The sequence below is a fragment of the Bubalus bubalis genome, chromosome 1, assembly GCF_019923935.1.
Source record: "Bubalus bubalis isolate 160015118507 breed Murrah chromosome 1, NDDB_SH_1, whole genome shotgun sequence".
Classification (NCBI taxonomy): domain Eukaryota; kingdom Metazoa; phylum Chordata; class Mammalia; order Artiodactyla; family Bovidae; genus Bubalus; species Bubalus bubalis.
In genome coordinates, this window is record NC_059157.1 from 115,864,091 (window position 1) to 115,934,948 (window position 70,858).

The 70,858-nt window shown below is 46.9% G+C and overlaps 2 protein-coding genes across 3 annotated transcripts; both read right to left on the reverse strand.

Annotated features, from left to right (window-relative positions):
• Positions 1–3,856: 3,856 nt before the first annotated feature.
• MUC4 (mucin 4, cell surface associated) lies at positions 3,857–31,413 on the reverse strand. 2 transcript variants are annotated; one of them, XM_045165716.1, is made up of 25 exons: positions 31,360–31,413; positions 29,800–29,919; positions 29,366–29,470; positions 28,153–28,286; positions 27,106–27,270; positions 26,225–26,380; positions 24,774–24,904; positions 22,709–22,797; positions 20,329–20,508; positions 20,033–20,143; positions 19,149–19,268; positions 18,385–18,593; positions 17,403–17,493; positions 16,817–16,984; positions 16,201–16,302; positions 15,347–15,580; positions 14,105–14,242; positions 12,226–12,407; positions 10,543–10,702; positions 9,429–9,608; positions 8,967–9,040; positions 7,433–7,497; positions 7,109–7,347; positions 5,156–5,318; positions 3,857–4,467 (listed from the first exon to the last, which is right to left on the reverse strand). In XM_045165716.1, exons 2-25 carry the CDS (start codon positions 29,816–29,818, stop codon positions 4,281–4,283), a joined length of 3,402 nt encoding a protein of 1,133 aa, XP_045021651.1. In that variant the 5' UTR covers positions 29,819–29,919; positions 31,360–31,413; the 3' UTR covers positions 3,857–4,280. The 2 variants fall into 2 exon arrangements, with proteins under 2 accessions (XP_045021651.1, XP_045021650.1); XM_045165715.1 differs by lacking the exon at positions 31,360–31,413 and adding an exon at positions 30,994–31,109.
• On the reverse strand, positions 30,490–54,190 carry LOC123333673. The gene is made up of 2 exons (XM_044942846.2): positions 53,962–54,190; positions 30,490–35,031 (listed from the first exon to the last, which is right to left on the reverse strand). The coding sequence occupies exon 2, from the start codon at positions 34,251–34,253 to the stop codon at positions 30,711–30,713; it is 3,543 nt and encodes a 1,180-aa protein (XP_044798781.2). The 5' UTR covers positions 34,254–35,031; positions 53,962–54,190; the 3' UTR covers positions 30,490–30,710.
• Positions 54,191–70,858: the final 16,668 nt, after the last annotated feature.

A 70,858-nucleotide genomic window follows, 5' to 3' on the forward strand; every position in this document is an offset into this window, starting at 1 on the left:
AGTCTATTTGTAAGGTTCTTTATTCTGTTCCATTGACTTGTTTGTCTGTTCCTTAATAATAGCACACTGTCTTGATTACTGTAGTTTATAAAGTACTTAGCTTAAAAGTCTCAAAGTTGAGTAATATAGGTCCTCTGTTCTTGTCCTTCAGTATTGAATGGGCTATTCTAGGTCTTTTGCCTCTCCACAGAAACTTTAGAATCAGCTTGTCATTATCTACAGAAAATCTTGCTGGGGTTTTGATTGGAATTGCATTGAATCTATAGATTGAGCTGGGAAGAGCTATTAAGAACTTCTTGACAATATTGAGTCTTCCAATCCATGGACATGGAATATCTCTCCATTTATTTAGTTCTATGATATCTTTCATCAGTTTTTATAGTTTTCCATATATAGATGTTGTACTTATTTTATTGGGCTTCCCTAGTGGCTCAGGGATAAAGAATCTGCCTGTCAATGCAGGAGATGCTGGTTCCATCCCTGGGTTGGGAGGATTCACTGGAGAAGGAAATGACAACCCACTCCAGTATTCTCGCCTGGGACATCCCATGGACAGAGGAGCCTGGTGAGCTACAGACTATGGGGTCACAAAAGAGTCAGACACGACTCAATGACTAAAACAACAACAGCAACATATTTAGTTAGATTTATACCTAAGTATTTAATTCTATTGGTTGCTAATGTACATAGTAATGTGCTTTTAATTTCAAATTTTGTTTGTTCATTGTTGTTATATAGGAAAATAATTGACTTTTGTGCATCTTGTATCCTACAATCTTGTTATAGTTAATAGTTTTAGAAGATTAAAAAAAATTCTTTCAAATTTTCTACATAAACAATCATGTCATTTATGAACAACGATAGTTTCATTTCTTCCTTTCCAATCTGTATACCTTAAAATTTTTTTGTGTGTGTCTTACTGAATTAGGACTTCCAGTACAATGTTGAAAAGTAATGGTAAGAGGGGGACAGTTCAGTTCAGTCACTCAGTCATGTCCGACTCTTTGCGACCCCACGGACAGCAGCACACCAGGCTTCCCTGTCCATCACCAACTCCGGGGGCTTGCTCAAACTCATGTTTGGTGATGCCATCCAACCATCTCATCCTCTATTGTCCCCTTTACCTCCTGCCCTCAATCTTTCCCAGCATCAGGGTCTTTTCAAATGAGTCAGTTCTTCTCATTAGGTGACCAAAGTATTGGAGTTTCAGCTTCATCATCAGTCCTTCCAATGAATATTCAGGACTGATTTCTTTTAGGATGGACAGGCTGGATCTCCTTGGAATCTAGGGGACTCTCAAGAGTCTTCTCCAACACCACAGTTCAAACACATCAGTTCTTCGGCACTCAGCTTTCTTTATAGTCCAACTCTCACATCCACACATGACTAATGGAAAAATTATGGCTTTGACTAGATGGACCTTTGTTGGCAAAGTAATGTCTCTGCTTTTTAATATGCTGTCTAGGTTGGTCATAGCTTTTCTTCCAAGGAGCAAGCATCTTTTAATTTCATGGCCGCAGTCACCATCTGCAGTGATTTTGGACATTCTTGCCTTAGAGGCAAGAGAAGCTAGAGGGGGACATCTTTGTCTTATTTCAGATCTTAGCTGAAAAGTTTTGAGTTTCTCAGCATTAAGCTTGACGTTAGCTATAGGGTTTTTTGGAGAGAAAGAGAAAGAAGGTTTTATCAAGCTAAGGAAGTTCCCCTCTATTCCTAGTCTGCTGAGAGTTTTGGTCATAAAATGGTGTTATGCTGTGTGCTGCGCTGTGCTAAGTCACTTCAGTTGTGTCCGACTCTGTGAGACCCCATGGACTGTAGCCCTCTAGGTTCCTCTGTCCATGGGATTCTCCAGGCAAGAATACTGGAGTGGGTTGCCCTGCCCTTCTCCAGGTGATCTTCCCGACCCAGGGATGGATCCCACACCTCTTATGCCTGCCATGTTGGCAGGCAGGTTCTTTACCTCTTGAGCCACCTGGGAAGTCCATAAAAAGGTGATGAATTTTGTTGAATGCTTTTTATGCATCTATGGATATGATCAGAGAAGGCAATGGCAACCCACTCCAGTACTCTTGCCTGGAAAATCCCATGGACGGAGGAGCCTGGAAGGCTGCAGTCCATGGGGTCACTAGGAGTCGAACACGACTGAGCGACTTCACTTTCACTCTTCACTTTCATGCATTGGAGAAGGAAATGGCAACCCACTCCAGTATGCTGGAGAATCCCAGGGATGGGGGAGCCTGGTGGGCTGCCATCTATGGGGTCGCACAGACTCAGACACGACTGAAGCGACTTAGCAGCAGCAGCAGCATGGATATGATCATATGATTTCTTTCTCAGTCTTTTGACATGATAAATTACATTAATTTATTTAAAAATGTTGAACCAACCTTGCAGATCTGGGATAAATGCCACTCAGTTGTGGTGTATAATACTTTTATTCATAGTTGGATTTGATTTGCTACTATTTTGTTGAAAATTTTACATCTATGTTTATGAGAGATTGATGTATAGCTTTATTTTCTTCTGATGTGTTTTTCTGGTTTTATTGTTAAGAAAATGCTGATCTTACAGAATGAGTTAGGAAAACTTCCTCTGGTTCAATCTTCCTGAAAGAGATTTTAGAGTTGGTAGAATTTCTTCCTGAAAAGTTAAATAGATTTCACCAGTGAACCCATTTGAGCTATGTGCTTAATTCTTTTTTTCTTTTGTTGACTGCACCATGCAACATAAAGGATCTTAGTTCCCCAATCAAGGATTGAATCCATGCCCCTTCTAGTGGAGGTAGCAGAAGTGCAGAGTCCTAACCACTGGACTACTAGGAAATTCCAGTGTGCTTAATTCTTGACACATGAATGCTGTGATTAAATGAATGTGATTCTATATGGAAATTTGATTACACTATGGGGCATTTGAAGGTAAAACAACAGCCTTGTACATATTGGCAGGAGCTTCATTTGCTGGCAGAAGTCATTCTCTAATGAAAAGCAGTTTGGAGGCTCTGCTTAGGTCAGAGATCTAGCTTCTCTGGGAACTTCCTTCAACATCACTCACACACATCTACAAGTCTGAGCTTGAACATCAAGTTTGTATCATGTGATCACCTTTTATACCCTATGGCTACACTTGCTTGGATCAGGGATGGACAATTGACATAAGCTGGACCAATCAGATTCTCTCTCTCTTTATGGGTTTGGGATAAGACCAAAAGGCAACTATCTAGTTTCTTCATAGAGTTGGAACTGAGGTGCTCTAGACACAGGAGGTGTGGACCAGTTGTTGCTGGAGTTGTTCTATCAGATATGGATAAAATTTTGCCTGCTAAGAGAGAAGGATGGGGTGGAAATTGATCAGGTTCCTGGGAACAAGCAGAATGAAGCTAAGGAACTATGGGATGGAGCAGCTCAAAAGCTCTGACTGGGGCCCAGGAAAGGAAAGAGAAATGGGTATCATGGGTTGGGGACCCTAGATCTAAGGATGGAGTGGCTTCTGGAAAGGGAGCTGTCATGATTCAATCCTTCCTCCAGGGAACACAGTCAGCAGCAGACCAGAAAGGCAGGGAGGGGTCCTTGGAGAGAGTTGGGGATACTCCTTGTTGGGGTATCTTCACCATCCTCCTCAGAGGGCCAGGCCTTGGCTTGTGTTGTGGGGAGGGGAAGAAAGTGATGTGGAAGCTGAAGAAAATATCCAAGTCTGGACTGGAGCAACCCAACTTCCCAACATGGAGTAACTGAGGGCTGAAGCAGGACTGAGTCCAGTTGACCTCTGCTCCCTCCACCGTCTGTGCCAAGGCCTTCAGCCATCAGAGGAAAATCATGAATGAAATCCATGACTTTGGAAACACAAAAAGCCAGAGGGATTTTATTTAAATAGACTTTAATTAGAAGTGAACTGGAGAGTTTTGTATGCAAATGTATTTTGGTTTTAAATTTCGAGCCATCACCTCATCAACTCTGATATGTGACTGCTGTGTTTCTGTAGGTCGGTGTCCTCTCTGTGGATAGGTCTGCGTGAGAACCCATCTATTTTTATAATAGATCTTTATGACCTCTTCCTGTCAGCCTCTGTGTCTTCTGTACTGACAAGGTGTGCTCTTGACTTTATTATTCATTCCCATTAATCATTCTTGAAGAATAATGAATCGTCATCAGTCATCATCCTTTTTCCAGTATCCCAAAAGCACGATGCCTGAAAGTGTGTGCAGGTGAAGCTGGGGTGGGTCCGGAGGTATCCTAGGCCACAGCTGCCTAGGCTGTGTTCGTGTTCGGAGCGAGGCCTCAGCTCTAGGAGTCCAGCCGGTAGGAAAAACGGGCCCAGGAGCACCAGAAACGCAGGATCACAAACACCGCGACCCCCAGCAGCAAGATGGCGCCCAGGGTCCCGAAGAGGATCCCAAAGAAGGCTCCGAGTTTCAAGCTCAGTTGCTCACAGCGCTTGCCCCAGGGTGTGTAGATGGAGGAGTGCACACAGCTGGGGATAGAGGAGGGGACGCGGTCAGCAGGGGAGGAGGCTAGCGCTGATACTCCCCATCCCTCCTCTCCTGCAAAGGTTGGCCGCAGGTGAGCATGCGCAGACACAAACCCAGCCCTGCCCCTAGCCCTCCATGGACCAGATGCGGAGCGGGCTGGGTGTATCTGCAAGTGGGGACAAGCGAAGAGGGAGGGCACTCTTGTGATAAGAGGGCCCGGGTGGCGCTGCCCTTCTCCTTAGTAGGCCTTTGGCTCAGTGTGCTCCCCTCACTACTGGTGATGAAGTAACGGGGCAAAGGGCGCCAGTTTGAGAGGACCACCCTTGAGTGGTAATCTTAAGGAGGGCCGGGTCTAGACCCAAGACAGAGGGTTCCATTTCTACCAGGAGATAGCAGGCTGTCCACCCAAGAAGTAAAATCATGTGTAAGGGTTTGGCTTTGGAGCCCAGATCCTGCTACTTAACTTACTGGGTTTCTTATCCTCCCTAAGCTGCAGTTTTCTCATCTTTAAAATGGGCATAATACCCCCCTGCCCCCAAGTAGCTGGTCTGAATTGCGGAGGTAATATACTATCTTTATTCTCAACCCAGCATGGGCACTCACACATTATTTTCCATCTCCCCTTTTCTCTGATCCCCGTTCTCTCAGTGGCAAAGGGAATCATCCTAATTTTCAGACACCATGAGGTACCTGCAGCGGGGCCCATCCGGCAGGTGCTGGCACTGGCCTCCGTGCTTACAGTAGCCCTGACTGCAGGGGGACACGCAGGTGAAGCCACCCTGGGGGCTGTAGACCAGGTGGTAGTCCTTGTAGCCATTGCATTGCAAGTAAGTTGCCAGCATGCTCACATTCACTGTCGGGTAGGACACAAGTGAACATGGAAAACAACCGATTAACAGCAAGCCCATACCTTTTCGATGAAAATTGCATGTTCAGGCCCTTATCCTGAGACATGATTAGAAACCACAGGAAAACTACATATGTTCATGAAGGTTCAGAGCAGCAAGGTTTATAAGAGCAGCAATGTTTCATGAGAGTGGTTTTGTTAAACAAAGCATATTGTGCAACGGATAAGCTCCAGATATGCATCGGTTAAGAGTGTATGCTTTGAAGTCAGCCAGACTGAACTGAAACTCTACTGCTAACTAGTTGTGTGATTTAGGAGAAATTTCTTAACTCTTTCAACCTCAGTTTCCTTATTTTTAAAAGGAAACTACCTTGCTTAGATGTTTAAATGAGATAATATATGCAGAGTACTCAGTAGGTGCCTGACACAGTAACCCTCAATAAATGGTCACTATTAGTATAACATTCTGTTTAAAATATAGCACGTATGTTATAAAATATCAAATGGAATGTGTATACAATAGACAAGGCATTCAGTTCAGTTCAGTCACTCAGTCGTGTCCAACTCTTTGCGACCCCACGAACCGCAGCACGCCAGGCCTCCCTGTCCATCACCAACTCCTGGAGTCTACCCAAACCCATGTCCATACAGTCAGTGAAGTCATCCAACCATTATGTTCACAATTATTTGAGTAACGAGGAGGTTATCAAACATTAGGCATGACTTGATCCTTTTATCGTAAAAAAAAAAATAAATTGATATGTGTGAAGGTTCCTATGCATATAAGAAAGTTCAAAAGAATATGCACAAAATGGGTTTGTCTCTGGGGTTTGGGATTATAGGTGAGTTTTTTTTCTTTTTGTTAATCTGTGTTTCCTGAAGTTTCTATAATAAACATATTGTACTTGTATCGTAAAAATTGTGGGGGTTTTGTTTTTGCTACTAAAAGTCAATCAGGTCTGGAGTAGTTATTGCCTTATCCCCAACCCTACTTCTCCCTATCCCCAAACACACACACACACACACAGTAGTTTGGAGGATTTCAAATTTTTGCTGCTGGGAGGGAAGAGGCTTAGCCTGGATTTTAAAAGAAGCTCTTGTTTGATCCAAGTAACAGCAGCTTCTGTTGGGTTTGGCATAGTCCCTGCCAGTTCTCTGCCTGACTTCAAAAAATAGGGTGAGCTATTTCTTTCCTTCTCTGGCAAGTTTGCCAACCTATCTTATTCCTGTTCCAGCATAATTAGGGGCTGTCAGAGTTGAAAGGGACCTCGGAAATCCCATCTCATTTTCCAGGTGGGGGTACTGAGACCTGGATTGGGGATGGCTTTTGCAGAGGGTCACACTTTTTCAGAAAGGGAGTCTCTGCCCATGGGCCAGGTCTCCAGCTTTCAACTTACTATCTCCAGTTGGGGGGCAAAGGCAGAAGGAATGTCTTTGTTTATGTGTATGAAGTGCAATGGCCTTTTAACCAAATCATTAACAGTTTTAGAGAGAGAAAAACCTGGGCAGCGATGGAAAGCAGCAGCTGGGGATTATACACATGGGGACTCACCAAGTAGTACTTTGTGCTCCTGTTCTTGAATCTAGAAGGCTAGTGGGTAAAATGTTCACAATTTCTCTCAAAAATTACAAACAACAACAAAAAAAACTAAATTGACTTGCTTCTTATCTGTGGCCCACTGTAGAATACATTTCAGCTATGGGTTTGTGTGGGCTGCAGACCTGTGACAGGCTCTCACTGCCTATCTCCCCCCTCACGTATCCCAGGAGTCCCTATCCCCCAGATAGTGACTCACGAGCCATCAAACTGTTCACGTCCTTCCTGGAGATGGAATGGAAGGCCACATTGTTCCTGGGCCCCCCACTTCTCTTCGCCCTCATCTGGGGAGCCGGGGGTAAGAACGCCTTCACCACTGCGTCCAGCAGCCGGTTGTTCAGGAAGTCAATGACAGGGCCCTCAGGGCGGTACTGGAACTCAGAGATGATGTTCCAGTGGTGAAGGGAGCTTCCTGAGGCTGGTGCTGTTGAGGGTTTACTGTATGGGAGGGGCACAGTGAGGGGCCAAGGGGAGAGGAGTTTGGGGGAGGACCCGGGGACCAGGCAGGGACAGTCCCGCTTACGTTTGATCCACTTGTCTGTTCCAGAGAAAGGCCCACAATTCCAGGTTCTTCAGTCTATAGGCCACCTAGAGCAGAGATGGGGGTTGGGTGGGGAGTGGAAGCAAGGGTGAGGCCCGGTCCACAGAGGAGACCCTTCCCACTTCAATGAACTTATTCATCCCTGTCTCTCTCTCTCTATCTCTTTTTTTTTTTGCAGAGCCCCTCGGCTTGCAGGAACTCAGTTCCCTGACCAGGGATTGAACCCAGGTCACAGGTGTGAAAACTCGGAATCCTAACCACTAGGCCACCAGGGAACTCCCTATTTCCTTCTTTGGATATGAGGACACTGGACCGCCAGAATGTTTCTTATCATTTCTTCATCCCCACACCCCAGCTTAGTCGGTGACTGGCACACAATCCCTGCTTAATAGAAGTTTGTTGGTGAGTGACGGACTTTCAGTGAATAGCTCCTAACTTGCCTCTAATTCCTGACTTACCCATTCATTCTCTCCCCACGTGTATAATGAACATCAATTATATTTAGCCAGACCTAGGGGACAGTCAGGTGCAGGGGATATCAGTATGACTTAGGAACAGTCCATTCTCAAAGGCCATAGTGTGGCTCAGTATACAAATGTCAACAGATTTTACCAACAGAGTGTAGAGAGCTGTAGTACTAATAGCAGCAGTAATAATTATTTGGACAATCTTTTTTAACACATTGTGTTCTAGGCACTGAACCGAGCACTTTACATAATCATTTAAACCTTCATACAAACCATTGACCTAAGTACTATCATCATTTCTATTTTTACAGATGGAAGATCAAATAATTTGTCTAATCATTATACCTGCTCTAGTGAGTCGTAGTACCAGGATTTGAGCCCAGCTAGGATTCTATGTGGGCTTCCCTGGTGGCTTAGTGGTAAAGAATCCATCTGCCAATGCAGGAGACCCAGATTCGATCTCTGGGTTGGGAAGATCCTCTGGAGAAGGGAATGGCAACCCATTCCAGCATTCTTGCCTGGAGAATCCCATGGACAGAGGAGCCTGGCGGGCTGCAGTCCACGGGGTCGCACAGAGTCGGACACGACAGAAGTGACTGAGCAGCAGTAGCAGCAGGACTCGAGAGCCTCAGTAACAACTACTGTGCTACTGTGCCTGCGAGGCAATGGACTAGGGCATGGGAGCCAGGAAGAGGACGTCCCTCGGGGAAGTCAAGGAAGGTTTCCTGGATGTGAAATACCCTCTCTGTTTCTTCCATATAATATCCAAGTGCAGGTCCCAAGGGATGCTCAGGAGGAGAGGCTGTGTTGACCCAGTCACCCTGGACTCTATTTGTTGAGAGTTGGCCATTCCACCCCACTTGGAAATCTTCATCCTGGGCCTTCCTTCCTTCCTCATCCTCAGCCTTCCCTGGAGCAAGAGGCTCCTGCCTCCTCTGGCAGTAGAATCCAGATGGATGTTGAAACTCAGAAGGCAGAAGCCAGGGCTAAAACCTTGCCTAAACCTGCCAAGGCCCGCCCCCCACCCAGAGCTGGCCTGCAGCACTGACCGAGGCATTGACATCTGCTTGGGAGGCATTTTCGTCTTCGGTGAGCGAGAGCTGGATGATCCTTAAAGGAAGCTCTGGAGATGGGAAAAGCAGATTCATAATCACCTCACAGGTTTACCCAGCTCAGAGACACCACACTATCCTACGCTGACATAAGGTCACAGAAGAAGTGGCCAAGTCTGCTGACCCTCACCCTAGTGCACGCTGGACTATGGTCAAGATTCCCCTGACTTGTGCTGAGCTGTGAGGTCACCTTCAATCTTTTCTCAGCAGACGGCTCAGGCCAGCGATTCCCTCTGTGACAGTTGCCGCCCACTCGCTCCCATAGCCTACAATCTATGACCACCTGATGGAAATCTGGAGCTCTGTCCTGTGGGTTTGAGGGATTTAGCCTGGCCCCTGGAGTCCCCCAACTTCACCCAAGACGAGAGAAGTGGGGATGGCAGAGGATCTGGTCTTAACCTTGATGGACAGTTGGAGTGAAATTGTTCCCAGCCAGGAAGCAGCGGGCGTCGGTGAAGGCGGAGGGGCAGGTGCAGACGGGCTGGCAGCCCAGAGTGTGGGAGACGGAGCAGAAGCCGTTGTTGTAGCAGTAGTCCTCAGGGCAGGCCTTATTCTGACAGAGGAAGGGTTTCTCCAGAGCTGCAGGGGGAGCCAAGAGGTCAGCAGCACCACACTAGGCACCAGCGGGCATGCCCCAGCCCAGGGAAAGCTGCTCCCAGGACAGGCTAGGTTTCTTTCTCACAAAGCCCGCTTAAACCATGTACCGTTTGTGGGCCACTCTGAACCCCAAACTATCCTTCTTCTTTTTCCAGACATTTCTTTGCCAGGCGACCCTTTTTTTCTCTGCTAGGTAAGGGTTCTCTCACTTCCGCTGAGGGAATGGAGTGTTTATCAGACCCTCCCCATCAGGAAAGGACCCTCTTCCAGGAAAGCCCACCAGCCCATTTTCTTCACTTCCGTCCCCTTTTCTGCATTTATGAGGCTGTGGTTTTACCCTCTCTGGTCTCTGCTCTGAAGATGTGGTGGTCTCTAGATTTCACTGGGGCACTTCAGGGGCTTAGTGGACGCCTCACCGTGATGTCCCCAGTGACTCTGGTGGCTCAGAGGTCAAGGAACAGATGGTGGGAGGAGGACTCAAAGGGAAGATGAGGCACCCATGCTGCCAGATGCCCACAGCAGCCCCTGACCCCAAATGTCCTGACTGGGGAAATGCAGAGACCCTGGGCCCGGCATATCTGAAAATCCCCAGGAGCCTGAGGGCCCACCGCCACTGGCTTATGGTTCCCCGGATGCTGCTGGAAGTCTCCTCCCCTCTCCAGGCCCTCTTCAGTCTCTTGCCCTGGGTTTCTCCCAACAGTGCCTCAGGGCTGCTCTGCTCTGACCCCTCCCCCAGGCTTGTACAACCTCTCCTTCAGCTTCACACCTAGGATACCCACCTCACCTCCTTATCATACCTACCTGCACTGAACATTCTAAAGACTCACTGGAAAGTGGGGAGAAATGGTTAAGCCCTCCCTGGAGACGTCACCTGTCCCCAGAACCTCCTCCTGCCAAGGCCTTGTTCCCAGCTCACATGCACAGTGACGTCCATCCCCAGTAAGGTGTGGGGGGCAGGCTTCGCAGCCCTTTCCGGAAATGCACTTCACATTCGGGAAGCACTGCTCGTCACAGGGGTCCTTGGAGTAGTTGCAGTAGCGGCCGAAGGTATTCCCATCGCACTTGCAGTCCGCTGCCTAGAATGGGTTGCTCATCACCGGGCGGCCAAGGAGCTGGACCATTAAGGGTTTCTGGGGTGTTGCTGTAACCCACCCTGTTGGTCTTAAAACCCATGGATCCCAAGTCCTTGTCTTAATTATGTTGGTATCCACTGACCACCTTCTCCAACAGGCCCTGGGCCCACCCGACCCTGTCAAGGGCAGGCTGTCCTCCAGGCCATGTGGCCTCCCTGGGCCATCCTGAGCTCTGTGCCCAGCCCCTGCCCCGGGGTCCCAGCCTCTTCCCTCTCACAGCAAATCCCCTTGCCTGAAATCCTTTCTAGGGTAAGATGGTGGCTAAAAAGATATTCTCCCATCTCTGGAATACTGGATCCCACATAAGCCCCAGTTTGCTGCTCTCCCTTCCCTTGCTGACTCCCACCCAAGAAGGAGACTTGCTGCTGAGCACGGTGAGAGCAAGCGGTAACTAGAACAAGGGCACAGGGAGGGGAACCAACCAGATTCTCAGCAAGTTCACGTCTCTCTTTCTATCTCCCCTACTAGATGATGCTCGAAAGCTCCCTGAAATGGAACTTTTCAATACTTTCTACTGTCAAGACTAGGTATCTTGGAATATCTAAAATACTGTATGGATTTCAATCTCTCCCCCTTCCCACCCCCCCTCCCCCAATCTGTATTTTCTTCATTTTCTGCCTTCTGGACTCCTCTACCTCCATCCCTTCAAGTGGGGATTCTCTGCTCATGCCTCTGGAGGAGGGTGTGTATGTGTAAGACGTGAAAGAGGTGGTGGGTGGTGGAGTATTGCCAGCCAAACACTTTCCTTTCTGGCTCCCCTCAAAAGTGACAAGAAAAAACAAAAGAGATGGGGCCAAATTCGTGACTTAGGCCAGGTATCTTGGCTAGAAACTTGAATGGAGAAGGATTTTCTCCAAACTGCTAAAGAGATGCTTCTTTCAGTTGGAGGAAGAGGGGGAAAAAAAGGGTTTGGAGGGGGATTAAGATCAGAGGGGATCTGTACTTCTCCTCCCAATACCGTGAAAATGACCCACCCCCCAAAAAACAGTGGCTATGCAGTGTTTCTATGCAGATGGGACCCTAAGCCAACTTACAGGAGATTTCTTTTGTCTGAACAAAGCACAGAAGCCACGGAGCCTGAGGGGAGGGCCCTTGGAGCTGGGACCTGTGTAGACTCAGGCCCAGGGACTGCATAGGCACCTTCCTACCCCACGCTTCTCTGTCTTATTCCAGAACCATGGAGCTGGAAACAACTGGGAAACTCCAAGAAAGCCTGAGGTGGAAGTTTCCTACCAACCTGGCTGAATGGGAGCTGGGAGATAAAAATTCAGTTGAGCTACAAGCATTAAAGAAAGTTCTTTCGTATACTTCCGTACGTTTGTGACCCGAGATTGGTATCTGCTCCGCTCACTACCCCGCTCCCAACACACACCTGATGCAAAGGGGCTGAAGGACAACATCCTTTCAATTCCTACTTCCTTCCCCTCCACAGGGAAACCGCCCCTACTCCGTTGTCTAACACTCACCTCCAGGGAGGAGTTGCTCACCCAGCTGGTCTGGTTGTACAAACACTGGCTCTCTGCCTTGCACTCACAGACCACTGTCCTTGGCTTGAGTACAGATGACAGGCTTCCCTGGTCACTGCTTGCTAGAATCTCCAGAGTAAATGGTTCCAGCAGCTTCGGTGTCCATAGCAATGTCCCATTCTCTGTCCCGAGGAAGACGAGATTGTTGAGAGTTGGGAGCCCCATCTGCTCTGCTGTCTGATACCTCAGGTGTGGATGCTGAGGTATCACCCCTCTCAAACCACCCTTCTGATCTTCTCTGGCGTTTCCTTGAGCAAGGTCAGTTTCCTGGGGTGGTCCTGATTACACTCCAAACTGGAGGTGGCACCAGCCCAACTCAGTGGTTGTGGGGCAGCACGCCACAAGCAGAAGGCAATCGCCCTGCCCCTTGAAGAGACCTCTGGGCTTGCGCCAGAATGGTTCATCAGGAGGGGGACGGAGGATAAAAGCCAGGATCCTCCCAACGCTTGCTCCCAACCTCCCAACACTTCCCCAGGCTAAACTCAGGCCAAACTGACTTCAGCTTCACAACAGCCCCACCCTCGCCCTGATTTCACTGCCCTCATCTCCTAGAATTTTGGCCAGCCAGCTTCAGACAGCAGACTACAGTGAAACACTGCTGCTTATCAATAAGGACTCTTCTGATCCAGCCTGTCTTGTGTTTTTAAGAATGTCTCCTGAAAACAGCAGATTGAGAAGAGCTGATAGTAGGGAACAGACGAATGTAACTTCCAGGCCGTCACTCTTCAGGATAGGAGCCAAGTGGACATGAAAATTTCCTGGTGCCATTAGTTTGACACCTGGGAGGATGCCATATAGAGCAACAGGGTGCAGCCAAAGCAGTCCCTTCTTATGCACAGAGAAAGAAAATGAGTCAGAGAGGTGTTCAAAGTTCAGAATAAGGTCCCTAAGGGCTTTGGTTTGGCAAAGAACAGTCACCAGCTTAACTAGTGCTGGCAACAGAAGGCAAGCTACTTGCTCTGGGCTTTGACTCTTTTTTTTTTTCCTTTGGCCACGCTGCACAGCTTGTGGGATCTTAGTTCCCCACCCAGGTTTGAACCCAGCCCCATGGCAGTGAAAGTGTAAGAGCTGAGTCTTAAACACTGGACTGCCAGGGAGTTCTCTGGGCTTTGACTCTTGAGCCAGATCATGGTTACAGGCCTGAACTGGAGTCTTCACACCATTCCTGCGAAAGAAAGATGAAGCTTTCCTTGGCCCAAGCACAGAAAAGCAGACAAGGAGAGACAAAGTGAGGTAAACACGGTTGACAAACAGAAAAATAGTGAGAAATGGACCAAATAAAGGTTTTGTATTTCCTTAAATCTTGTTCCATGTGATATCCTTCTTTTAATAGATAGACAATGTTTTAAATTTAGTACCTGTTAATTGATATATTTATTCTAATAATTTGTCAATTACATGAAGATGATAACATATTTCAAGACTGAGATGAAATGAATCTTTGACTAAGTTGTATATGCCCAGAGGCAATCTAGCTAGCTGGCCAAATCTCCATGAGCCCATCACTGCTATTCACTGGCGATGGGGGGCGGGGCACCTATTTGTTTGTTCTTTTTCCCCAAACTTGAAGTCTTTTTTTTTTTTTAATTTATTTATTTTAATTGGAGGCTAATTACTTTACAATATTGTATTGGTTTTGCCATACATCAACATGAATCCGCCACGAGTGTACACTTGAATTATAGTGATCATTCCTAAGAAATGCTGGTCCTGGATATTCCAGTAAAGAAGTGACATGAAGTTGCACAGGATATAATAATGCAAAATTACCCAAAGTTTGACTCTGACTATCCGCTAACCCCCAGCCAAGTGTTCTTACCAAAGAGCTTGAAGTCCGTGCAGTTTTCTCTGAGGGTGAATGTGATGCCCTTAGTGTCGCTGGTGTAATTAACCACTGTGGTCTGTCCCATGTAGGCTTTTATCACATCAGGACCCTTGATAGAGGGTGGGTACTGATCTGAGACACAAAGAAGGGATGTGGGGTTTAAGGCAGGATACTCCCTTACCTTCTGGGCCATCTCTTTTCAGTCCTCTAGCTTGTGGGAGGCGTGCCTCGGGCTGGGACCTGTCTCCAGAAACAGGAGTTAGTCTGTGCACCAGCTCACAAACCCATGAAGATCAGGCTGCGGTTTTATTGCCCAACCTTCTCCCCAGACAGGATTTATTTCAAGTTCTTTCCTGATCAGAATGCTATGCTGGGTGTAACGTGAAGTGAATCAGAGGACAGCGTTGTTCAGACTATTGAGGAGTTTTACATTTGGAAGAGGACTGAAAACCACGAGGGTAACGTCATAGGCATTGTGTTTGTCAGGAATAGAGAGGGAGTGTAACCTTTTCACTGGTCTCTGTGTTTTGGAGCCCTGCTATTTCCATTTCATTGTTCATTCATTCATTCAGCCAGTCACTTAACAAATATTTATTGAGCACCTACTCTATGGTTGGCACTGTTCTATGTAGTAAGGATGCTGCAACAGACAAATAATAAAAAAAGATATCTACGAAAATTAGAAAATATGTTATTAACTAATAGATAGTTATAGATGCTAAGGAGGAAAAACAAAACAGGGAAGGCAAATAGGAAGTGTGGGTGAATGTGAAATTTTAGACAGGTTAGCCAAGAAAGGCCCTGCTGAGAAGGTGACATTTGAATAGAAACTGGAAGGAGGTGAGGGGCACCAGGCACCTGGGGTAGCCTGCCAGGCAGCCTCGGGCAAAGCGTAGCAGGCAAAAAGAACTGCATGTGCAGTCTGAGTTGGGAGGGAGCCAGGCATGTCTGAGGAATACAAAGAAGCCAGTGGGGCTGGTGTGGAGGGAGTGGGGCTGGAAGTCCTAGGAGAAGAGTTTGGAGAGGCAATGGGGTCAGACTGGATAGGGCTTTGAAGGTCATCATTAAGAACAGAGTGAGCTGGGAAGTCATGGGAAGGTTTGAGTAGAGCAATAGCTTGAGCAAAACAATCTGTTAAATTTTACAAATGTGTAGCTCAAAGGAGTGTCATGGAAGGCCGTCCCCTTATCTGGGCCCTAACTCTGAACACGCCTCCCCAGGCCTCACACCACTTACTCAGGGTAGTGTTCATCTGCTGGTAGATTCTAAATATCGCCCTAGTGTCATTTCCGAGCTTTTCGCTTCCTGTAGCCAGGACATCAAAGATGCATTGATCATCTCCATGACAAGAAGAGGTCAAATTTTTATTCAGGGATGTGTTTCGCAGCAGTTGTGAAAGGAAGACAGGGGTGAAGCTGGAAGGCAAATGGTCGTCCCTCTTGCCAAAAAGGCTTGTTCCGTTGATTTTCCCTAAAACACATTATGTGATGCAATGATGGTGGCACCAGGGTGGGGCTCCAGCTATATTCCGTTGTGTCTGCCCCTTGTGCGTGCTGTGTGCTAAGTCACTTCAGTCACGTCTGACTCTTTGTGGCCCTATGGACTATAGCTCACCAGGCTCCTCTGTCCATGGGATTCTCCAGGCAAGAATACTGAAATGGGTTGCCATGCCCTCCTCCAGGGGATCCTCCCAACCCAGGGATGGAACCCCTGTATCTTAAGTCTTCTGAATTGGCAGGCAGATTCTTTATCACCAGTGCCACCTGTGCCCACCCCTTACCCTCGCTTTATATAGTTTGGGATTGGGGAGACAGAGTGACTTCCAGATTCTATGTCTGGAAATCCCCGCTCTAGGGAGTGAGGGCCACCCACCTCCCTCATCTTCTCTTCCAGGTTGAAGGACTGTGGGTGGGATGGGAATGGAGGGGACAAAGCTGAGGTGGCACCAGCATCCCCAGGTCTCTTCCTTTCTACTCCTCTCTCATGAAGGACAGAGGTCTTGCTCCCATAGGCCTGAGGGGGACAGTACAGCAGCTTCCTTCACCCGGGACCTGCCCCATCTGCTCAAAGACCCTGACGCCCAGACTCACAGGTCATTCCATAGTGAAAAAGCATCTCCTCGGAGCTCTTTTTAGGTATGGTGGAGCCATTGGGCATCCTGAAGTCGTCATCTGGGTTGCCGTTCCAGAAGCCTGGGGGACAAAGCAGGACTCAGCCACCCTGGGAGGTGGCCCTCCCTTCCCCAGGGAGCATCCAACAGGGCACAGGGAGATGTGGGGAGGAGTAGGGGGCCTGGGAAGCCTCTTTCAGTGGCATCTGCTCTCTGCTCAGGAGGAGGGGAGAGGACTATAACCTCAGAGCCTACACTCTGCTTCAGGGAAAGGAGGAAGTGGAGAAAGAAGGGAGGGAATGTGGGGGATGAAAGGAGGGTGTGAAGCCCGAGGGAGGGAGGGAGGTAGGGGAAGGGTGGCTGCTGGGCCCCATGCTCTCCAGAGCCCATCCTCAGTGGCCCCTCGGCTGCCCCAGGCCTGCAGCTTAGGGAGGCTGGGAAGTGAGCCTCAAAGGCCGCTGAAGAGGTCCCACCTCCTCCTCCGCTGAGAAAAGAAAACTCTACTCGGGATGTCCGCAGGTGCACTGGATGGGAAGCTGCCTGTGGGCTGGGGATCTGAGCTCTGCTCCAGAGGCAGAGTGCTGCCCGCTCCTTACCCATGAGGCCCTCAGTGTGGTTCTGATACCCCTTCGAAAGGCTGCAGGAGATGTGGAGGATGTTGGAGATAGCGAGCACGGAGATGGCCACAGCACCATCGAAACTGGCTGATATCGTGGAGCCGTAGTGGGTCATTATGACTCCAGAGCTGTTGAAGATTTCCTGGTCTAGAATGTTGGGAGACAAATGAGGAAAAAGCCAGCGTTGGAGCCCTGGAGGCCCAGGACTTGTCAGCAGTAAAGTTTAAAGATGCAGAGAGGAGACTGAAAGCAGCTGGGAGATGCCTGGCACGGTCCTTCTCCAGTGACCACAAAGCACACTCACAGGACATGCTCGTGGCCCATCCCACCCTCTTCTCCCTGGGGACTAAGGAGGAGGCCCCAGAGGAAGGAGAGATGTGAAGAGGGAAGTTTAAGGCCTGGCTCCAGTGAAGAAGTTGCTCCCGCACGGCTGCTGGAGGGACCATGGGGTGACGACCATGGTGCTCCGCCCCAAGACCACTGCCTCTCCACCCCAGCACCCTGCTCCCCAATGCTGGGCACCCCGCTGACCCTGACCCAGGGAGGCAGGAGAGGCCCAGCCTACCTTTTGTATCTTCACCGTTAGTCTCAAATGCTATGGTCTGGTTATTGAGCTGAACATGGATTGTGTTATTGGGCTTAAGGAGCCATTGAACCTGGAAGGGAGTTGGCAGAGACCTCAGCCCAACCTGCACAGGGCTGGAAACAGAGGAAGGAGCCTGGGGCTTGGACGATGGTGAAAGTGATGGGGAGTGTGACCATGAGGTGATGCTAGCTACCATGCATGAGGGTGCTTGGCCCAGGCTCTGAGCAAGGTACATTTCAGAGATCAGCTTTTAAATCTCACAACAGCCCTGTGAGGTAGGTAATATTATTATCCCTATTTTACTCTAAGGAATACAAGGTGCTGGATGTTGTTTCTTCAGTCTCACAGGACCTTAAGCCAGTGTCTCCAGGGTTGACTCTTTATTTATATTTAAATACAGTTGATTTACAAAATCATGTTAGTTTCAGGTGTATAGCACAGCAATTCAAACATACATACATATATAGAATATATATATATGTAATTCTTCAGATTCTCTTCTCTTATAGGTTATTACAAAATACTGAGTAGAGTTCCCTGTACTATACAGTAGGTCCTTGTTGGTTATCTATGTTGCTTCAGTTGTGTCTGACTTTTTGTAGCTCCGCCAGGCTCCTCTGTCCATGGAATTCTCCAGGCAAGAATACTGGAGTAGGTTGCCATGCCTTCCTGCAGGGGATCTTCCCAACCCTGGGATTGAACCCACGTCTCCTATGGCTCTTGCATTGCAGGCGGATTCTTTACCACTGAGCCACCTGGGGAAGGCCTATGTTATTTATAGTAGTGTGAATTTGTTAATCCCAAACTCCTGATTAGAACCACTGCTCTGGCAGGATGCTTCCTCACTGCCTCTAGCCCCTTTCCTTCCTCCTTCTCTTTTTCCACCTGGGCCTTAGTCTCCAGCTGAAGGTCCCTGAGCTAAAGGCTCCGTGTGAGGGGAGTGCCCCCACCTCCAACTCACCGTGATAGGGTGCAGGCTGCTGGAGCGGTATTCAGCAGCAAAGCCAATGAAGTTGGTGGCATTTGCTGAGTGTGTCTGTGCAGTGCGGCCCTGCAGCAGGAAGGAGGAGTTTCTGTCCTGGGTCCGGACCAGCAGGAAGTCTCCCAGCCCATTGAAGGTGTAATTGACACCATCCAAGGTGGTGATGTGAGGGTCCCCGACCATCCAGGCTGGAAAAAAGGAGGTACCACATTGGCAGGGCGATAAACAATCTGCCTGCCACTCAGGAGACCTGGGTTCGATCCCTGGGTCAGGAAGATCCCCCTGGAGAAGGGATTGGCTACCCACTCCAGTATTCTTGCCTGAAGAATCCCATGGACAGAGGAGCCTAGCAGGCTACAGTCCGTGGGGTCACAAAGAGTCAGACACGACTGAGCAACTAACACATTGGCAGGGCAGACCAGGGAAAGAAGGGCCTGGGAGACTTCAGCCTGGGGAGGTGCTCAGGGAGCATTTAACTCTCCCCAAAATTCCTCTTGCACTTGTGTGCCCCCACCCCATCCACTTCCTCATTAGCCCCTGATCCACCACACCTTCCCCTCCCCCAAGGCCATGGGTGAAGTCCCTCCTCTGCCACACTCTGCACACACCTCCATCTTCCCTTGTGACTACAGTCCTGCCCCAGGAAGCTTGTGCTGTCCCCGTTCAAACCCCAAGAGTGTATCGCTCCCTTGGTCTTCCACTTGGGCTCTGGAAGTGGAAGGGCCAGGTCCCAGCAGCCTCACCAAGACTTGAGGGCTGGTACCCGGCGCAGCTGACTGGGGGCCGCCTTAGCTGGTACAGGGCGCAGAAGGAGGGCTTGCTGTTGAAATGGCAACACCAGTTTTGCAGCTCCAGTTCTTGGTCTGTGCAGAAGAGCAGCATGTTAGTGGAGATGGCGGACCTGCAGGATGCAGCTGGGAGGTTTGGGCAGGATGATAAGGGCAACAAGGATGTGGTTTGGAAGTCAGACCCACATGAGTTCAGATCCCACTCTGCTCAACGACCTTAGACCATGGACCAGTTACTGTCTCCCTTGTGGGCTTGGTGGAGACATGGGCAGCAAAGCCCCTGGTGGGCAGGCACAGGGTTCTTCCTTTCTTGAAGGCTGAGGGCTGAGACCCACCACTCTCAAAGTGCTGGGAGCAAGAGGCTGTGGCTGGTGGTCTGGGGACTAGGAGGCTGCTGCCTTTACAGGGAACAGATGTTCCCCTGGGCCCATCCCCATCCCAGCTCCATCCCCTCTAGCTCCTTTGGAGGGTCTCTGCAAGAGATGACTCTATGTCTTCCCCCAGACAGCCTGCTAATCTGGGTCCAGGTTGACGAGGTCAGACCAGGCCTCTGCCACTTCGCTAGAAAGATGCCCCTATCAGCTGGGGCTATGGGCCAAGTGGAGACGGGGCAAGAGGAGCTCAATCAGGAATCCCTAGGATGCCAGCTGAAAGGGATGCTGGAAACTTCCTGTTTTTACAAGGTCAGGAAATGGAGGGGAGGCAGCTGGGAGAAAACAGGGACGAGAGGCTTCATGCTGCTGGTCCCACTGCTGGTGTGGAGCCCAAGCTGGTCCCTGACAGAGAAGGACAGAGAGCTCCAGAAAACGCGGGCTCAAGTTGTCTGCCAACACACTTACCAAGTTGCCAAGGACTCTGCACTCTCCAGCCTTGGAGTAGCTCTCCCCAGGGTCCGTAGCGGCAGCACACACCCCCACGCCAGGAGGAGAAGCTGCACAGCTGCCTGCTGCCTGCAGCAAAGCCCAGACACTCTCAGGCCTGGGCTGTCAGTGGTGGCGGCCGCCATGGCGCGGGGGTGTTTCTGGGGAGGGACGGAGGGAGCCCCAAAAGGGAAAGGTCAGGCACGGCCAGAGGGAGAGTGAGTGGGCTTATAGGGACGGTGGGAGTGCTGCCAGAGACCAGAAGGATCTGTTACCTCTGCTGATGGACTGGAATCTTAAATCCAATACTCCCTGGTTCCAGGAGCAAGGGCAGGAGATCTGGTTCCAGCCCCAGCTGGGCCACTGAGGCTGTCTCTTCAACCACTGCAGACACCGGAGACGGTAACTGGGCTTTTCCTCTCTGTGCAGCTTGTAGATCTGTAGCCCCCGGAGGCCTGGGGCAGCAAAGGAAGAAGGGGATATCCCAGGACGTGGGGCCACAGACTCTTATTTAGCTTTAGGGACAAGCAAAACTCAGCAGTGCATCCTCTGCGTGCCACTTCCTGCACCCTGGACAGTCTTCGAGGGATGAGCCCAATGCAGATTGGCTGTGATTCCCCGCAAAGGTCCCTCTGACGTGAGCTTCAGAACCCTAAACTTGGATCTTAGGGTGAGATCCTGGGACAAGTGCTGGGCAGGGAGACCTCATCTGTACCCAACTCAGAGCCAAACCCTGGCCCAAGCTTCAGTGTACTCCATTCTCCGCCCTCCTGCCTGCTACTCTAATCTCCAGTTCTTCCAGTCCCCCAAGACCAGCTCTTCCTTATGTACCCTGTATCTCAGTGAGGGATGCCACCAGCCACACGCTCAGACACTTGCACAGACATACCAGTGGCTAAAGCAGCCAGGACAGAGGCTGATGTTCAGAGGCCAGCTGAGGAGCCACAGGGAAGGTGGCATGTGAAACAGACACCTGCTCCAACAATATGAAACTGGGGGAGCTTCCCCTGTGCCCAGATGCCATCCTTGGAAAGGGGAGGTAACTGGGAGAAGAATCCCTGAAGAGCATTTGAAATTTAAATAGACCTTTAATTGTGGGCATGAGTGCTAAGTCACTTTAGTTGTGCCCAACTCTTTGCGACCCTAAGGGCTGTAGCCCGCCAGGCTCCTTTGTCCATGGGACTCTCCAGGCAAGAATACTGGAGTGGGTTGCCATGCCCTCCTCCAGGGGATCTTTCCAACCCAGGGATCGAACTCAAGTCTCTTACGTCTCCTGCATTGAAGGCAGGCTCTTTACCACTAGCGCTACATGGGAAGCCCAGACATTTAATTAACTGTTAAGTTATTTACTGCCCCCCTAGCTGCCATGAGTGAGAAACAGGGCTCCAGAATACAGCAGAATTCAATAGGACATAATGTATTAGATTTTGGTCCTATTCCCACACAAAAGAAGAAATCATCAAGATGACTATAGTTTGATAAGGTTTTGAAAAGGATAGTCATTTTTTGATATCTGTTTGTGTATTTTCTCTGCAATCAGGAGAAACACACCAGATACTATCCAACACACACACACACACACACACACACACACACACAATCACACTACACCCCTTATATCACAAGCAGAGGCATCTGGATAGAAGGGCCTTATATCTGATAGGATGGAGCTTCCCTCATAGCTCAGTCAGTAAAGAATCCTCCTGCAATGCAGGAAACCCAGGTTCAATCCCTGGGTCAGGAAGATCCCCTGGAGAAGGAAATGGCAACCCGCTCCAGTATTCTTGCCTGAAGAATCCCATGGACAGAGGAGCCTGGCGGCTACAGTCCATGGGATCTCAAAGAGTCGGACACCAAGAGACTAAATCACCACCAAGCTGATAGAACAGCTTTCTCCACCAGGTGGCACCAATGATCTGACTTGGCTTACGTTTACCAGACTTTCTTGCCACAGAACAAACAGAACTGGATTTATGCTTCATGGTCCACATGGCTAATTTCTAATGCTAAAATATCTTTTGTTCTATCACACTTTGGAAACTGTCATTTCTTTCCCTTTGGCGCCCCCAGGCAGTACAAGTCATGGAGGAGGCCCTTGGAGCCTAAAGTACTGGCCTTCTTACCAAAGTGAGAGCTCTTTGAGAGCAAACAGAGCTGCTCTCTTTAAAAATGTTTTCATACTTCTGGCTCTTAGCACACTTAGCACGGTGTTCAGCACACAGCAGGTACTCGATAAATGGTGACTGAATGGATGTCAGACCCCCTGGAATTCCTCTCGGTAGATCCATTAAGGAATCTCATGTGGGTTCTCATCCAGCTCTGGGACAGGACACTTGGAGACTTGTCCTAACTGCCCATTCATGTCCCCGCCTCCTGCCATACTCATGTCCTCACTTCCAGGATCTGGGCCCCCACTCAGTCCTGCTGGCTTTGGGCTGATTCCAGGGAGGACACTCTGCACTGCAAGAGGGTGCAGAAGGCATGCTGCTCCCTGGGCGGTGCCCAGGCCAGATCCCAGCTGTGGCAGGTCAGATGGTATGGAAACACCCTTTTGTGGACATGCATGGGAGCTGCCCTTTGAGGACTGTCACAGCATATGGAGTGGGAGACAGAAGAGGACTTGAGTCTCTCCAGTCTAATAAGTGGTGCTTTTACCTGAGTTGGAATCCAGGAATTGGTCTGGACGATACTTCTCCCATACTGGATGGAATGTCAACTGGCTGTTTTTGAAATACCCATCTCCACTGTGGGCAAAGAAAAGAATGTCTGGCCTTCATCACACACAGAGTCCTTCCTCTTAGTCGGCAAGTTGCTCATTCATCCAGCGAGTCAATCAGCCAGCCACCCACTCTGTCCAGCCAGTCATTAGTTATCAGTTGGCCCATCAGCTATCGAGCCAGCTGGTCAGGCAGCCAGCCAGAATCACTGATCCCCTGTGCTAAGCAGGACTGGGGAGGAGGCAGATGGGGGAGGGGTGGGAGGACCTAATTTATCTCACATCTGAGCACAAACTGCAGTGAACTGGTCCTGAGACAGGGGTTGAAAGCAACATCTCAGGCCTCTTTCCTGTTAGTTTCCCTTCAACTAGGTGTTGGAGAGGCGGTGCTATAGGGGATGGTTGGTGGTGCAGGTTAAGAGCTAGTCTTCGAGTTAGGAGGATCCAGACAATGTGTGTGCCACCCCACCCCCACCCCACCCCACCCCCCTGCCCAGGGTACGGTGTTTAAACCCTGCTCCAGGAAGGAGGAAACCCCAGAGTGGGGCCTGCAGACTCTGGGTCATGCCTCAGAGCAGCCACTAGGATCCTTTCTCCTCTTTGACATAGGACAGATGACGCACATGGGCATGACACCTTCCATGGGTGCCCTCAGAATGGTGGGAAATTCCTAGCTAGTTAGATAATTCCAGTCCTTTCTCCTTCAGGGCATGTTCAAAAGCAAGTGAAAGCAATGTAATTATAGGGACAATCCCGAACACATTCTAGGAGAAAGGCATTTACAGCAATTACCAATAACAGTTTACATGGGACCTTCACAACCGACTGCACATACATCATGGTTGAAAACTATTGTGTTAGAGAATGAGCCATTCCCACACTTGGGAACCCACGTCCGCAACCACAGCTCATCCATCTCTCTGCTTTCCCTCTTTGCCACTGACCCACACAAGCTGTTGGTGCCGTTGGGTGAGAGGTTAATTCTCAGCCCATCAGAAACTAGAAATTGTCATACTGAGTGAAATAATTCAGAGAAAGAAAAATATTGTGTGATATCACTTGTACGTGGAATCTAAAAAGAAATGATACAAATGAACTTATTTACAAAACAGAAACAGACTCACAGACTTATAGAGAACAAACTTATGGTTACTAGGGAGGAAGGATGGGGAGAAGGGATTGTTAGGGAGTTTGGGATCGACATGTACACATTGGTATATTTAAGATGGATAACCAATGAGGACCTACTGTATAGCACAGGGAACTCTAGATGGGAGTTCCTGGATGGGAAGGGAGTTTAGGGGAGAATGGATACATGTATATGTATGGCTGAGTCCCTTTGCTGTCTACCTGAAACTATCACAATATTGTTAATTGGCTATATTCCAATATAAAATAAAAAGTTTTAATAAAGTCAGAAAGGCAGATTTCAGCCTTGTATTTTGTATTCAACTTTCTGCTTTGCCACTTACTTTCCAGCTCTTTGGGCAATGACTCATCCATTTGTACCTCAGTTTCCTGACCTGCAGAATGGATAATAAATAGTATCTCCTTCATGGGGGGGTTGTGATTGTCAAATGAAATAATGCCTGTTAAGTACTTGGTATTGGTGATGGACAGGGAAGCCTGGCGTGCTGCAATCCATGGGGTCGCAAACAGTCAGACACGACTGAGCGACTGAACTGAACTGAACTGAAGTACTTGGTGTAATAAATGTTGACAAGTCAAGAGCAGTCAGCTAATGTCAATGGAAATCCTAGAAGTCAAAGCTCTGGGATTTATTATCACCATGCACGGAACTGGGATAGGAAAGAGAATGGCAGGGTGAAGCGGGATCTTTGCATTTGAAACAGAAAGAAGTGGAAACCAGAATCAGCGTGAGTCAGAAGCATTGGCGAGGAAGAGTCCTGCCCAGTTCTGGGGGACAGAGTGTGTGCAGTGCAAGCCCTGCTCTGCACCACCTCCCATTATCTACTCACGGCTGCCAGCCCATCCCTGTCCTACCTGGCAAAGCCCATCAGGACAGAGTTGCCAGGTCGCCCGGTCACATTCCACTGCATACCACCACTTTGGTAGAGAAACAGGGCATAGGACCTGCTCCCGTCCGTGGAAAGGATGGCCTGGTAGGTGTTGGTCTGGGGGTTGGTTGGAGACAAACAGGGATGCCTGTGAGAGATCTGGGGTGTCCCATCACCCATCCCACACCCCCACTCTGACACCCACATCACCTTTTCCTGACCTCTGAGAACAAAGGCATGGGCTTAAATACAGGCAATTTTGGAATTTTGCAGAGATTCCACCCTGACTGTCAAAGCACCTGCTGTGGTGTATTTCCCTTCTTTGTGACTTCTTTCCAGCGAGGAAAGGTAAAGGATTCTGAGTTGGAATCCTGTTAGAAGAGGGTCTGTCTGAGAAAGCTTCAGCAACCAGAGAGATTAGCCAAGACCTCAGAGAGCTGAGAGAGGCCTGCGGAGCTTCCTTTGGGATATTTAAGGATATCGTCCAAATGTCCCCTCCCCAAATAGCACAGAGGAACCATGCAGGTGAGACTGGAGATTCTCTGAAGGCAGATTTCGAGCACTGTGCTTCTACACAGTGAGTAAGCAATGAATTTGCTGAGCCAATAAAGAAATGGGTGACTTCAGACCAGACACAAGGAAGCTCTGTGACTGTCAGAGTGGTGAGGCCCCAGAGGGAAGGCTAGGGGGAGCACGAGGCATGGCCCCTCTCCACTGGATGCTTTTCTGTCATGAGCCAGAGTCTGGAGACAGAAAAACCTTGGTTCCAGGCCTGGCTTTGTCATCTGCTAGCTGGATGACCTTGAGCAGTTGCTTAACCTCTCTAACCATCATCTTTCTCATCTCTAATATGTGGATAATTACATTAGATTGAGCCATATAATATTGCCAATAGCCAGCCATTTGGGGGGCTTCCCAGGTGGCTCTAGTGGTAAAGAACCTGCCTGCCAATACTGAAACCATAAGAAACATGGGTTCCATCCCTGTATCAGGAAGATTCCCTGGAGGAGAGCATGGTAACCCAGTCCAGCATTCTTGCCTGGAGACTCCCATGGACAGAGGAACCTGGCAGGCTACAGTCCATAGGGTCGCAAATAGTCGGACATTACTGAAGTGACTTGGCACAGCCACTTTTTACTTATTGCATGCTCCATGTTTCAGTCTTCTAATACCCAGTGCTTTGGCTGCTGTGAGGCATGTAAGCAAAGCCCCGAGGCAACCCTGCCATGTGGTAAGTGCTCAGGAGACAGAGCAGGGGGTTTTGGAGGTGGTGGGGATGGGGGATAGGGAGGCAAAAAGGTGGGCTGGGAGGGAAGTGCTCTAATCAGCCATCTGTCCTTGACTCAGAGAGGAGTTTAGACAAGTGGTCCCTGCTTAGGATTCTAGGATGCCTGACTTCCAGGTGGTTCACAGGACATTGCCCACTGGTCCACTCACCCCAATGGTCACCCGGGCAGGATAGGCGGGGACATGAACCCACGTGATCTTTAGCGTCCACCTGGCTTTGTAGTTTCCGGTTTTTGTTAACATTTTAATTGAAGACTCCACCTTCTGCACTAGTGTGTTGTAGTCATCATAGAGAGTCTCATATTCCTAGGAAAAGAAGGCAGATATGGAAAAGGAAATAAGGATCCCATCTCAATACTCCTGAGGGACCCCCATTTTCTTCTCACTTTAGTCCACCCATATGTTCCATCCTTCCCACTCCCAGGCTTATGTTTTCAGTTAATGACCTGAAGATCAATCTGCAGGGAAACATGGGGTGTTATGAAGTGGATAGTCAAGACCCAGAAACCCAAGTCTTCTAACTTGAACTTGTGCATCTCTTAGCATAAACTGGCTCTGATGGTGCAACCACCTGCATCCATTTGTACTTCTCTGGGTCCAACAAGAGGCTCTTTAAGACATGTGTGTGCTTCTCCACCTTTGGACCTTCTACAGCGTCTTGTCCATGGCCAGGGCACGATCAGTATTTGCTGCAGTAGCTTTCACTACACTGAGAGCTCTCTCTGAGTGGAATCATTAACCCAACCCAGGAGCACACGCAGGGGCCGTGCTTGACTCGGCCTTATTAGGAGGAAGCCCCTGCAACCTCATTCTAAAATCCAACAGCGGATGGCCAACCCACACCCACCACTGCAGTCTTCCCATGGCTGCGTCCTAATCTGTTTCCTCCCCACCCTCATATAAGCTTCAGTTCCCACCCACTGACAGGAGGGTTCTGACAGCAAGAGCACTTGCAAGGCCCTCCGCACAGGCCTTTGTCTCTCCTTGCTGGCTGCTGGAGAACTCTGTGTGCTGAGCTTTGAAAGGCCCACCTGGTAAAATATGGTTCCCCGGCTGCTGGAGAAATCAGCATCATCCCAGAATGGAGCCACCATGGCCACAGAGTCCCAGTCTGAAAAGCCTCTAAGGGGAGGGTTGGGGTAGGAGAAAATCTCGTAGTCTGACTTCGGGAAAATGATTTGGCCATTATCTGTGAACTGAGCACAAAGGTTCCTCCGGTTAGCATTCAGGGAGGGAGCATCCCAGACTTGGGCCAGCTCCTGGGATTCGTGAGGGTGGAACTTGGAGATGTCAACAACCCCTGGAAATGGATGGTCTCATCCATCTCCCTGCCTGCTGGGAGAGCCCGGGTACATAGTTTTCCCAGAAAAACTTCATTCATAGGCCAGTCCTCTCATCTTAAGAGCTTCCTAAGGTGGTAGGTTTTGTCCTGCTTCAGTGGCAGACCCATCCATAAACCAGCCCACCAAAGAGCAGAGGCCTCTGGGTAAATCCCCTTGGCCCCCACCCCTGAAGCTTGTGCCATATCAGTTAGAGCTGAAAGAATTTATACTCTCACTCCATCACTGTGTGGCTCTCTCAGTGTGTCCTGGCTCAGCCCCCTCGTCGAGGGCCAAAACTGCCCTTCAGCCCTCTTCTATGAGACATGAAGTACTTGGACCAAGGAACCAGGAAAATAATTACAGAAAATTTGAACAGCATCAGTCGAGTTTCCCCAAGTAGGGCTTCCTACTCAAAAAAAAAAAAAGGGCGGGGGTGGGGAGCCACAAAAACTGTGGAGAGATTACTGGGCCCTAGGACCTCTCTACTCAGGTGACAACACTCTGTCCACATATGTGTGTGTGGCAGGGGCACGGGGCAGGGTATAGCCTCACTCCTTGTTTTCCTCAGCTGGTGCCTTGTCATTAAAGACAGTGTATGTAAACAGAGCCAGCGGCAGAGACATAGGAGGGTCCTGACAAGCCTCATAGTCATAGCTGCTCATGGGCACAGGGCCATCTTTGAGCCCTGGAGGGGAAGCAGGGCCTGGGGAATGCAGGTCGTGAGTCCTGTCCTTTGGGTTGCAGTTGGGGACTCACGTAGAGGGAATCCCAGAGCAAGGAGCCAAGGGGGAAGCCGATCTGGGGCTTGAAGAGTGGTGAGGTGAAGTCCACGGTCCTCCTGACAAACTCCCGGTCTCCAGCACTTGGCCCGTAGGGGAAGAGGAGAACACCTGGGCCGGTACAAAGAGGAGCAGGAAGTTCTCAAGGGCCCCAAAGTCATTAAGGCTGGTAGGGCATTTCACCTCCAAGAAGCCTTCCCTGATGACCCCATGGACTGTAGCCTGCCAGGCTCCTCTGTCCATGGGATTTTTCCGGGCAAGAACCTTAGAGTGGGTTGCCATTTCCTACTCTAGGAGATGTCCCCGACTCAGGGATTGAACCAGAGTCTCTTGCATCTCCTGCATTGGCAGGCAGATTCTTTACCACTGAGCCACCTGGGAAGCCCTACACTGCTCTCCTGGCCTCCTGCAAATTTCTTCCTGACCCCAGCTGTGATGGCATCTACACGATCTGTTATCTACAAGATTCCCTCACACATCAGCCTTGCTTCTCGGCACTTTTCACCTTATTTCTGGTAACCCCAAATTCTTTGGGGACCTCCTCCCCAGGTGACACCAGGACTGCTTTTCCTGTCCATACCTTTATTCCAGATGTTTAGGCCCTCCTGCCTGCATGGGGCACTTCCTCTCCCCAGTTCCTATTTACTCTTTCCAGGAAGCCTCCTCTTCACCTTGAATCCACCCCTGACATTTCCTCAGGGCCTTCCAATAAGTGCACCTAATATCCTGGGTTTGTTCCTCTAATGGCATCTACTGAGGCAGAAGATATGTCTCTCTCTAAACAGCCCCTTGGTCATTTCTGTATTTCCAGCTCCTAGCCCAGCACCATGTGCAAAGCCAGCCCTCAGCACCCAACTCATGCTCTTGCATTGTCCCCTGTAGGGCTCTTCTGATTTGAAACAACATAGTCTGTGAGCAAGCAGGATGAGACTAAACACTCAGTTACCCATCCCTATCAAGGGGATAGGGAGAGCAGCTGGACTTCCCATGACCCTGATGGAGCAGTGGAGAGATCCACAGAAGCCCCAACAACTCACAAGGGCTGTCATTGGTAGATACAATCCAGCTGCCACAACTACCTCCACGTCTAGCTCCATCCTCTCCCTCCCAGGGCGGAGAGGCTCTAGCTCCATGGAATCACTTGCCTTTCCCAGGGTTAACAGGGACTGATGCAGCTGTGGAGTGGGTACCTGTAGAAGTCCCAGGAGTGGAGGTGGTAAGGGTCTGGGAGGTTGTTGAGGGTAGTGATGCTGTGCTTCCCCCATGGTCTGCCCTCTGTGAGGTTGTGATTTTTCCTGGGCAGGCAAGGAAAGAAGACTGGAGTGGGTCTGACAGTCAGAGAGTAGTAGAATTTAAGAGAGTCACAGACTTTAGGAGCTGGGAGAGACAGCTAGAAACCTGTGTTCTGGTCATCCCCAAACCACCCCCTGCAGAAAAGCAGTTATCTCCTGGGGTAGAGTGGATGGTGAGCCTGTGACCCACCATACCTGCCACTGACTTCATCTTCTCATGGACCTGACTTCCAGCTGGGAGTGCTAGCTCACGTCCTTTCTCAGGCACTCCTGTGAGCTGAATTGAGCTAACTGGGCTACTGTAAGAGACCAAGACCCCAGAGTCCCCCTACCTGATGTCTCAGCCTTCATGGTGGAGCCTGTGACTGTTGGAGAAGTGCTGGTAACAGACAGGGGAGTGGGGTGACTTGTGAATCGGGTGGTGGAGCTCCAGGTGACTGCAGGGCCAGGGGCTGATTGAGAGAATAAAGAATTAGTGGTGCTTGTTATGGAAAGTGAGGTGCCAACTGAGGTTCCCAGGGCGGTGTTGTGGTGGGTTGGTGCTGTCCACAGTCCTGTGATAGTGGAGGTGGACTGAGTTGTGTGACTGTCCCTGGAGGGTGCTGGGGTGAAGGTTGTCACTTCATCTGTGGTGGATGTAACCTGAAGAACACTTTTGGAGGTTGAGTGTCCACTTGGTTTGAATGAAGTTGCAGATGAGGCTATTTTGATTGTGCTCATCATGGGGGAGAATAAATTCATTTTTGGGGTTCTTGTGTGGTCTGTATGCCTTGTGTGGAAACTATTTGAGAAATAGCTGATGCTTCTCGAGGAGAGATGCTGGTAGACAGTGGGGTTGACTGCCTTGTTGGGACTATTACAGTTTGGATGAAGGAGATACAGACATGACTATTTTGAAGGTTTGAGTCATACTGGAGCTCGTGCTGCTGATAAGAATACCCGCAGTGGTCTCTGTCCCTGGTGTCCAGTGAGTCTGGGAAAATGCTAACTGAGATATTCTCAGATAGCAGTATGTGGTTAGTTCTTCCTGTTTTCTACTGTTGAGACTTTAGATGTAACTCAAGAAATACTAGCAGGGGAGGTGGATGCTCTTTCTGTGATCAATGTACTGGCAACCACTGGTGTTGACAATGGTTCTTTTTCTGACTGAGTTGTGTGGCTGTCACTGAAGGATACAGAAGTGAGTGTTATTGTTTTATCTGGAGTAAATATCTCATGAGAAACATCTGTAGAGATTGAACTTTTAGTATAGGGCCATCCTGTGGTCTTTGTGTCTTTGCTTTAGTGAGGATGGAAAACCATAGATGTCTGTGGAGTTGAAGAACTGGTGGAAAGGAGTAGATTGTACTGATGACTGCCATGGTGTAGAAGCTTTAGGAGTGAATGGAGAAGAACTTCCAGTTACAAAAGGGGATTTGTCTATTGTGTTTCTTATAGTGTTGTCTGTTGACCTTTTTGTTCTAATATTTTTGATGTTACTGTAGGTGTATGCCTCACATCGGGTGGGAATGAAGTGGTTGTTGTACCTGAAGGAGATGTCCTCTGGGAAGTGCCTTCTGTAGATTTGAGTGCACGTGTCGATGATGAGACAGTTGATGTTCTCACAGCTGTGATGGTGGTGGTTTGTGTTCCCCTGGTGGTTTTCATGTTCGGAGTCTGGTGGTTCTGAGAAGATGCTGATGTTTTCCCAGTAGAAGTGGTGGAAGGGGGTAAGGTTGATTGTTTCTCTGGTCCAGTTGTCACTGACACTGGATGGATGTGTCTCGGTAGAGTTGGTGATGTGTTCCTCGGGTTTCCTACAGTGATGTCTGCTGAGGTTTTTGTTCTCCATATTTTTGATGTTACTGTAGGTGTATGCCTCACATCGGGTGGGAATGAAGTGGTTGTTGTACCTGAAGGAGATGTCCTCTGGGAAGTGCCTTCTGTAGATCTGTGTGCACGTGTCGATGATGAGAGAGTTGATGTTCTCACAGCTGTGATAGTGGTGGTTTGTGTTCCTCTGGTGGTTTTCATGTTCGGAGTCTGGTGGTTCTGAGAAGATGCTGATGTTTTCCCAGTAGAAGTGGTGGAAGGGGGTAAGGTTGATTGTTTCTCTGGTCCAGTTGTCACTGACACTGGATGGATATGTCTCGGTAGAGTTGGTGATGTGTTCCTTGGGTTTCCTACAGTGGTGTCTGCTGAGGACTTTGTTCTCCATATTTTTGATGTTACTATAGGTGTATACCTCATATGGGGTGGGAATGAAGTGGTTATTGTATCTGAAGGAGATGTCCTCTGGGAAATGCCTTCTGTAGATTTGCGTGCATGTGTCGATGATGAGAGAGTTGATGTTCTCACAGCTGTGATGGTGGTGGTTTGTGTTCCCCTGGTGGTTTTCATGCTCGGAGTCTGGTGGTTCTGAGGAGACATTGATGTTTTCCCAGCCGAAGTGGTGAAAGAGGGTAAGATTGATTGTTTCTCTGGTCCAGTTGTCATTGACACTGTGGAGACTGGATGGATGTGTCTCGGTAGAGTTGGTGATGTGTTCCTCGGGTTTCCTACAGTGATGTCTGCTGAGGTTTTTGTTCTCCATATTTTTGATGTTACTGTAGGTGTATGCCTCACATCGGGTGGGAATGAAGTGGTTGTTGTACCTGAAGGAGACGTCCTCTGGGAAGTGTCTTCTGTAGATTTGAGTGCACGTGTCGATGATGAGAGAGTTGATGTTCTCACAGCTGTGATGGTGGTGGTTTGTGTTCCTCTGGTGGTTTTCATGTTCGGAGTCTGGTGGTTCTGAGAAGATGCTGATGTTTTCCCAGTAGAAGTGGTGGAAGGGGGTAAGGTTGATTGTTTCTCTGGTCCAGTTGTCACTGACACTGGATGGATATGTCTCGGTAGAGTTGGTGATGTGTTCCTTGGGTTTCCTACAGTGGTGTCTGCTGAGGACTTTGTTCTCCATATTTTTGATGTTACCATAGGTGTATACCTCATATGGGGTGGGAATGAAGTGGTTATTGTATCTGAAGGAGATGTCCTCTGGGAAATGCCTTCTGTAGATTTGCGTGCATGTGTCGATGATGAGAGAGTTGATGTTCTCACAGCTGTGATGGTGGTGGTTTGTGTTCCCCTGGTGGTTTTCATGCTCGGAGTCTGGTGGTTCTGAGGAGACATTGATGTTTTCCCAGCCGAAGTGGTGAAAGAGGGTAAGATTGATTGTTTCTCTGGTCCAGTTGTCATTGACACTGTGGAGACTGGATGGATGTGTCTCGGTAGAGTTGGTGATGTGTTCCTCGGGTTTCCTACAGTGATGTCTGCTGAGGTTTTTGTTCTCCATATTTTTGATGTTACTGTAGGTGTATGCCTCACATAGGGTGGGAATGAAGTGGTTGTTGTACCTGAAGGAGATGTCCTCTGGGAAGTGTCTTCTGTAGATTTGAGTGCACGTGTCGATGATGAGAGAGTTGATGTTCTCACAGCTGTGATGGTGGTGGTTTGTGTTCCTCTGGTGGTTTTCATGCTCGGAGTCTGGTGGTTCTGAGAAGATGCTGATGTTTTCCCAGTAGAAGTGGTGGAAGGGGGTAAGGTTGATTGTTTCTCTGGTCCAGTTGTCACTGACACTGGATGGATATGTCTCGGTAGAGTTGGTGATGTGTTCCTTGGGTTTCCTACAGTGGTGTCTGCTGAGGACTTTGTTCTCCATATTTTTGATGTTACCGTAGGTGTATACCTCATATGGGGTGGGAATGAAGTGGTTATTGTACCTGAAGGAGCTGTCCTCTGGGAAGTGCCTTCTGTAGATCTGTGTGCACGTGTCGATGATGAGACAGTTGATGTTCTCACAGCTGTGATGGTGGTCGTTTGTGTTCCCCTGGTGGTTTTCATGCTCGGAGTCTGGTGGTTCTGAGGAGACATTGATGTTTTCCCAGCCGAAGTGGTGAAAGAGGGTAAGATTGATTGTTTCTCTGGTCCAGTTGTCATTGACACTGTGGAGACTGGATGGATGTGTCTCGGTAGAGTTGGTGATGTGTTCCTCGGGTTTCCTACAGTGATGTCTGCTGAGGTTTTTGTTCTCCATATTTTTGATGTTACTGTAGGTGTATGCCTCACATAGGGTGGGAATGAAGTGGTTGTTGTACCTGAAGGAGATGTCCTCTGGGAAGTGCCTTCTGTAGATTTGAGTGCACGTGTCGATGATGAGAGAGTTGATGTTCTCACAACTGTGATAGTGGTGGTTTGTGTTCCTCTGGTGGTTTTCATGTTCGGAGTCTGGTGGTTCTGAGAAGATGCTGATGTTTTCCCAGTAGAAGTGGTGGAAGGGGGTAAGGTTGATTGTTTCTCTGGTCCAGTTGTCACTGACACTGGATGGATATGTCTCGGTAGAGTTGGTGATGTGTTCCTTGGGTTTCCTACAGTGGTGTCTGCTGAGGACTTTGTTCTCCATATTTTTGATGTTACCGTAGGTGTATACCTCATATGGGGTGGGAATGAAGTGGTTATTGTACCTGAAGGAGATGTCCTCTGGGAAGTGCCTTCTGTAGATTTGAGTGCACGTGTCGATGATGAGAGAGTTGATGTTCTCACAACTGTGATAGTGGTGGTTTGTGTTCCTCTGGTGGTTTTCATGTTCGGAGTCTGGTGGTTCTGAGAAGATGCTGATGTTTTCCCAGTAGAAGTGGTGGAAGGGGGTAAGGTTGATTGTTTCTCTGGTCCAGTTGTCACTGACACTGGATGGATATGTCTCGGTAGAGTTGGTGATGTGTTCCTCGGGTTTCCTACAGTGATGTCTGCTGAGGTTTTTGTTCTCCATATTTTTGATGTTACTGTAGGTGTATGCCTCACATAGGGTGGGAATGAAGTGGTTGTTGTACCTGAAGGGGATGTCCTCTGGGAAGTGTCTTCTGTAGATTTGAGTGCACGTGTCGATGACGAGAGAGTTGATGTTCTCACAGCTGTGATGGTGGTGGTTTGTGTTCCTCTGGTGGTTTTCATGCTCGGAGTCTGGTGGTTCTGAGAAGATGCTGATGTCATTGGAGATGTATTGCTTACATTTGATGGGGAGAATGTTCTGTCTGTTGAGGTTGGTGCTGTCAACATTTTTGATTTTGTTACAAGCATGTGACTCACACCAGATGAGACTGAAGAGATTGTTTTGCCTGAAAGGAATGTCTCATGGGTAGTTTTCAATTGTGTTGCATGTCCACTTGAAGAGGATGAAGGTAATGACTGCCTCACTTCTGTGATGGTGGTGGTTTGGGATTCTTCCATGGTCTTTCTGAGCTCAGCCTGATAGTTTTGAGAAGATGCTGATGTATCCCGAGTAGTGGAACTGGAAGAAAATGCCTTTGATTGTCTCTTTCCTCCAGCTGCTATTGAGACTGCTGAGGTGACTGGATCAAAATTGCTAGTAACAGAGGGTGATATTTCCTTTGCTTGACCTACAGTGATGTTGGCTGAGGTTGTTCCTGTCATCAGTTCTGATGATGTGGGAGGTGTGTGGCTGATGCTGGAAGGGGACAGGTCCTCAGTAACACTGCTTGTCAGACAGTGTCTGCTTGTCAACGATGCCCCCTGGGTTTGGGCAGTGCCTGTAAATATAAGATACAAGGACTCATGAGACAAGAGAGTTTCCTTCTGTGAGGTTGGAGTTTATAACACAATTATTTTTCACATGTAGCACTCTATATCACAGTGCTTCATAATGAATGGCTGCAGAATTAATTATTAAACCATGTCTAAGATTTCTTTTCTTGTGCTCCAAAATCACAGATTTTATTTTCTTGGGATCCAAAATTATTGGCAGCAGTGACTGCAGCCATGAAATTAAAAGACTCTTGCTTCTTAGAAGGAAAGCTATGACAAACCTAGACAATATATTAAAAAGCAGAGATATCGCTTTGCAGACAAAGGGCCATAGAGTCAAAGCTATGGTCCTTCCAGTAGTCATATATGGATGTGAGAGTTGGTCCATAAAGAATGCTGAGTGACAAAGAACTGATGTTCTCGAATTGTGGTGTTGGAGAAGACTCTTAAGACTCCCTTGGACTGCAAGGAGATCAAACCAGTCAGTCCTAAAGGAAATCAATCCTGAATACTCATTAGAAGTACCATTGCTGAAGCTGGGGCTCCAAAATTTTGGTCACCTGATGAAAAGAGGTGACTCATTAGAAAAGACTTGGATATGGGGAAGTTTGAGGGCAGGGGAGAAGGAGGCAACAAAGGATGAGATGGTTGGATGGCATCGCCGACTCAATGGATATGAGTTTGAGCAAACTTCGGGAGATAATGAAGGACAGGGAGGCCTGGTGGACTGCAGTCCACAAGGTCATAAAGAGTTTGACATGATTTAGCAACTAAACAACAAACAACAAGATTTCTACCAATACTGTGCCACCTAGTCATAAATAATACTGCAATGAATGTCTTTGTGCTAACATTTTCTCCATTATCGTAAATTTTCTGGGTTTGCTCATTGAAATTGGCTCAATACACTCCTACTTTCTCCATATAAGGCTTATATGGAAGCCAAGCTACATGAGCTTCCATCCTAGAACAGTGTTTTAATTAAAATACACACACTGTTTATTCAATCACAAAATTTCAAAATTTTGCATATCTTATACAAATATTGTTCAAACATGATAAAGGAAATGAGTAGCCTTCTGTATTTTTCATAGCCTCTTTTTCTTTTCCTTAACCTAGTGTTCATCTCTCAGTTTTCCTTCCCACCTGTCTCCTAATCCCATCTCTAAAAAGTTTTCACTCCCCGCCTCCACCCCGACCCCCAGCGACAATCTTAAGATCTTTTCTTTCTCTCTCGTTGTTGTTGTTTAGTTGCTAAGTCATGTCCAGCTCTTTGGGATCCCTTTGACAGTAGCCTGCCAGGATCCTCCATCCATGGGATTTCCTAGGCAAGAATACTGGAGTGGGTTGTCATTTCCTTCTCCTGGATATCTTCCCAACTCAGGAATCGAACCCATGTCTCCTGCATTGGCAGGAGGATTCTTTGCCATTGAGCCACCAGGGAAGCCTTTCTCTCTTGTATCTCATCTCAAACACCTAAGTATTTTGCTGACCCATAAGGACCTTCTTCAAAAAGCAAGAAAAGGGAAATAATATGAACTTGTGTATTTGAATACCTGACATGACTAGATATATGTACTGCTGACAGTACATGTCAATTACTTGTACTGTCTCACATGACTTTGTTTATCAGTATAAAGCATTTGGGAAGCCACCAGGGAAGCCCAAGAATACTGGAGTGGGTAGCCTATCCCTTCTCCAGAGGATCGTCCTGACCCAGGAATCGAATCAGGGTCTCCTGCATTGCAGGCGGATTCTTTACCAACTGAGCTACCAGGGAAGCCCAAACCATTTGGGAGTGCACCTAATAATACAAGAGAATTTATGAGGACTCAAGTGTATAAGTGACTCCCTCTTCTCTGGAATAATTTTTTTTTGGGGGGAGGACTCTCTTATATTCAGATATATATTTTTTATTTCATTTTACTGTCATCTTTTTGGGTGGTCCCTCTACCTACAATCCAGAACTTTGCCTATTTTTATTTTTAACTGGGAGTAATATGAAGTCAGGAAGCAACAGTTAGAACTGGACATGAAACAACAGACTGGTTCCAAATAGGAAAAGGAGTATGTCAAGGCTGTATATTGTCACCCTGCTTATTTAACTTCTATGCAGAGTACATCATGAGAAACGCTGGGCTGGAAGAAGCACAAGCTGGAATCAAGATTGCCTGGAGAAATATCAATAACCTCAGATATGCAGATGACACCACCCTTATGGCAGGAAGTGAAGAGGAACTAAAAAGCCTCTTGATGAAAGTGAAAGAGGAGAGTGAAAACGTTGGCTTACAGCTCAACATTCAGAAAACAAAGATCATGGTCCCATCACTTCATGGGAAATAGATGGGGAAACAGTGGAAACAGTGTCAAACTATTTTTTGGGGCTCCAAAATCACTGCAGATGGTGACTGCAGCCATGAAATTAAAAGACGCTTACTCCTTGGAAGGAAAGTTATGACCAACCTAGATAGCATATTCAAAAGCAGAGACATTACTTTGCCAACAAAGGTCCGTCTAATCAAGGCTATGGTTTTTCCAGTGGTCATAGATGGATGTGAGAGTTGGACTGTGAAGAAAGCTGAGCGCTGAAGAATTGATGCTTTTGAACTGTGGTGTTGGAGAAGACTCTTGAGAGTCCCTTGGACTGCAAGGAGATCCAACCAGTCCATTCTAAAGGAGGTCAGTCCTGGGTATTCTTTGGAAGGACTGATGCTAAAGCTGAAACCCCAGTACTTTGGCCACTTCATGCGAAGAGTTGACTCGTTGGAAAAGACTGATGCTGGGAGGAATTGGGGGCAGGAGGAGAAGGGGACGACAGAGGATGAGATGGCTGGATGGCATCACTGAGTCGATGGACATGAGTTTGAGTGAACTCCGGGAGTTGGTGATGGACAGGGAGGCCTGGCGTGCTGCGACTCATGGGGTCGCAAAGAGTCGGACACGACTGAGCAACTGAACTGTACTGAACTGAATATGAGTTCTGGTTATTTGTAAAATCATGTGGGAGGTCCTGAAAACAGACCAACCTCAGCAAGCTGTTTCTCAAGGCACCATTGCCTTACAATTGCCAGCAGGTGGGCAAGTAGGTGAGGCACAGAGCCGGGCCTAAGCTACTTTTGGATACATTCTTGTTATTTTCTTTTTCAATCAGAAGGGAGAAAAAAGTCAGTGTAATAATAATGAATATGTAATAATGAATCCACCTTTGATTGCATTAGTCCAACACAGTCATAAAATATAGCTTTTAATTTTTTTTTTTTTAATCAGAGGAAGAAGCCCAGGAAGACAAAAGTGCCTAGGGCCCATAAAAGTCATTGGATGGCCCTTTTTATAGATGCTCTCAACAAAAGTCTATACCCAGTGTTAAAGAGAGAGGTATAATAGTAGCAGTTTATTGATGACAATCTAACTTCATTTTATATTTTACATTAGTTCAGGTACATTATCTGATTTTTTCCCCTAAACTACCTTTAACTTAAAAAAAAAATTTCCTTAAAAAAACACAGAGCTAACATCTTTTTGATACAACCCTTAGGTTGACAATAAATTTTTTCCAATACAATTTGTTGTATAGAACAATGAATCCAGTTTTAGTAAATTTGCAGTATTTAGTTCTTTACAGAAATACCTTTCCCATATATCAGGAGATGTTCTCTTAAGTAACATGAACATTAAGGCTAAGACACTACTCTTTCTTTGAAAAGAGCTCTTTTCTCCGAGGGGAAAATAGCCAGTTGTTGTTTTTTTTTAATTAATTAATTTTTTCATTGAAGGATAATTGCTTTACAGAATTTTGTTGTTTTCTGTCAAACATCAACATGAATCAGCCATAGATATCTATATATCTCCTCTCCCTTTTGAATAGCTGGTTTTTTAAAATACTTACGAGAAGGGGGCGGATTTTTCATGATTAGCCAGATTCAAAACACTCCTCTAGACGCTCCCTGGTGGTCTAGGGGTTAGGATTCGGTGCTCTCAAAACACTCCTCCAGGTACTGAGTGCTCTGACATTCATTCAAGGTCTCAAAAGTAATTTTGTCAACTGTGAATGTGTGTTTGTGCTCAGTCACTCAGTTGTGTTTGACTCTCGCAACACCACGGTGGTAGCCTGAAAGGCTCCTCTGTCCATGGGATTCTCCAGGCAAGAATACTGGAATGGGTTGCCACCCCCTTCTCCAGGGGATCTTCCCCACTTTCTCTTCTTAAAAAAGCAATTTGATGGATAAACAAGTTCCTACTGTGTAGTAAATGGAAGTATATTCAATATCCTGTGATAACCGTAATGGCAAAGGATATATATGTATAGCTGAGGCACTTTGCTGTACAGCAGAAGTTAATACAACATCATTAAGCCCACTATACTTCAATAAAACTTTGACTTTCAAGTGAGTGAGAGTGACTATGTATCAGCTCTAATTAAAAAGTGACTCACCCTGTAGCTCTAATTTGTTGAAAGTGACTCACCTACTATTTATTAATAGTAACTAATTACAGGTGACAGGCTTCTAAGCTGGTATGGATAAATGCACAGATTGAGCTGCAGACCTGTGTTAGAAAGTCCTTGGGTTTCTACTTCACCCAAAAAGACTCTGCTTCAATTTTATTTTTTTTTCAGTTCCACAAGTATTTATTAGGCACTTATCTGAGCAATCTGCTTCAACTTTAAAAGGGGACTTCCTTTATTCAGAATAATGAGTAGACTTGTTTATAGGACTCCATATTCTATACTTGCTCTCTCCTCAGTAAATTTGCAAAACTCGGTTTCTCTAGTTCGGATTGGAAGACATATCTCTGCAATTATCATCAGACATTATATTTCCCTAAGAACATAAACCAAAGCAATACTCTGTCATCTGGCATTGAGTCACCAGACAGAAGCTATTTACATACCAAACTTACTAAACTTATTATAGATTCTCAGCAATTAAGAGAAAGCAATGGCACCCCACTCCAGTACTCTTGCCTGGAAAATCCCATGGATGGAGGAGCCTAGTAGGCTGCAGTCCATGGGGTCACTATGAGTCGGACATGACTGAGCGACTTCACTTTCACTTTTCATGCATTGGAGAAGGAAATGGCAACCCACTCCATTGTTCTTGCCTGGAGAATCCCAGTGACAGGGAAGCCTGGTGGGCTGCCGTCTATGGGGTCGCACAGAGTCGTACACGACTGAAGCAACTTAGCAGCAATTAAACCCCTGCATCACCTCTGTTAAAATCAATATCAGTAGCAAAAGTTTTATGATTGCACAACCCAAATTCTTAAGTAACGGTTTTTGTTTGTTCATTGATGAAAGTAGTGCAGCTCCATTTCCAGCAAAATGACAGAAGAGATAAGCCTTTACAAAACCTGCAAATGCCAGATAATGTATAAGAAATGTTTTCTATAAATTGAGTATCTTCTGCATAACCTGGAATCCTCAGTGAAAAGATGGCCTAGAAAAACCAGAAAGAAAAAAAAGAAAAAGAAAGCTGAATGAACAATATAATTAAAACAGAGTTTAGTGATAGAAAAACAGTTGAAAACAGAATTAATAAGGTCAAAACTTGGTTTTTTGGAAGATAAAATAAGCACACTGCTAGCAGAAGGAAAGATATAATAAAGATCAGAGCAAACATAAATGAGATAGAGAATAGAAAAACAATAAAGAGAATTAATTAAACTAAAAGTTGGTTCTTTGGAAAGATCCAATATTGATAAACTTTTACCTAGACTGACTAAAGGAAAAAAAAGAAAGAAAACTCAAATTACTAAAACTAGAAATAAGAATGGGGGCATTATTACCAATTCTACAGAAATTTGAAGGATTATAGGAGATTACTATGAACAATTATATACCAACAAACTGGATAACCTAGATAAAATGATCAATGTGTCTCCTAGAAACACAGAATCTATCAAGACTAAATTATGGACAAATAGAAAATCTAAATAGACATATAACTTGTAAGGAGATTGAACCAACAAAGAAAAGCACTGGACCTGATGGCTTCACTAGTGAATTCGACCAAACACTTGAAGAAGAACTAACACCAATCCTTCTCAAACTTTTCCATTTAATTGAAGAGGAAGGAGTACTTTCTAACTCATTCTTTTAACCCAGCATTACCTTGATACTAAACCCAGGCAAAGACACTATAGGAAAAGAAAATGATATCCCTTATGACAATATTCCTTATGAACATTGATGCAAAAACTCTCAACAAAACGATAGCAAGCTGAATTCAGCAGTATATTAAAAGGATTATACATCATGACCAAATGAGATTTATATCTGAAATGCAATACTGATTCAACATAAGAAACTTGATCAATGTGATATATCATATGAACAAAATGAAGGTGGGAAATGACATGATCACCTAAACTGATGCAGAAAAAGCATTTGATAAAATTTGACACTCTTTCATGATAAAAAGCCTCAACAAACTAGAAGTAGAGGGAAACTATATCAATATAATGAAGATCATATATGAAAATGCCATAGCAAATATCATCCTCAATGGTGAAACACTGCAGTGTTTCTAAGATCAAGAACAAGGCAAGGGTGCCTGTTTTCGCCACTTCTAATCAACACAGTACTGGATATTAGTATTAGTCATTCAGTCGTGTCTGCCTCTTTCAACCCCATGGACTATAGCCCTCCAGACTCCTCTGTTCATGGGATTGTTCAGGCAAGAATACTGGAGCGGATTGCCGTTCCCTTCTCCAGGGGATCTTCCTGACCCTGAGATCGAATCTGGGTCTCCTATATTGCAGGTGGATTCTTTACCATTTGAACCAGCAAGGAAGCTGTATAATACAAAAAATTATAGCCCAAAGGTCAAGCAATACAAAATTTAATAAATATTGAGAAGAATCCAACAGTTAATAGAATAAAATTCTAGCCAGTATCTACTTTTGTGTAAGTAAAAGATTATCATATAGAAAACTTGTTCTATTAAAAGTATCTTCTAGAAAGGGAAAAAATTATAAAGAAACAGGCTATGTTACAGATGTAGTTAAGTGCCCTCCTTTTACAAATTAGAGACTGAGACTCAATAAGTAACTTGTCCAAGATAAGTACTGGGAGTTCTAGCCAAATCAATTACACAAGAAAAATAAAATAAAATAAAAGTCATCCAAATTGGAATGAGAAATAAGTAAAAGTATCCCTGTTTGCAGATGAAGATGTGGGATGATTGGAATCCTTGTTCTCTGTTGGTGGGAACATAAAATGATATAGTCAGTATGGCAGGAACAGTATGGCAGTTCCTTAAAAATAATAAAAATAAAATTACCATATGATCCAGTAAGTAAGTCCTATACATCAGCAAAAAAAAAAAAGAGTTTTTTGGTGGTAGTGTTTTTTTAGTGACAAATATAAAGTACCGAAGAATAAATCTAACAAATGATGTGGCTAATCTTTATGGACAAAGTTAAATGATATTGAAATATATTAAAGAAGACATACTCATTATATAAAAATTATAAAATACAAATCTTTGAAAGACCAAACCCCATAATCTTTAGACAATCACATTGTTATGTGTCCTTCTATAATTATTCTTATGCTTTAAAAAATACATAGTTACCTAGTATATATAACTTTGCATTCTTTAAAAAATTTTATCTGATATAATAAGCATTTCTTCATGCTTTTATTCTTTGTGCAGATACCCTGAAGAACGACAGAACTTTTCTATCTTGGATGGCAGTTCTTTGTCTTCCTCTGTTTGTAGGCCTGGAAAAGCTGGCTCAGGGGGATTGGGCCAGCTAAGGTCAACAGCAAGATCTTGGATGTCATAGGTAAACACCACTGACTAGGCTCTGGAGGCTTCCCTTTACTAACAAAGCCACTCCGTCAACCTGAATACCTGCATTATTACCATTCCCATCTCCCTACAAACAGCAGTAACACCGGGGCAGGTCTCTCTCCTAGAGCACTTCCTCCATTGTGTCCTGCAATAACAACCTCTCTGTGAAATAATGGGAGCTCAAAGATCACGTACCCTTTGCTTGTAAGTTTTTCCTTAATAAACCTTACTTTATGTTCTTTCCATGTGTTACTAGTGTGTTGGGAGTGGAGGGGGAGGGAAGAGAGAGAGAGAGTCTGTGTCCCTTGTGGAACACTGGACATCATTTTTACATCAAATAATATTCCCATATTAACTTATTGTTGGACACTTAGCCTGTTTCCAGTATATTGCTATTATAAACAAAGTTTTGATGACTATCTTTCTGAATGATATTTTGTTTTGTTTTCTTTGTTCAGCTCATTTCCTCAACATAAATTTCTGTAAGTAGAATGACTGGTTAATGCTTATAAAAGTCTTCATGTCATTAATGAAAGCTGAAAGAGTTAGTCACTCAATCGTGTCAACCCTGCCAGGCTCCTCTGTCCGTGGAATTCTCCAGGCATGAATACTGGAGTGGGTAATCATTTCCTTCTCCAGGGGATCTTCCAGACTCAGGAATTGAACCTGGGGTCTCCTGCGTTGCAGGCAGATTCTTTACCATCTGAGCCACCATGGAAGCCCCATGTCATTAATACATACTGCCAAATTTCTTTGCAGAGAAGTCATGCCAAAGTATAGTCCCATTGGCAGTGGATGAGCGAGAACAGCCCAATATCTTCTTCCTTTGAGAAAAATCTTGTCAAACAGGGCTGTGTCCTTTTGAACCTTTAGAGAACTTGCTAACTATGAGGTGAGTTGATTAGAGTCTCCTGCTCCAGCGTGTCACCCACAAAGTTTCAGTTTTCTGCTCTTGTTTCCTGATTTGTGGGGATCTTCGCCAGCTGTGCCTAGGGCAGTGGAGAGCCAAGGAAATCACCCAATGGCAAGATTCACCCTGAAGAGAAAATTGACTCACCGATGGGCAGCAGTGCCCTGAAAGGTGTGTAGAAGCTGGAGGAAAGAGACAGAACCATTCGCCTTGCTGTCCTGTGCAGGGAGCCCGGGCCATCTGTGCGTGTGCCAGTCTCAGAATGGGCATGGCCCCTGTGCTCATGCGGACGCAGCCGCAGTCCCTCTCACAGAGGAGGAACGAGGATGTATCACTTGTTGCTCACAGAGAGCTGGGTCTGCACTTCCCAGGTCAAGGATGAGGATGTCGTCCTCTCAAACATTCTTGGCAACTAAAGGCTGAAATTTCTGAGAGCTTTCTTTGTTGGGGGTGATTTCAGGCTTCTGCCCCTCTGTGGTCAGGATTTGATAGCTGAAGACTTTCCAAAGCTGTCCCTCAGAGGTGATGGGTTGGTGTTAGATGAAGGATGTGAAGGCCACTGGAGTCCCTGCTCTAGGAACTGGCCATGGAACTGGTGGCTGTGGTTCGTGTTCTTGCTGTTATCTTAGAGGAAACAGAAACTGTGGCCACTATTGTGTCTGCTGGGTATTTTTCCTCCATTGTTCCTAGAATTCAAAATGAGGAAAGATGCTAATTCCAAATGCCCTTAGGATGACTGATCTCATGATAGAGCCAGTGCCTGGAATGATGGCTGGCATACAGGAATTACTTCACAGACTTCTGTTGAATGGATGAACTCAAGGTATCCTCATCCCCTGGTTGGTTCCTTCAGCTGAGGTTGGAGAGAGGGTTAAACGGCACCTATTTCTCCTGTGGCTGTCACAGTGGTCCAGGAGCCAGGAGGAGAACAATACAACGGCCACAGTCTGGGAAGTGTGAACACGGCTGTGGCAAAAGGTAGCCAGACTCCTGAGGCTTCTGTAGGCTAGGAAGCTGTGCCTGCCTTAGTGGGGGTCAGGGAGAGATGAGCTCCAAGACCAAGATGGTGGCAGCTGGAGATGGGGGCATTGGGGAAAAGGAAAGCTGGAGTGGTGCTGGTAAGCTGATGGTCAAAGCTGGATTGTGACAATTTTTGACTTGGTTCCAGAGCTTCTGGGATTATCATCAGGGTAACCTTGGTATTGCCACACCAGATGCTGGGAGACATTAGATTAAATAACTTGTGGTGATATCCAAGGTGAAGAAATGGTGGTCAATAGGCATTGTTTGGGATATGACTTCAGTGAGTATAGTTGGAAAGGAGAGACAAAGTTCTTGCTTTGAAGCCAGCTATAAAGATGAATTCTAAATGATTTTATTTGATGTTATTGACATAATTTTTTTTCAGTCAGCTCTAAGAAGGTGGCTCCATTTACTGATGAGGAAAGGGAAGAAAGGCTTAAGAAATCTGTAACAACATCAGTGATTTTTCCATTGTCCTGGTTCCCTCAGAACACAGGTCAGCTGGTCTTTGACTTGAAGGAATAGAGAATGAAGTGGGAAAATGATATAGTAGTAGCTATTATGATTCAGTGTTTGATTGGTTGTTTTAGCTGTGATTCCAGACAAACACGGTACCTCTGATGCCCCCTAACAAGGTCCTTTCTGAGGCTGACAGGGACAATTCAATGGAGACAAGGCCACAGAGTACTTAAGAGTGTGGGTTCCACAGATTCACAGACATAGGAAACAAACTTATGGTCTCCAAAGGGGAAGAGGGGAGGGATAAATTAGGAATCCAGGATGAACAGATATACACTGGTGGTGGTTTAGTGGCTAAGTTGTGTCCGACTCTTGTGACCCCATGGACTGTAGCCCCTGAGGCTCTTCTGTCCATGAGATTTTTCAGGCAAGAATACTGGAGTGGGTTGCCATTTCCTTCTCCAGGGGATCTTCTGGACCCAGGAATCGAACCTGGTTCTCTTGCATTGCAGGCAAATTACTGCATTGTAGGCAGATTCTTTACTGACTGCAAAGACTGAGAGAAGCCTAACAGATACACCCTCAGTTCAGTTCAGTTCAGTTGCTCAGTCATGTCCAACTCTTTGAGACCTCATGGACTCCATCATGTCAGGCCTCCCTCCATCACCAACTCCTGGAGTTTACTCAAACTCATGTCCATTGAGTTGGTGATGCCATCCAATCATCTCATCCTCTGTTGTCCCCTTCTCCTCCCACCTTCAGGCTTTCCCAGGATCAGGGTCTTTTCAAGTGAGTCAGTTCTTTGTATCATGTGGCCAGAGTATTGGAGTTTCAGCTTCAACATCAGTCCTTCCAATGAACACCCAGGACTGATCTCCTTTAGGATGGACAGGTTGGATCTCCTTGTAGTTCAAGGGACTCTCAAGAGTCTTCTCCAACGCCACAGTTCAAAAGCATCAACTCTTCGGTGCTCAGCTTTTTTACAGTCCAACTGTCACATCCATACATGACCAATGGAAAAACCATAGCTTTAACTGGACGAACAGATACACCCTACTACATACAAAATAGATAAACAACTAGATCCTACTGAATAGCACAGGAAATTATGGTCAATGATCTTTCAATTAACCATAATAAAAAAGAGCATGAATATAAATATACATATATATGTATGTATATTCTTTATATAACGGAATCACTTTTTTGTATACCAGAAACTAACACAACATTGCAGATCACCTATACTTCAAATTTTTTTTTTAAGTGTCAGTTTCAGAGTCAAACTGACCAACATTCACAATGTGACTTGGGCAAGTTACTTGACCTCTCTGAGTCTTGAGGTCCTTATCTTTAAAAGTGGGATGAGGGTAGATGCTAGTAATACCAAGGGGTACTGTATGTAAAATAGTTAGCCCAGTATCTAAACTCAATAAAAGGCACTCTGCACTGCCTGCTGTCTTGGTCTCTACAAAGTCCCGCATGCATGCTCAGTCGCTTCAGTCATGTCTGACTCTTTTAAACCCCATGGACTATAGCCCATGGGGCTCCTCTGTCCATGGGATTTTCTAGGCAAGCATACTGGGATGGGTTGCCATGCCCTCCTCCAGAAAGTCTTTCTGACCCAGGGATCAAACCCAATCTCTTGCATCTCCTGCAATGGCAGGAGGGTTCTTTACCACTGGTGCCACCTGGGAAGCCCTGAGAGCCTGGCAAAGGCAGCAGTCCTTGTGACCGTGTCCTTATTAGGGCAGAAGTTCAGCTTGCTGATGATTTTATAATTACCCACTCCCTTCCCAGATCTTTGCTGCTACCAGCAGGCCAAGCCATAGCACTTTCTGCTGGGACTCCTACAGCCAGTTCCTAACTGGTTTCCAATTCACCCTTGCCCTCTTCCAATCCATTTCCCTCCAGGAATCCAGAGCAGCCATTCCAAAGTTCAAACCTGATCATATCACTGCTTTACCTGTAACCCTGTACTGTCTGCCCATCTTGTGCTAAGTGCTAAGTCACCTCAGTCATGTCCAACTCTTTGCAACCCTATGAACTGTAGCCTGCCGGGCTCCACTGTCCGTGGGATTCTGCAGGCAAGAATACTGGAGTGGGTTGCCATGCCCTCCCCCAGGGTATCTTCCCAACACAGGAATCGAACCCGAATCTCTTATGTCTCCTGCATTGGCAGGCAGGATCTTTCCCACTAGCACCACCTGGGAATCCCATGTCTGCCCATCTTAGTTCCTTAAAATCCACACTCCATTTCACTGCTTACAAGGTCTTACCTCTTCCGGATCTGCCTACCTCTTTCAAGTACTTCTAAGGGCCAAGGTCTCTTCTTACTCTGCACGTCTTCCCCTGCCTGGCTCATGCTCCCTTTCCCTCCTCCTCCCCTCTCCCCTCCCACAATTTCCACCTCATTTTATTACTTAGACTTGGGTCTCAGCTCATACGCACAGCACTTCCTCAGAGAGGCCTTCATGGACTTATTAATCTAAATGAAGTTTCCCTACTTTGCTCTCATCATAATACTTGTTCAACATAATACCACATTTGAGGAATTTTTCTGTAATTATTTTGTAACTCTCTGCACACTAGATCTTAGCTCCAGGAGGCTGGGCCTTGGCTGTTTTGTTCTTCTCTGTGTTCACACAGCGCTGCCCTAGAACAATGTCAGGCACAACTTCTTAAATAGTTGTTTAACTAACAAATGTATGAATGAATGAATGAATGAATATCTCAGCACGAGGTGTGGGTGCTTCTGTTCATCCTCCATTGATGAGCAGGGCTGGTTTACAGAGCTTGTGTGTCACAGTGCTAATGCAGTGGCCCATCTTCTAGGCCCAGCTCCCCGATTTATGGCTGCATGACGTCACACAAGCTTTGGAGGTAGAAACCATGACTTCATTATCCTTGTGTCTAGAATATTTGGCACGAGTCAAAATTCAGCAAATGAATGAGTAACTCCTCACTCTTTTCTGTTCTGAATTCCCCCAAACCCACTATCAAATTCAAGCAATTTTAGTTGGGGGCTTCTATACAGATCAGAGATGTCTATGCAGACCTTAAAAGTGCACACGTGGAGAATCTGGCTTCCTGTTGCACAAGCCAGTGCCCTCCATTAGGAGCATGACCATGACTCTGGAGGCTGCATGTGCAAACACAGACACCTAGTTTCCAGGCCCACTTTGGAACCTCAAGGAAAATGTTGAGTATTTAAAGCTCTATGAAATGCCAAAAATGGAGTTCATTTCAACTCCACTCTTTAGTGCTGTGCTGGGAATGAGGACACAACGGTGAGCAAGTGTCTGCTTGCCATGAATCAGCCTAGTAGAATGTGAAAGGTGGGAACCTGGAAAGTCTTCAGTCCTGTCCTTGGGAGAGATGGCTTGGCGGGCTCCGTCAGCGCCTCTCTGAAGCATTCAGAGATGCCAGAAAACCAGAGAACAGACACGGTAGCAAACCACATGTTTGAGCACATAAAAGACCAACCATTTCTTGGCCTCTCCTGACAAGGGAGACATAGTGTCATTTGGGTTTTGTTTGTTCATTTGTTTTTTTAAGTTTTTATTTTGTATTGGGGTATATGCTGCTGCTGCGCTTCTGCTGCTAAGTCGCTTCAGTCGTGTCCGACTCTGTGCGACCCCATAGACGGCAGTTCACCAGGCTCTCCAGTCCCTGGGATTCTCCAGGCAAGAACACTGGAGTGGGTTGCCATTTCCTTCTCCAATCATGAAAGTGAAAAGTGAAAGTGAAGTCGCTTAGTCATGTCCGACTCTTAGGGACCCCATGGACTACAGCCTACCAGGCTCCTCCGTCCATGGGATTTTCCAGGCAAGAGTACTGGAGTGGGGTGCCATTGCCTTCTCCAATTGGGGTATATAGCCAATGAGAACTGACTCATTGGAAAAGACCTTGATGCTGGGAAAGATTGAAGGCAGGAGGAGAAGGGGACGACAGAGGATGAGATGGTTGGATGGCATCACCAATTCAATGGACATGAGTTTGAGCAAGCTCTGTGAGTTGGTGATGGACAGGGAAGCCTGGTGTGCTTCAGTCCATGGGATTGTAAAGAATCAGACACAACTGAGCGACTGAACTGATATAGCCAATTAACAGTGTTGTGATAGTTTCAGGAGAACCATGAAGGGACTCAGCCATACATATACATGTATTCATTTTCCCCCAAATTCCGCTCCCATCCAAGTTGGCACGTAACGTTGAGCAGAGTTCCATGTGCTATACAATAGGTCCTTGTTGGTTAACGATTTAAAATATAGCAGTGTTTTTAAGCAGTGTTCCCTAACTATCCCTTCCCCTCTGGCAATTTTAAGTTCGTTTTCTGTATCTTTCTGTTTTGGAAGTTCACTTGTATCATTTCTTTTTAGATTCTATATCTGAGGGATGTCATACGTTATCTCTCATTCTCTGGCTTACTTCACTCAATATGACACTTTCTAGGTCCATCCATGTTACTGCAAATGGCATTATATCATTCTTTTAATGGCCAAGTAATATTCCATTGTATATAAGTATCACATCTTCTTTATCCATTCCTCTGTTGATGGACATTTAGGTTGCTTCCATGTCTTGGCTATTGTAAACAGTGCTGCAATGAACATTGGGGTGCATGTATCTTTTCAGACCATGTTTTTTCTCTGGATATATGTCCAGGAGTAGGATTGTAGGGTCGTATGTTAGCTCTATTTTTAGTTTTTTAAGGCGCTTTCACGCTGTTCTCCATAGTGGCTGTACCAATTTACATTCTCACCAATAGCGTAGGAGGATTCCCTTCTCTCCACACTCTCTCCAGCATTCATTGTTTGTGGATTTTTTGATGATAGCCAATCTGGCTGGTGTAAGGTGATATCTCATTGTATTTTGATTTGCATTTCTCTGATAATTAGCGGTGTTGAGCATCTTTTCATGTGTCTATTGGCCATCTTTAGAGAAATATCTATTTAGGTCTTCTGGCCATTTTTTGAGTGGGTTGTTTCTTATTATTATGTTAAGTGTCATGAACTGTTTGTAAATTTTGGAGACTAATCCTTTATCAGTCACATCATTTGCAAATATTTTCTCCCAATCTGTGGGTTGTCTTTTTGCTTTGTTTATTGTTTCCATTGCTGTGAAAAAGCTTTTGAGTTTAAATAGATCCCATTTGTTTATTTTTTATTTTTATTTCTGTTATTCTAGGAGGTCGATCGAAAAAGATGTTGCTGTGATTTATGTCAGAGAGTGTTTCTCCAATTTTTTTTTTCCTCTAGGAGTTTTATAATGCCCAGTCTCACATTTAGGTCTTTAACCTTTTTTGAGCTTATTTTTGTGTATGGTGTTAAAAAATGGTCTATTTCCTTTTTTTTTTTACATGTAAGAAGCCACATTCTGAATAAACCAAGTGGACACTTGCAAAGCTACAGGAAAAAGGGAGGTGTTTTTCAAAGAGATCAAAGATCTTTTAGATGAATGGGAATGTCTCCAAGCCAACAGAAATGTCCTTTCCATTCTGCCTCTATCACCCTCCTGCCCTAGTCTCCCAGCTCTAAAATACAGTGGTCCCGAAATAATGCTTTTTGCAGCAACATGAATGGACCTAGAGATTATCATACTAAATGAAATAAATCAGACAAAGACAAATATCACATGATATCAGTTACATGTGGAATCTAAATAATAATACAAATGAACCTGTATACAAGACAAAAATAGCTGCACAGACATAGAAAACAAACTTACAGTTACCAAAAGGGAAAAGAGGGGCAATGATAAATTAGGAGTATGGGATTAATAAATATGGACCACTATATACAAAATAGATGAACAAGGACCTACTGTAAAGCACATAGAACTATATTCAATGTCTTATAATAACCTATAATGGAAAAGAATCTGAAGCTGTACACTTGAAACTAACACAGTATTGTAACCAACTATAGTTTAATACATTTTAAAATAAAATAAAAATGCAGTGGTCCCTCTCTGTCTTCTGCTGTGTACTGTGTCTGTGTGTGCTGAGTCACTTCAGTCATATCTAGCTTTTTACAACTCTATGGACTGTAGCCCACCAGGATCCTCTGTCCAGGGGATTCTGCAGGTAAGAATACTGGAGTGGGTTGCCATGCCCTCCTTCAGGGGATCTTTCAGACCCAGGGATCGAACCTGTGTCTTATGTCTCCTGCACTGGGAGGTGGGTTCTTTACCTCTAGCACCACCTGGGAAGCCCCTGCTTTGCACTAGATACAACCTTATTTTATCTTCACCACTACCCTGAGTAATAGCGCCTTTTCATTTCACTAACTTTGCCAATGAAGTCTGTGAGCTAAATATTCTATTCTCCTACCTGGGCTGGTAAGTGGCAAACTTGACATGGGGTCTTTTGGTTTGAACTTCCTGCTTTTTGCTCTACATTTTGCTGAGCTATTGACCTGAATTTGATGGATTTTCCTATCAGGACCTCTTGTTCAGGGACTTTCTCCTTTTGAATGTGCCCAAGCACAGGGAGGGTTTCCCAAGGTGGGGCAGACCCCAGTGGAGGGTTCAGATTCCCCTGGTGGCAAGTTGGGTGGGCCTCTCCTAGATAGATTAGTGGTTCTTAGAGAGAAGGGGACAGGAGAGCCCTTCTCTGGGGCCCTTGGTGACTGTGGATCTCCCTTGTCCTGCACTTGCTACAGGACCTCATCACCTCCCAATGGCTGTGGAGGGCGGTGGCCCTTCGGTTACTAGGCCACTGAGAGTATGGGAGACTGAGGCTTATTTTGACTTAGTTTTCTTGCCAGAGGGTGTGGAATTAGGGTTCCCAGGCTTCCTTCTGAGCCATTCCTACCAGAAGCCAGCAGTAGACACCAAGTCTCTGCTGGCTCCCTGTCCAGCCCGCCTCTGTCCACCTTTGTCTTCTCCTTTCCCCTTCAAGAGCCAAGGCTTTTTCCTACAGAAGCCCTTACACTGTAACAGTTTCAATGGAAACCCCAGCGTTTCTCCTTCCAACCTGGGGTGGAGGCTCAGACACCTGCTCCAGAGAGGACTCTGGCCTGGATGAGGGTGCTGGCACCATATGGAAGCAGACCCTAGGCTCAGACATAGGCAGGTCACCTGTAGGCACCCCCTCAGGGAGCCAAGAAAATGGGACTGACCAGTTCCCTTCCCCAGAGGCCCCCCTCCCCAGCAGATGTGGGGGGCTCACTGCCCGACCCATGGAGACTACTTTTCCCTCCAAGGTCCTCTGGATACGCCACCACATGCCTGGGAGGCCAACTCCCAGCCCACTCCCCCTCTTTTCCTGGCCCTCTTCCATCCTGTGCCCTTTCCCAATGCACGGGACTCAGATCCAGGGCACCTGTGTGCAGCTTCAGGACAACCTTCCTCCTTCAAGGTCCACCCCTCACTCACATCCCATCACTCCCCACTCGTCTTCTCTCTCCCACTCCCACCCCACTTCTTGCCCTTTCAGGCTCCTCTCCACACACTTCCTGGCTCCTCTTGAGCTTGATGACCCTAATGCAAGGCCGAGCGCAGAGCTGGTACTAAACATCTTTGTGTGTTGATTTTAAATCACAGAATGCTAAAACTTAAGGACTTAGCAATCCAGAGCTCATGCCATCCACCACCCTGCTTTTTGCATGGGGAAGTGAGGCCTGGAAAGACATACAATGGGAACTGGTCACAGGACCAGATCACTCACTGGCAAAGCCAAGACCACATCCAAGGTCCCTAAATCCAATCCATCTTCTCCCCATTGCCCATGGCCATGACTTCTACAGACACCCCTCAGTCTACCCCCAGGAACACACCCTGAATGGCTGGTAGCTGCAGGCTCTGCAGGCTCCTCCTGGCCTCCGTTTCCTCACTGTGATGAGCAGTGAGGATGAGGGGGTGGGTGGGAGGGTGGTAGAGATTGGGGTTCCATTTGCTTTTAGCCAAGCCCTTAAATGTGGCAAGAAAGATGGAATCTTCCACATCCCTGGCATTGAACCTCTCATTATCTCTAAGACAGTGTGTTCCTCTGACCCACCTTATGAGGAATGAGTCCTTGGGTGAGGTGAAGTCTTTTTCAGGCCTCCTGAGGAGGCAAGGGAGCTGTGATTATATCTTTGCTATGGGCTATTGACCACTTCCCCAGTGGCTCAACTGGTAAAGAATCTGCCTGCAATGCAGGAGACCCCAGTTCAATCCCTGGATTGGGAAGATCCCCTGGAGAAGGAAATGGCAACCCACTCCAGTATCCTTGCCTGGAAAATCTCATGGATAGAGGAGCCTGGTGGGCTGCAGTCCATGGGGTCACAAAGAGTCGGTAGCAACTGAGCGACTAACACTTCCTTCCTTGTCTCCTCCTCCTCCCTCTGTATGTACCTTGTTTTGATTCATCTGTTTGTTTCTCCCTTGTCTTTCCCACTGACCTTTCATCTTTCTATAAGTTTTTCTTCCAGCTTGGTCATGGAGCTTTCCTGTTTTTCTGTGTCATTCCCTTTCCTCAACTTTCTCTCTCTTTCCACAGTTCTGCTTACCTGGTTCTCCCTGTGGGTTTTCCCCAACCCAGGCTGTTCCTCCCAATGTCTCCCTGCTTTTCTCTGACTCTCTTTCCTCCTTCCTCTATCTGTCTAGCATTCTCTTTCTCTCTCCCTCATCTTGTGCCATCTCTGCCCACTCACTTCTCTCTGCCTCTCTCTTTGTACCCCCATGAAAGACCGCAGCTCCTCGGAGGCTCAGTAAACTCAGCCACCCCCAGCCCCATATGCTGCCCCAAGTACATCACTTACCCAGGACCGCTGGCCCAAGGATGTAGGAACACAAGCAGCTCAGGAACACGCAGGGGAGCCTCCTCCAGTGGGTACCCCTCATGGCTCTGGAAAGAGTCCCTCACTCTCCCTCAGGAAGGTCCTCGGCACAGAAGCGATGGTGTGAGGAGCAGAGGTGAATCTGTCCCCACTGGCTGCTGGCCTTAAATAGGTGTGTTTCACTGAGGGGCCAGAGTACCAGAAGAGGACAAAAGAAGGTGTGGCCCCCATGCCAATCATCCTTGCCTTGTCTTTTCTTTCCTCAGTCCCCACCCCCTTCCCCAACCAGGGAAGAATAAAAACACCAATACACCCATTTCTGCATTCCTAGGCAGCCTGAGCCAGGTAGGGGGAGGGGTGGGAGGAGCATGTAGGGGAATAGAAACCTGGACACCCTGAAAATGAGGGGCCCACAGAGGAGCCCACCCTCCTGCCTGGTGTTCTGCCTGGGCTGCCCATGTCTTGCCAGCACTTTGGACTGCCACAGTGGGAGCAGCTAAGTCATTTCAGAAGACAGAGCAGGTCAGAACAGGGAAGAGAGGGGCCAAGAGGCAGTGAGTTTGGGGCTGTACTAGGAAAAGAAATGAAATTTGAGAAGATCCTAAGAAACATAGAAAGTGGGAGGAAAGATGTGGGGTGAGAGGCAGGAATTAGAGGTACCCCATATGCAACTTGTGGGGTGGAACGTTGGGCTCAGAGTATCTGCTCAGTCAGGCGATCCCTGGCAATCCTATGGTTGAGACTTCATGTTCCAAAGCAGAAGATGTGGGAGCTAAGATCCCACATGCTCATGGCCAAAAAACCAAAACATAAAACAGAGGCAATATTACAGCAAATTCAATAAAGATTTTAAAGTGGCCCACATTAAAAAAAAAAATCTTAATATCTGCTCCATGTCAGGAAAAGGGTCCACCCTCATCGTATGGTGGATTTCCTCTTTCCACTAGGGGGTGCAACAGAGTCAGGGTCTTTAAAGTCTGAGGCAGCCTGGGGAAGCAAGCTTGAGGAATCTGAGGTGGGTAGTGGGGTTGAGAGTAGAAACTAGGGAGAAGGAATTTTGACCCCACGAGGAAGTAGGGGCTGCTTCTGGAGACCTTGGCACTCCAGTCACCTATTTTGACTTCTTGGGACTCGCAGGCATAACTAAGAAGGAAGAGAAAGCCTCAGCTGGGTGTGCCAGGCAGAATCTGAAGGTGAGAGAAGGTAGCTAGTTAGTTCTGCAAAGGACAGCAATGGTGATCTTCCCCTGCTCTTTGCCGCATCTAGAACCTTTGCTTCTGGTTCCTCCAGACTTGATTCCCTGAGCGTGGAATCTGTGGAGTGATTGGTCCCTGAGCAGGAAGCTCGGGCTTCCACTGCACAGCCCAGGATGAGGAATCGGCATGTCCACAATCCCAGGCAGAACTTGGAGTCATCCAGAGACGAGTGGAGGGCTGCACTGTGATGCCATCTCAGAGGACCAGGAAGGCTCCACCGCCCTGCTGGCTACTTGCTTTCTGAAGCTGGAATTCCAGTTACAGCCAAAGTCAAAAGCCTGGACCATCCAGGCATAATGTAAATACTACAGAGAAGTAGTATGATCCCCCTAACAGTCCCCCCACCTCCATATGGACCAGTTGATCCCTTTCTTTCCCAGGAGAAGGAAATTCACAAAGGTAAAGAGGAATTTTAAGCATAGAACAGTGGGACAGGATATGAGGAAGATATCACTGAAACAAATTTACAGACACCAAAGTTAACTTGGCCTTCGTGATCATTTTGCTGTGTCAGTTCTTGCTCGTGAGTTCTTTCTATTTACTCATAACATGTTTGGTTTGGTGACATTTTTCTGGACTACAGTTTCCAATTTACAGAGGAGAAAAAAGCATTCAGGTTAGACCAAAGTAAGAGCTGGATATGTTGTCAACCTAACACAGCAAACCTCCCACTTCTCAATGCAGGGAGCACTGGAGGTGCAGAGAGTTCTCCAGAAGCCACTGTGGTGGTGAAGACTTCTACTGGGCTCAGGATACCTGAAACTGAACCCCAGCTCTGCCACCCAAGGCAAATCATGTCCTCTTTGAGGCTTATTTTCCTCATCTGTGAAATAGGGATATTATGTCAAAAAAAAAAAAAAAGTAGAACTGAAATATAGTTAAAGCATAAAAAAATAGATTTTATTCAGAACTCTTGCAATATGAGAAAAGGGACCTCAGTATAGACCTGGGCTTAACTCCAAATGATCATGGACAAGTGGAAAGCTATAGCCAAGAAGCAGGAAGTTGGGGGGTCAGTGGATAGAAAATTACTAAGGAAAAACAGGGGTGAGTGGATTCTGGCTAAACCAACTTAACAGAATTTTTGGCGAAAGACAGACCAGGGTGATTAAATATCACCTGAGGGGATGGTGGAGGATAAGGAAGCTGATCAGACATTGAGAGTACCAGATATTGAAGATGGGCCTTTTTTTGCTAAACTGACTGGGCAGGGCTCTCGCTAAATCTAAATTTTATAGAAAAGTGCACAGATGGCTCTATAAGGAGGTTTAGGAGGCTGAATAAAGTTCAGTCAAGCAAAAGTCTTTGTCAAATAACACCTATGCAAAAGGTTGTGGGGGCTTCCCAGCTGGCACTAGTGGTAAAGAATCCGCCTGCCAAACTGCCAGTGTTGGAGACACAAGAGACGTGAATTCAATCCTTGGGTCAGGAAGATCCCCTGGAGGATGGCATAGCAACTTACTCCACTATTCTTGTCTGGAGAATCCCATGGACAGAGGAGTCTGGTGGGCTACAGTCCATAGGGTCGCAAAGAGTCAGACATGACTGAAGCAACTTGGCACGCAAAAGGTTGTGAGGATAAAATAAGCCCAAACATGGAAATGTGCTTTATAAATGTGAAGACACCCGGAGAGGGCACTTGCGCCCTCATTTCATCCTGACGTCATCCCTGAAGGTAGAAACAAGTGAGGGAAGCAGGGCATGAGGAGGACACTGGAATAGAATTTCCAGGCTCATCTGCCTACTGAGGTCTTTCCAGTGCTCCCTTTGGGTTTTAGGATATTGGCACGTATGAATCTAATTCATCTTCTCCCTGCCTGCCTCCAGTTCCTGTCTCATCTCCCTGTGAGCCCAGCTACCTGTCAGCTGGGCCTCCCAGGTGGCACCAGTGGTAAAGAACCAGCCTGCCAATGAGGAGACCCACAAGAGACGTGCGTTCGATCCCTGGGTTGGGAAGATCCCCTGAAGGAGGGCATAGCAACCCACTCCAGTATTCTTGCCTGGAGAATCCCATTGGCAGAGGAACCTGGAGGGCTACAAGTCCCATGGGGTTGCAAAGAGTCAGACATGACTAAAGCGACTTAGCATGGCAAGGCACCTGTCAGCTCACCCCTTTTCCAGAGTTGGGACACTTTTAGATTTCCATAACAAATGCCTTTCTTGATCTGCTTGTCCTTCCTTCTCCCCTCCCAAGGTGTCTGATGGGGACAAAGAGAGGTGGGTGAAAAGGGAGGAGGCGAGTAGATGCCCTGAGGTCTTTCTGGTAGAGACCTCCTGGACCAGGAGACTGCCCGACGTTACTGGGGGCAGGAATCTGAAACCAAGATTAGGTTGATAGTCTATGGATTTAGGGTATAAGTGAGTTGGAGCAAGGATAAGATTATGATGTTTTCACAGAGAAGGAAGACACAGATGTGGCTTGAACAGACTTAGCCTGGGTTATGGGTAGCCCTGTCAAGAACTTTAAAGGTGATTTTTCTCCTAAGCTACCCAAAATGGGAGACTCTCATCTGGGGGTGGGGTTAAAATTGCTTCCCTCCATATAAGTGATTCCCCGATAGATTCTCATGCTATTAAAGCTGTGCTTAGTCGCTCAGTTGTGTCTGATTCTCTGCAGTCCCATGGACTGTAGCCCATCAGGCTCCTCTGTCCATGGAATTTTCCAGGCAAGAATACTGGAGGGGGTTGCCATTTCCCACTACTGATAAAGTTACTCTTACGAATAAAGTTGCTCTGGGTCAGCCTTAAGGCACCTAGGCTGAGATGGAGAAGGAAGTGAGATATTTATTAAACCTGATTTATTAAGTCTTAAGACTTTAACTAGAGTGCCAGGCCCTGTGTATGTCCTTATAACCCTGCAAGGTACATGTCATCATCCCCATCTCACATCTGAGAACACTGAGGTTCAGGAGATGAATCTGTGCCCTTGTCACTACTGAGTCACGATTCAGGCTGTGTGGTCAAGTGGAACTGCAGAATGCCAGCTGCCCTGAATCACACCTGCCCAGGTCACACAGGAAGTCCCAAAGCTGAAATTCAAGCCTAGGTCTGTCTGGCTCCAAAGCTAAAAAAACATGAGCTGAGAGTTTATCCTCTGCCTGGTGGGCACCTGTATACTGAACTGTTATTCCTCAAAGGCACAGAGATGCGCCTTTAAGAATGGATTCACTGTTGGCTGCAGGGAGAGTGTTTGGTTGGTAACACCAGCTGTTAGCTCTTTCAGATGCACCTCAGCATTCATGCCAAGACCACATACTTCTCATGGCGACCCCCAGGTCAAAGACTGGGCAGTGCTGCAAGGCAGTGGCACAAGGAATTGGATAGTTCCAGTCCCACAAGATTCCTTTATTTTATTTTATGGTTATGAGGCTTAATAAAAATTCTTACACATACTTCCAATTTATCATTAAATATTGAGAACATAGTTCCCATTGAAAAAACTCTTCTTTAAAATTAATTTTTATTGGAGTTGCTTTAGTATTGTGCTAGCTTCTACCGCGGGAGAAGGCAATGGCACCCCACTCCAGTACTCTTGCCTGGAGAATCCCATGGACAGAGGAGCCTGGTAGGCTGCAGTCCATGGGGTCACTAAGAGTCGGACATGACTGAGCGACTTCACTTTCACTTTTCACTTTCATCCATCGGAGAAGAAATGGCAACCCACTCCAGTGTTCTTGCCTGGAGAATCCCAGGGACAGAGGAGCCTGGTGGGCTGCCGTCTATGGGGTCGCACAGAGTCGGACACAACCGAATCGACTTAGTAGCAGCAGCAGCAGCTTCTACCGCACAGCAAAAATGAATCAGCTATGCATGTACATAGATCCCCTCCCCTTTGGACTTGCTTCCTGTTCAGGTCACCACAGTGCATTAAACAGAGTTCCCTGTACTACAGGGTAGCTCAGCTGGTAAAGAATCTGGCTGCAAAGCAGGAGACCTGGATTCAAACCCTGGGTTGGGAAGACCCCTGGAGAAGGGATAGGCCACCCACACCAGTATTCTGGCCTACATAGTATATTCTCATTAGTCATCTATTTTATACCCAGTATCAATAGTGTATATGTGCCAATCCCAATCTCCCAGTTCCTCCCATTCCCTTTCCCCCTTGGTATCTATACATCTGTTCTCTTTGTGTCTCTATTTCTGCTTTGCAAATAGGATCATCTATACCATTTTTCTAGATTCCACACACATGTGAGTTAATATATGATATTTGTTTTTCTCTTTCTGACTTACTTTAGTCTGTACGACAGTCTCGAGGTCCATCCACATCTCTAAAAATGACCCAATTTCATTCCTTTTTACAGCTGAATAATGTTCCGTTGTATACATATACTACATCTTTATGCATTCCTCTGCTGATGGACATTTAGGTTGCTTCCTTTAATAGGCAGTCTGAACCCGGAGCATCCCACATAACCCACAGGGACTGTGTGGTTTTGTCAGCTGTGCTGACTCCCTCACCCAATCCTGCCTCCTCCCTTTTCCTTTCACAGTTGTTATTCCTCAGTAAACTTTTTCATTTCAGTCCATCTCCGCGTTTGCTTCCAGAAGGACCCAACCTGAGACACTCACTTGAGAGAGGATGGCCCGTTTACAGGTATAGACACTGACCATCTCAGCTGGCTTTCAAACCCAGACCTGCACAACTCAAAGTTAGTCCAGGGCTCTGTACTCAACAGTTCAGTGAGGGGGTTGTGGGCTTAGTGGGTCTGGCTCCTGCTCCAGAGGAAGGCAAAACCTGTTTGTAAGGAAAAGATTCTTACACCGCAAAAGATACAGACCAAGAGGACTGATGCCGTTGTGGGGCAGAGGTGCGGGGAGGAGTTCTCTTCTGCACCTGGACCCGCACAGGGAGTATGTTATGTGCCAGCGTCAGTCCACTGCAGAGGAGTGATGCAAAGTGAGGAAAGGGGAGCTCTGCTCATGAGGTCGTGGCTCCCAGGCCGTGATGAAAGCAGGGGCCCTGGTGTTTGGGCCACACAAAGGCCCCTCTCATTCTCCCAGGATTGGGTTTCAAGTCCCTTTTTCTAAAAGTGTCCTGCATTTTCATGCTAATTAGCTCCTTTCTCATTTTCCCTCTGAGGCAGAGGGGGACTAATGCCTCCCCAAGTAATGTCTTCCGGACCTGGGTTTCCCAAGCAGGAGGGGCCATGCTGAGTGCACAGGCAGGGGTGAAGGGGCAGGAGTGACATGAGGCTCAAGAATCTAAATTTATCCATTCACTCACCTTTAAGGAGAAGAAAACTCAGCCTGGAAACTAGCAACAGTGCTCAAAAAGCCAGAACCCAAGGGTCCAGATTTGCTATCTGAGACCTATGTGTAGGCTCCCCCTTTCAACTTCTGAAAGAAAAAGAGAATCTCAGCATAATTTTAGAACTGGAAGAACCTTGGCAAACATGGGGTCCACACTCCTTCTATCACGGAAGAGATGCCGGCCTAGGGAGAAGGGAGTGCCCCAGGTCACCAGTTGGTCAGTGGTGGATGTGGGCCTTGTCCCCATGGCTCCATTGCTCCTCTGTTCTGCGCTTTGCCCTCCATGGTTATTAGATTGTCCTGTGCAATCCTAGCACCCCAGTCAGAACCACTACCTCTCGCCTAAACCTCTGTCCACAGGCAGCACTAAGTGCTGTCATTATGGGGATTGAATGATGGAGGCCTGGCCTCTCAGACAGGGTGGTCCGCAGAGACCTCCAACACATGGTTCTCACAGACACCAGGCCTTAAAGACTTCTAAAATAAAGTTTACCATTGCTGGGTTTTTTTCCCCCATTATGAAAGTAATATATGCTCATGATACCAGATAAGGAGAATATTTTTTAAATAGAGAGAAGAAAAACATCATCAGTATGTTTGAAAAACTCGTCTTAATCACTGATAGATTTCTGGATGCTTCTCCAGGAATAGCTCATATACATAGTTTTAATCTATCACATCATCAATGATTGTGGATTCTATTTGACCATGCAACTTTCAGTTCAGTTCAGTTCAGTCACTCAGTCATGTCCAACTCTTTGCGAACCCATGAATTGCAGCACACCAGGCCTCCCTGTCCATCACAAATTCCCGGAGTTCACTCAAACTCACGTCCATCGAGTCGGTGATGCCATCCAGCCATCTCATCCTCTGTCGTCCCCTTCTCCTCCTGCCCCCAATCCCTCCCAGCATCAGAGTCTTTTCCAATGAGTCAACTCTTTGTATGAGGTGACCAAAGTACTGGACTTTCAGCTTTAGCATCATTCCCTCCAAAGAAATCCCAGGGCTGATCTCCTTCAGAATGGACTGGTTGGATCTCCTTGCAGTCCAAGGGACTCTCAAGAGTCTTCTCCAACACCACAGTTCAAAAGCATCAATTCTTCAGCGCTCAGCCTTCTTCACAGTCCAACTCTCACATCCATATATGACCACAGGAAAAACCATAGCCTTGACTAGACGAACCTTTGTTGGCAAAGTAATGTCTCTGCTTTTCAATTTGCTATCTAGGTTGGTCATAACTTTCCTTCCAAGGAGTAAGCGTCTTTTAATTTCATGGCTGAAGTCACCATCTGCGGTGATTTTGGAGCCCAGAAAAATAAAGTCTGACACTGTTTCCACTGTTTCCCCATCTATTTCCCATGAAGTGATGGGACCAGATGCCATGATCTTCGTTTTCTGAATGTTGAGCTTTAAGCCAACTTTTTCACTCTCTCTTTCACTTTCATCAAGAGGCTTTTTAGTTCCTCTTCACTTTCTGCCACAAGGGTGGTGTCATCTGCATATCTGAGGTCATTGATATTTCTCCCAGCAATCTTGATTCCAGCTTGTGTTTCTTCCAGCCCAGCGTTTCTCATGATGTACTCTGCATATAAGTTAAATAAGCAGGGTGACAATATACAGCCTTGACGAACTCCTTTTCCTATTTGGAACCAGTCTGTTGTTCCATGTCCAGTTCTAACTGTTGTTTCCTGACCTGCATACAAATTTCTCAAGAGGCAGATCAGGTGGTCTGGTATTCCCATCTCTTTCAGAATTTTCCACAGTTTATTGTGATCCACACAGTCAAAGGCTTTGGCATAGTCAATAAAGCAGAAGTAGATGTTTTTCTGGAACTCTCTTGCTTTTTCCATGATCCAGTGGATGTTGGCAATTTGATCTCTGGTTCCTCTGCCTTTTCTAAAACCAGCTTGAACATCAGGAAGTTCACGGTTCACGTATTGCTGAAGCCTGGCTTGGAGAATTTTGAGCATTACTTTACTAGCATGTGAGATGAGTGCAATTGTGCGGTAGTTTGATCATTCTTTGGCATTGCCTTTCTTTGGGATTGGAATGAAAACTGCCCTTTCCCAGTCCTGTGGCCACTGCTGAGTTTTCCAAATTTGCTGGCATATTGAGTGCAGCACTTTCACAACATCATCTTTCAGGATTTGAAAGAGCTCAACTGGAATTCCATCACCTCCACTAGCTTTGTTCATAGTGATGCTTTCTAAGGCCCACTTGACTTCACATTGCAGGATGTCTGGCTCTAGGTCAGTGATCACACCATCGTGATTATCTGGGTCGTGAAGATCTTTTTTGTACAGTTCTTCTGTGTATTCTTGCCATCTCTTCTTAATATCTTCTGCTTCTGTTAGGTCCATACCATTTCTGTCCTTTATCGAGCCCATCTTTGCATGAAATGTTCCCTTGGTATCTCTAATTTTCTTGAAGAGATCTCTAGTCTTTCCCATTCTGTTGTTTTCCTCTATTTCTTTGCATTGATTGCTGAGGAAGGCTTTCTTATCTCTCCTTGCTATTCTTTGGAACTCTGCATTCAGATGCTTATATCTTTCCTTTTCTCCTTTGCTTTTTGCTTCTCTTCTTTTCACAGCTATTTGTAAGGCCTCCCCAGACAGCCATTTTGCTTTTTCGCATTTCTTTTCCATAGGGATGGTCTTGATCCCTGTCTCCTGTACAATGTCACGCACCTCATTCCATAGTTCATCAGGCACTCTATCTATCAGATCTAGGCCCTTAAATCTATTTCTCACTTCCACTGTCTAATCATAAGGGATTTGATTTAGGTCATACCTGAATGGTCTAGTGGTTTTCCCTACTTTCTTCAATTTCAGTCTGAATTTGGCAATAAGGAGTTCATGATCTGAGCCACAGTCAGCTCCTGGTCTTGTTTAAACCTAAGCATTTCCTCTTGTTGTTATGAAACACTTTGCACACATGTTTATGTCTGCATAATACTTCATTGGGTGGACTGCCATGTAATTTATTTAATTATGTTGGACACTTGGGCCATTTACTTGTCTCTATTACAAGAAACGCAGATGATCTAATTGTTGTCGGTCAGTCACCAAGTCGTGTCCAACTCTTTGTGACCCCATGGACTGCAGCACACCAGGCTTCTCTGTCCCCCTTCTTCTCCTGTCCTCTCTCTTTCCAAGCATCAGGGTCTTTTCCAGTGAGTCAGCTCTTCGCATCAGGTGGCCAAAGTGTTGGGGCTTCAGCTTCAACATCAGTCCTTCCAGTGAGTATTCAGGACTGATCTCCTGTGAGATTGACTGGTTTGATTTCATACTTAAGCTCATTTCCTTAAACTAGAATCAGGACTGGTATATTTATATACTCTGCTCTGACCTTCCTTTTCCTATAGCAGGAATTCAATTAGTGTGAATTAGTTACGTCTACACGGTGTGAGTGTATTCTTGGACACCTGCTGCTGCTGCTGCTGCTAAGTCACTTCAGTCGTGTCTGACTCTCTGTGACCCCATAGACAGCAGCCCACCAGGCTGCGCTACCCCTGGGATTCTCCAGGCAAGAACACTGGAGTGGGTTGCCATTTCCTTCTCCAATACATGAAAGTGAAAAGTGAAAGGGAAGTCGCTCAGTCGTGTCCGACTCTTCAGGGCCCATTAAATTTCTAATGCTGAGGGTTTAATGGTAGAGGCAAAACCAACCATAAAATAAGATCATTACTCAGGTGAGCTAAAACCATGGGTGGATTAAAGACTCTGCTGGTGGATTGGGAAACAGGTCAAGTCCCTCAGGCTTCCCCAGTCGCTCAGTGGTAAAGAATCGCCTGCAATACAGGAGTTGCAGGTTCAATCCCTGAGTCGGGAAGATCCCCTAGAGGAGGGCATGACAGCCCACTCCAGTATTCTTGCCTGAAGAATCCCAGGGACAGAGGAGCCTGGTGGGCTACAGTCCATGGGGTCGCAAGGAATCAGACACAACTGAAGCGACTTAGCACTCACACACACAAAGTCCCTCAAGGATGCCTTCCTGGGGTGAGCTCCCAGCCCTGATCCAGGGCCAGCTGCCAGGCCTCTCATGAATACCTGAGCCTTGATACAGAGGTGATATTCTAGAGAAAGTAATCCAGAAGAAATTTGAAAAAGCAGGGGATGGGGTAGGGGAAATTAACCCAAGGGTCAAAGCAGAAGAAAATGGAAGTAGTCCTGCAGCAAAATCTAGCTGGGAAGTGTTGTCCTCTCCTCCCTGGCTCCGTGGGGAGAGGAGCTAACTGAAGCTCAAGGGATAGGTCAAAGGGAGGGAAGGGGAGCAGAGCCTGGGAACCCCAGCAAGCCCTGCTCCCCTGGGCACAGTGGAGACAACAAAACTCAGGATCAGCCTGGCACTCCAACAGCCCTGTTACCCTGTGAACCTGTGTGGAGGGCGCTGAACCTGTGACAGGGGATGCTGAGATGAACAAGATACAGCCCTGTCTCACGGGGTCACAGTCTAGAGGGTTTAGACACGGGGGAGGGGCATTTAATGGCAGGCCTTCTGAGTTTGCGGCCCTGAGATCTGGGAGTCTGTTGGGCAATTCCAGGGACAGAGGAGCCTAGTGGGCTACAGTCCATGGGGTCACAAGGAATCAGACACAACTGAAGTGACTTAGCACCCACCCGCACAAAGATCCAAGGAATCAGACACAACTGAAGTGACTTAGCACCCACCCACACAAAGATCCAAGAGGATCTCTTTCTTGCAGTAGTTTCCCAGGGCTGCCGTGACAAAGGACCATATACTTGGTGGATTGAAACAACAGAAATGTATTCTCTCCTGCCTCTGGAGTCCAGAAAGCCTGAATCAAGTTGTTGGCCAGAGCACACACCCTCCAAAGTCTCTGGGGAAGAATCCTTCCTTGCCTGCTGGTGGTTGAGGGCATCCTTGGCATTTCTTGGTTTGCAGCTGCATCACCCCAATCTCTGCCTCCGCAATTACATGGCCGTCTCCATCTGTGTGTCTCTGTTTTCTCTTCTCATAAGAACAAAAGTCACTGGAGTGCTGTCCATGCTAATCCAGTATGACCACAGTGTAATTTAGCTGATTACATCTGCGAAGACTGTTTCCCATCCAAGTACTAACCAGGCCCGACCCTGCTTAGCTTCTGAGATCAGATGAGATCCAGTGCTATAAGAGTGGTATGGTCATAGACGAAGACTATTTCCAAGTACAGTCACATTGTGAGGTGACCTGAGTTTGGGAGGGGACACTCATCCAGTCCAGTAACAACCTATTTGAAGAAAGTTTGTCCAGGGTAAATGTGAAAGTGAAAGTGAAAGTGTTAGTCGCTCAGTCGTGTCTGACTCTTTGCAATCCCATGGATTCAAAGAATCCAGATCCATAAGCTGCCAGGCTCCTCTGTCCAGGGGATTTCCAGGCAAGAATACTGGAGTGGGTAGCCATTCCCTTCTCCAGGAGATCTTTCCAACCCAGGGATCAAACCCGGGTCTCCTGCATTGCAGGCAGATTCTTTACTGTCTGAGCCACCAGGGAAGCCCTTAGGTAAGTGTGGGACATTTTAACAGATCACGGCCTCTGCAGGGAAGCCTGGTAGGTGAGCCCACTTCCCCTGGGCTGGCTCAGGAAATCCTCAAATGCCTGTTCTTGTCGCCACTGAGCCATGGCTGAGTGACCCAGGGAAATGGGCAGGGCAGGACTAATTGCCAGATCAAATTTCCCAGGGGAGGGGGTGGGCAGACAGTAGTCCCAGGAGCTCCCAGTCTGGCCGCCTCCTGCTATGCCCAGACCACCCTCCACTGCCCAGGAAAGTGGTGCAAGCAGGAGAGCAGGGCCTCCTGGAGCTGACCACACCCTCCTCCATACCTCAATTTCAGCCTTGTCCTCACTCTCAAAAGTGGGCTTGGTACAGCTGAGTGAAGGTGTCACACTTCCTGAACGTGAAGAAGAAAATAAGGTTGGACAAGGAACAGGATAATATATATTAAAAAAAACAACTCCACCCTGTCCTTGGGCATTCCACAACTGGGCTAGTCAGCCAACTCCCTATCCCCGAGGGTAACCCCCACACACGCCTCAACACAGACACACTGCTCACCAAGGGTGGGGAAGAGTTAGACTCAGACACTTTCTCTTTCATCTACACAAACCCAGACTCTCCCCTAATGGGGAACAATAACTTCCCACTTTGCCCAGCTCCCTTGAAATTACTTCTTTAGGTGTGATTAGAATGTTCTCTCTCCCCAGCCCTCAGTTCCCACACATACTCCCTGGAGCCCTGAAACCCTGGGACTAAGGAGGAAGAGAGGCAAGAGGATTGCAATTGATAAGTCTGCTCCCCTCCTGGCTGCAAGGCCTGCAAAAACCCAAGGTCCAAGAGAAAAGCCTGAGGAAGAGTTACTCACCAGCTTGCTCTCCTTTCAGGAAGGAGGGTGTGAGCCCCCCAAGGCAGAGTGAGTGCTCCAGGGGAAAGGGCAAGGACTCTGGAGTTGCAAGCTGCTTCCCAGCTGAACCTCAGTCTCCCCATCTGCACAGTGGGAATAATAATAATCATTCCTATGAGCTCAGCACATAGAAGATTCTCAGCAAATGTTATTGTCTCCCACAGGGCAGGTAGACGTAGAAACGGAGTCAAAAAGTTGTTTCTAGGGAGAGTCTGGGGTTGTTCTGGGTGGAGAAGCCAGCTCATAGAAGTGAAAGGGCTATAGTATGATTCTTTCTGTATGAATCACTCTGGAAGGGAGATGGGGCATGGAGGTGGGCAAGCCCAGCCACAGGGCTTATAAGCCTGTGGTTATCATCCCCACCTGGGTCCTGGTAAACTGAGAGATGGTCACCTGGGCTAGATCAAGTGAGTTGGTGTTCATCATATGCACTTAAGGTCATTTTATGCAGTGATTATGCTTAAGTCAGTAAGTGCTTCAAGGACTATGGTTTAGAGGCTGAGAGAGGGGCCTGTTTGAGAGAATGAGGTTCTGAGAATCAGAAGCAATCATATTGAATCCAGCTATTAAGAAGCATAATATGCAAGGGCATGGAAGAGGTGAGTCCTGGAAGAATATTTTTGAGAGTTACTTTCTTATTCTGACACTAGGCCATCTCACAGAGGAGTGAAACGTTGCAGGTCCTGGACGCAACGTGTATGTTGGGACTTCAAATGTAGGCTCCAATGTCTTCTGAAAAATAAAATATATTGTCAATCATTAAATTATTATGATATGTGATGTAATGGTGTATATTATTTATACTTATTTTATTAGCCTAATTTAAGTGTGAGATTGGCTTTCTAAAAATGCTTTAAAAGGTTTCATGGCTGTTATTGCCTGGACAGCCCCTGACTGTCTGACTGCTTTTAACGTGTCTGGGCAGCCAAACCCTAACCACTGGTCCCTTTGGACAATTAGGCCCCCTTGGTTACTTTGCCCCTCTGCCAAGAGCAGGCACTCAAGGATTTGGCTCTCAGAGGACCCACGGCACCCCTCACCCTGTGTCATCAAAGTAAAGATCACCATAGTTCGCCTAAAGGATTAAATACTTGAAACTCACGGTTCACTGGGCTCATCACCCTAACCCTCTGTCTGCTTCTTTTAGCACTCCTCATCTAAGGGCAATGAGAGGCCATTGCAGGGGTTTAGGCAGGGATGACATGATCAGACTTTTGACTCAAACAGTATGGAAACCAAGTTTTGAAGCAGCGAGACTAGATGAGAGAGGAGGCTTCATGGTAGAACCCAGGCAAGAGATGATGGTGTATGGAGAGAGACAGTGGCAGGGTGGTGGGAAGTGCTTCGTTGGGGAAAGGTTTCAGAGATAGAATCCACAAGACTTGTTGGGACAGGGTCATTCTTGTCCTCCAGTTTGAGCCACAGGAAGGAGGGTGGTGCCAGTAACTGAGAACTGGAACATCTATGGAGTAGTAAGTTGGAGGCATGGAGGAAGGTTGTAAGAGGGGAGAACATGAGTTTTTTTTTGTAGGATGACCATATTATAATTGTTCAGACGAGCACACATTTGAAAATACATGGGCATCATTGGAGCAACTGAATTGCTGTTCAGTCGCTCAGTCATGTCCAACTCTTTGAAACTCCATGGACTACAGCACGCCAGTCTCCTCTATCCTCCACTGTCTCCCAGAATTTGGTCAAATTCAAGTCCATTGAGTTGGTGATGCTGTCTAACCATCTTCTTCTCTGCTGCCCCCTTCTATTACCTTCAATCTTCCCAGCATCAGGATCTTTTCCAGTGAGTCAGTTCTTTGCGGCGTGTGGTCCAAGTACTGGAGCTTCAATTTCAGGATCAGTCCTTCCAATGAGTATTCAGGGTTGATTGCCTTTAAGATTGACTGATTTAATCTCCTTGCAGTCCAAGGGACTCTCAAGAGTCTTCTCCAGCAGCTGGGACAACAACATAAATTGAGCCAGTACCTGGCAAATCAGCCCTCCAGTCATTCTAGTTTGGGCCTATATTGAGGTGGGAGGTACCGATACTCAAGTGAAGAGATCAAGCAGGCAACAAACATATGTGTCTGAGTTTAGGTGTGATTTTGATCAAAGCATTTTCTACCAGTAAAACAAGCGAGTTGTTTCTTTCCAATTGCTTTATAGTATTTAATTAAAACACATTTTATAACTGTTGTCACTATAGATGCCAAAATAAACAGGAAGCAAAGGGGTAAAAAAAAGGAACATGAAACCCAAATCCTTATTCTTGGTTTAGAGCTTCTCCTTCCTTCGCCACCAGCCCTGGGCAGGAATGAGAGGCAAAATTAAAATTCACTTGTGTTTTATCCATATTTGTGAGTGTGTGTTTCCGTATAAATGACCAATGCCTTAAAAACAAACTCAGGACCTAAAGGACAGCCTTTCATCAGATGAGTACAGCAGTGGGGAAAGTAAGGAGACAATGGAGAGGACAAAGCAGGAGTACTTCTTAAGCGCGTCCCTGATGGCTCAGTTGGTAAAGAATCCGCCTGCAATGCAGGAGACCCTGGTTCTGTTGCAGGAAGGGTGACCCCTTCCAGGGCCCGAAACTGGGCTCTTGTCTATCACTCGGAAATGAATTGTCTGAGGAGACACATGTGCTGACAAAGCAAGAGATTTTATTGAGAAAGGGCACCCGGGTGGAGAGCAGTAGGGTAAGGGAACCCAGGAGAACAGATCTGCCACATGGCTCGGGTTTTATGGTGATGGGATTAGTTTCTGGGTTGTCTTTAGCCAATTATTCTGACTCAGAGTCCTTCCTGGTGGTTCACATCTTGTTCAGCCAAGATGGATGCCATAGAGAAGGATTCTGGGAGGTGGTTGGACAGGTGGTGTCTCCTTTTGACCTTTCCTGAACTCTTCCAGTTGGTGGTGGTTTATTAGTTCCGTGTTCCTTACCAGAACCTCCTGTCACAAAACAACTCATGCAAATGGTTACTATGGTGCCTGGCCAGGGTGGGCGGTTTCAGTCAGTGTGCTTCCCCTAACAGTTTGATTCCTGGGTCGGCAAGATCCACTGGAGAAGGGATAGGATACCCACTCCAGTATTTCTGGGCTTCCCTTGTGGCTCAGCTGGTAAAGAATCTGCCTTCAATGCGGGAGGCCTGGGTTCAATCCCTGGGTTGGGAAGATCCCCTGGAGAAGGGAAAGGCTACCTACTCCAGAAGGCCTGGAGAATTCCAGGGACTGTATAGTCCATGGGGTCACAAAGAGTCAGACATGACTGAGTGACTTTCACTTCACTCAGAGCAGGAGAGCTGAGCAAATGAACAAGTTGGATGCATCTGGCATTGAGGCCAGACCTTGAAGTACTGAACCTTGGGGAAGGGCCACTGTGGGGAGAGACCCCAGCACACAGGAAGATGGTCCTCTGACAGAGGCAGATCAGGAGTCCAGCCCCTGTGGATGCAGCCCAGGTGTGCAGGTGAAAAGAGTGGTAATAAGAATAAATGAGGCAATGAAACCAGAGCTCCTACAAGATGTTGGCAGTTGGTGCCGCCAGCCTGCATGGTCCTACAAGAAACGTGAGAAGTACTCGAGCTGACTCACCCACATTTCCTAGAACGTAGGTGAAGTCCTTTGGGTACCTGGCTGGAACCCGGAATAACTGCCCTGAATCGGAGGAGGTTCAGAAAGAAGGGGGATTGCTGAGAAGTTCTGAGGAAGGAGGGGGATTGCTGAGAAGCCCTGAGGAGCCTCCCAGCAGCCAGCTTTGAGAGGAGCACCATCTTCCATGTTGGGAGCTGGGGTGGCGAGGGGGGTTTGTGCAGAAGGTGCTTGTGTTTGAGGGTTTCCTTGTTTTCTTCCTGGGATGGAGGACTTTGAGTTCGTGAAGAGGAGGGAGAGAGAGACGGTGGGTGGGGACCAGGCTGTGAAAGTCATCATCTCTAGGAGGAGGCGCTTTCTGTGGGAACAGACTTGGCCCCGACTCCC

Excerpts from the sequence above, each read along its gene's own strand:
- MUC4 (XM_045165716.1), bottom strand. Across the intron at positions 18,594-19,148 it reads GTACCAGCCCTCAAGTCTTG|CCTGGATGGTCGGGGACCCT; the intron begins GTGAGGCTGCTG and ends CCTTTTTTCCAG. Across the intron at positions 15,581-16,200 it reads TTTTCACTATGGAATGACCT|GGAAAATCAACGGAACAAGC; the intron begins GTGAGTCTGGGC and ends AATGTGTTTTAG.
- LOC123333673 (XM_044942846.2), bottom strand. The coding sequence starts at position 34,253 with ATGGAGAACAAAAACCTCAGCAGACATCACTGTAGGAAACCCGAGGAA.